The sequence below is a fragment of the Streptopelia decaocto genome, assembly GCF_964273445.1.
Source record: "Streptopelia decaocto genome assembly, chromosome: 7".
NCBI classification, from domain to species: Eukaryota; Metazoa; Chordata; class Aves; order Columbiformes; family Columbidae; genus Streptopelia; species Streptopelia decaocto.
Genome location: NC_138661.1, coordinates 9,838,110 through 9,910,198, shown reverse-complemented (window position 1 = coordinate 9,910,198; position 72,089 = coordinate 9,838,110). Strand labels below are relative to the sequence as shown.

At 42.2% G+C, this 72,089-nt stretch overlaps 2 protein-coding genes across 2 annotated transcripts; one reads left to right on the top strand and one right to left on the bottom strand.

The window, feature by feature from the left end:
* Positions 1-18,841: 18,841 nt before the first annotated feature.
* Positions 18,842-26,979, top strand: LOC309442202 (nutritionally-regulated adipose and cardiac enriched protein homolog). The gene is made up of 4 exons (XM_082057827.1): positions 18,842-19,019; positions 21,532-21,658; positions 23,439-23,465; positions 26,220-26,979. Exons 1-4 carry the CDS (start codon positions 18,966-18,968, stop codon positions 26,420-26,422), a joined length of 411 nt encoding a protein of 136 aa, XP_081913953.1. The 5' UTR covers positions 18,842-18,965; the 3' UTR covers positions 26,423-26,979.
* Positions 26,980-40,520: 13,541 nt separating this feature from the next.
* TMEM179 (transmembrane protein 179) lies at positions 40,521-49,757 on the bottom strand (the record flags this gene model as incomplete). Its single annotated transcript, XM_082058332.1, has 4 exons — positions 40,521-40,700; positions 43,671-43,749; positions 45,197-45,334; positions 49,456-49,757. The coding sequence occupies 4 exons, from the start codon at positions 49,755-49,757 to the stop codon at positions 40,521-40,523; spliced, it is 699 nt and encodes a 232-aa protein (XP_081914458.1).
* Between the last annotated feature and the right edge of the window lie 22,332 nt (positions 49,758-72,089).

Genomic DNA, 72,089 nt, shown 5'->3' with positions numbered 1-72,089 from the left:
CCATCAGTAACTTTAAACATGATGATTAGAAGAAGAGAAAGTCTGGAAAAGGTTTCTGATGGATGCTGAAGGCTGAGAGTTACTACGCTGTTGTGTGTGTGAAAGCTGCTGCATTTAGAAATGAAATTGTATTATGTGATTGCCTGTAACAGGGTACTGGATTTAATGCCTACTGCATCCTTTTGCTTCTCAGTCACCGTTCAGCAGATGTCCAAATTAATTTCTTTGTCATTGATTTTAAGGACTGTGATTTCGAGACAATACAATCTCCATAAGGCTGTCCAGTCAAAAGGTGCCAGCAGAAAAAAATTGCTAAAAAGTTTGAAAACAAGAGCCAAACCAACCTTTTATTTTATTTTCATTTCCCTTGGGCAGACTCCTGCCTTATTGTTGTGGTTGTTGCTATTATAGCTCAGATAAGTCACTTACATAACCATGATACAGTTGATGGATTTAGGGTGAGTGAAGTGTTAATGGAGAGAAGGCTGAGCAAGAACAACATCACTGACAGTGATCCCAGGAGTGAGGGCAGACATATTATAAAAGTAGTTTGGGGTTCAAGGGAGGACTGGATGAAGGAGACAAATCTTGAAGGTGAAGATGACAGATACAGTTACGGTAAGATACTGCTTTCCTGTGCCTTCCATCCCATCGGTTGCTGAATGTATCAGAGAACATCACTTAAAAGATATATTTTAAAACAAAACAAACAAACAAAACCCCACAGGATCACACCCCACAAAACCTCAAGCTATTTGATAACTTTCTTCTTGACTAGCAGCTGGTATGTTTGTATCTCATGCCCATGCTGCACAGAGAAAGGCGCCTTGGCTGGCTGCTCCCGCAGACTGCCATCCTCCCCAGCGGCCATCAGAGGTCAGCTGCTCATATTATTCAAGTCCACATTTTAGCTGTATATTTAAAAGCCCGTTTTCCTCCTTGTCTTGCCAATATTGTATTTATTCCAGTGTGGACTAGAAACAGAAACAATGCATAAGCTACTTTAAGAATAGGTTAATAGTATCCTCTAACAGACAATGCCTTCTTCAATAACAAAGAAGTTCAGTTGTGTGATTATTCCGCTTTATGATAATACTCAAGTTCATGTTTGGACAGGTTGGTCTGAATTAGCACCTTTCATTGCATTTGACAAAGCTAATTCCATTTGTAGCTGAGGTGAGGTGAGGATCTACTGAATTGCTTCTCAGAAGTCCACCTCTTACTTCAAACATATGATCTAAGCTCCATTTTCCTGATAGTTGTTTGTTAGAAAAAAAGCCACCCTATAAACACAGGTCATCATTACAGTGTCTGTGGCACAACAGATGGTATTCTCAAAATTTAGAGGATGATATAAGTACCAAATGCTTAGGACAAGGAACAATAAATTCATGAGAAATGCATACAGTTTAGTTCCAAATTTAGTTGGGAGAAGATTCTGCTACACATCAGGTATAAAAAGAATTGACAAAATAATGAAACAAATTGCATAGCACTGGACTGTTAAATATCATTACCCTACCAGGAGCTCAAAGTAAGTAATATTAAGAGTTGACTGTATGTGGCTTTCTGTAAATAAAAAGCATATGGTTTAAAGGAAACTGTAGTTACTTAAATTTATCAAGTTTATGTAAATAAAGTAAACAGTTACAATAGACTCTTAAGAGCAAGTTTCTCTAAGAATAAACCAGGTCACAAATGGTTCAGTAATTCCCAAGAAGCTGGTTGGAGATGATTGTGCTATTTAAGTGATGTAGCTCATAGGTTACTAATGTGAGCAAAAGTCTGCCTACTACATTTTATATTACCAACCATTGCCAGACCATTGTTTTATGTGATTCCCCCTCTGAATAGATATATTTATTGATAAATAGCTAGCTGTTCAGTGCACCTCCCTCTGCTTTGTAAGACTCATTAAATAGTATATTCCTTCAGTCAACTCACATCAGATATGCCCCATACAAGCTTCTATCAGCTTCATTCAGATGTACAAACAGTGGGTCACTATTGACCTATGAAGCCTGAAAGAGGGTCAAAAATCCGTCACTAAACATTGTACCTGGTAGCCAGACCTGTTAGGAGCAAAAGGGCTACAGGGATATTTGAAGCAGTAGCAGAGATAACTCTCCAGCCTGAGACAGGCTCCTCTCCAGGCTAAGGACTCTCATTAAAAACTGCCCTTGAGGACATGCTTTGTTTGCCATAGGCTAGTGTCACAACGATGGCACCATAGTCACAGAATCACAGAATCACAGAATCACAGAATCGACTGGGTTGGAAAAGACCTCAGAGATCATCGAGTCCAACCCTTGGTCCAACTCTAGTCCGTTTATTAGATCATGGCACTAAGTGCCATGTCCAATCTCAGTTTAAAAACCTCCAGGGACGGCGAGTCCACCACCTCCCTGGGCAGGCCATTCCAATGCCTGACCACTCTCTCCGTAAAGAATTTCTTTCTAATATCCAGCCTAAATTTCCCCTGGCAGAATTTAAGCCCATGTCCCCTTGTCCTATTGCTAACTGCCTGGGAGAAGAGACCAATCCCCACCTGGCTATAACTTCCCTTCAGGTAGCTATAGAGAGTGATGAGGTCACCTCTAAGCCTCCTTTTCTCTAGACTAAACAACCCCAGCTCCCTCAGCCTCTCCCCATAGGTCTTATGCTCAAGTCCCTTCACCAGTCTTGTTGCTCTTCTCTGGACTCGCTCCAGCACTTCAATGTCTTTCCTGAACTGAGGGGCCCAGAACTGAGCACAATACTCCAGGTGTGGCCTCACCAATGCAGAGTACAGGGGAAGGATCACTTCCCTTGTCCTGCTGACCACGCTATTTTTGATACAGGTTCCAAAACTGACTGCATGCAGTAAAATGCTGTTCTCTCAGGTAATTTCCTACACCACAGGTCTCACACACTTCATAAAAAAGGAGACATTCATCAAATGAACACACCCACCAAAGGAACTGATGCACTGCAGAGGTGACCTGGTGGTTCTCCACGAAAGCCACCAGATCTGAGCATATTTAATCCAGCAGCAAGTGACCTGCACAGTGTTAGTCTTGTAGGTAGCAGTGGTGTCAATGAAGCAGAAACATTGTGGTGGGGGATCTGACCACGGCCTCTCTGGCAGTTGCACACCCCCTGATAAGATCCAGAGATTTCAATAGGGCAGCTGATGGCTCTTTAGCACCTTTTGTGCTCCACTGTTCCTGTCCTCACCTATGCACCTAGGCTGATGCCAACATCACATCCCCAAACTCCAGGGCACAGTGACTCCTCATGTTCCCACCCTCCCCCATCCCCCCACCCCCTCCCCCCCCCGCCCCAACTTGGAGGAGCAGAAAAGGTGGGACCCTCAGTCAATAGACAGGGTCCTCAACAAAAGAGATGCTCAGAGTAGCTTCTGGACCATGCTCATAATGACCACAGCCAGATCTGACCAGGCTATAAAATAAGGTCCCTGCCGAAGACCCCCTTAGAATGATCTTCTGGGAGCAGCAAGTCTGTGAACAGAGCCCTTCCCTGAGATTGGGATGTCATCTAAGGAGACTTCCTGGGATTGAGTGCCCTTGCCTTCTCTTTGGCGAGTGATTTTCCTTCTGGATAAATCCTTGAGCAAGCCCTTGCCCCTCTTGGGCAAGAAATTCTTTTCTTCTGGGTACCCTTGAGTGAAAGAGGCCTCTGGTTCTTGTGAGTGAATGCATGCATGCTGTGGATCATCATTATTCTTATGTGGTTGTACAATAATAATATCTTCAACTGGTGTCAGAACCTGTGTTTTACAATGTTGTCATGGTGTTAAATAATTTGGATAAACCCCATTTCTAGTTGGTTTCTTTGCTGAAGAGTTACAGCTAAGAAAAGCCTTTTTGGAGCTTGTTGCCTGCCTAAATTGACTTTTGGGGTGCCTCCGTGACAGCCTCCCCCTGTGCAATGGCAATGAGCACCATGCTGAGCCCATGGACCAGGTGCCTGAGATCAAGAGGCCACCTCTCCATCACATAACTCACCAGACAAGGGGATAAAGGTAGGAAAGAGGATCCATCCCTCTTTTAATAATAAGCATTCTAGTTATTCTGAGGGCTGGAAGGTGATGAATCAATCACAGTAGTGACAGGACGCTGCCAGTTGATGTTTGTGATGCTGTGACATCACATCCAAAACTGAAAACTTCATTGTGAAACAACACCCTCAGCCATGGGATCACACCAGGAGAAAAAGTTCGAATGAAGAACCTCACAACCTCCACTGAAAAAACAGGGATATCACAGAGCTGGTAAGACTAAGGATTAATGCCTTTTTTTTTCCCTTTTTCACTTGTGTCCTGCATTTGAACAAGAGTTCAAGGCTTTTTAAGATGAAGACTTCAGCACACAGTGAATTTCTGAGCAGAGTTATTACCTCTGATGCCTAGAGCAAAAGTGCCCTTTGGGATGTTTGACAGCATATAATGTCTGACTTAATGATGGAAACAAAAGAAGTCCTCTCTATGGCAGATTTAGTCTCTTGAATTTACTGATAATGCACTCTTCTCTAATAAATCAAAATTCCACTTCACCTGCTCAGTTGTCTGTTCTGTACACTGCTGATATATACGGAAATCCAAACCTCCCATAAAAGTAAAAGAAAATGTAAATTATATTCTGATAAACAAATAGACTTCAGAAGCGGGGAAAGAACCTTGGTTTACATTTAAAATGAACTCTCTGAAACACAGTTACAGTGAATGAGAAGGTTGTAAAGAGGTGACAACGCACAGTTGTGCCAGGACTTCGACACTGACTTCGACTCTGGTAATTCCTCTTCATCTTTCCCCTTGCAGCCAAACAAACTCAGAGTAGAGAACTCGCATTCAGTGCAAGGTGACCTTGAAGAGATCTCCCCCTCCCATGCCTCCCAGCAATGCATATTAAAATGGTATTCTGGCCTTCAGGAAAAGCAAATTTCTCTGTTGGATCATAGGGTAGGTGTGATCTAGCAGGCTGGGTGGAGGAACTTGCATCAGAATTAGTCCTTCAAGCTAAGGGGAGAGAAACAGGCACTGACAGGACAGGACTCATCTGCTACTGGTGTAGGCATTTAAATTAGGGCGTATGAATTGTCCTGAAAAGCACATGTTTGTCTCCCTTGACTACAGCGGGAGGCTGGGGTGGGTGTCTGCAGGGCAGTGAACGTCAGAGCAGCTGAATCTCCACTTTGCGGTTAGTGAGAGAAACTCTGCTCTTGGGGGAAAAATCCTGCATAGGCTGAAAGCACTCGTGTTTTTACTCCATCCAGATGAGTGCGGGTTTGTTGCTGACTTCTGCCAGTTGGCTGAAATGAAGAGGGGTTGAAATGAAGCTGGAACTTTTACAGCTTTTCCAGTTCAGGCTGGTGAGCATGAGAAGGAGCAGAAGAGGGAGGGAAGGAAGGGATGCTGCATTTACAGCACGCTAGCCCATACTTGATAAGGATGACAGGGAATAAAACAGAAGTCTTGGTACGTGTCCAGTTCCCTGTGTAGCAGAACAATTGAACCCTGGTAGCCTGTGGTTCCCAAGGCAGCCAGATCCCATGTGCACCCAGCAATGAAACCACAGACACTGGCTCCTTCTGCTAGCTCAGTCTCACTCAGAGGGGAACCCAGTCCATGTGCCCTCCCAGCTACATAAAACTCAGGTATCTGATCTAAGGTAGCCACTGTGGCTCCATGGAGAAAGCCTGTCAGGGGGCTATTAGCTCAACTGGTTTAGAGCTGTTAGGATGGGATAATTGTTATCTGAGACAGTCTACACATCTTCTGGCTGCACATTCACACTATTAACCGAGGATAAATTCCTCTAAATTAAACTCAACAAAATACTGAGAGCAGTTTGAATCCCCCTAACTGTTCAAAGCAGGTTTAGGGCAAATTTAGCCCATCAACGCAAATCATGGCAATCCTTCCTTGGCAGGGAACCTTCTGTTCCTTTCCCTCATCTCAGCCCTTGCAGGGAGCCCAGGAGGTGACAGGGGCTCCCCAGTACTCAGTGAGGGGTTTCTGGAGCTGGAAGCCCAGATAAACAGCACAGATTAAAGGAACCCAGGCTGCGTTAATTTATCCTGGGATCTCAGCTCTCCCTTAATCAGCAGCCTGTACAGTCAGCCACAGACTTCCTGCATGTTCGTATAAATCAAACCCAAATGAAATGTTGACAGAAGAGCCTCGTTTCACGCACTAATTCAAGAAGCAACCTGGCTGAAGGGATGTCAAATTAAAGTGCCTTCTTCCTTCAGCTCCCCATTTCACCCAGCTCCCCTATTCTGGCAGCAAACTGGAGCACAGCCAGCCTCCCATCACACAGAGCAGGGTATGCAGGAGCTGGGGTGGTATGTGGAGTCAGGCTGCCGGCCAGGCACGCACAGACAAAATGCAAAACCCCATCCTCTCCATGTGCTCACTTTGTGTGGGTGAGGAGCTGTTGTGCGTGACAGATGAGAGCCGCAAAGCAGAGAGGTCAGAGCTGTGGTGAGGGTCACTGCTATTTCGGTGGCTAGAAGATGCTCTAATTATAGCGTTGGGAAGGCTGGAAGCTGCGAGATTTGATAAGGGAATAATGTGGCACGGGAGTTGCGGAGTAAAGATACTTGTTTTGTTCTTGGTTGCTTTAACTTAGGAACAAGGCCTTTGAGGAAGGAAAAGCAACGTTAAGGTTATAATTGAGCCCCAGGAATTCTGAACATATATATAATTAGACACAGAAAAAAATCAAGGCATCCTCATTATTTATTTCACTGGCTCTGTCTCCCGTGCTTTTGGCACTGTGGCTTTTCAGCTGAGCTTCAGCTGGTTGACTGGGCTGTTACAAATCCTTCACCAGGATAAACAGCTGAGGAAGCCCTGAGGCTCACTCAAGCACAGTCCGTGCCTTTGGTGGGTGTTGCTCTTCAAGAGGGTCCAGGCAAGTACGTGGCTTTATATATACTACAATATTCCTCTCTGTTTCCTGCTTCATGCTCTGCCTAACTGCAAAACCTTTGCAGAGGTGCTCTTCAGTTTTATAGGATTTATGGCAGCATTTCCCACAGTTTTTATGCTCTGATTATTCTTGGTGTGCTCTCCCTGGATATTTGTGAGCTTCACAGCCTGCAGAAGCCTTTAGTTGAAGCATCTCACAGCAGTCACCCGCCCCTAGTAGTGGGGGATTTTGTAAGAGGTGGGATGAGCAATCAGTTGACCCCAGCACTCAGCTCTGCTACTGGTTTCTGAGTGGCCTTGGGCCACTTTGGAACTTGGTGCCTCAGTTTCCCCTTCTGACAGATGGAAGAGGCAGCACAGAGCCAGTTGGGTGAAATACTCTTGGAGGCTTTGATCAATACAGCAATCAGAAATGGAAAATGAATTCCTTGCTATCACTATTAATCCATTTCCTGTGACTGCTCCCATTCCTCGCCTGCACCAGCTTCCCCCGTGCCTTACTGCTCCAGGGGCTCTCTAACTGCTGTAGAGATTCCCATGCCCCATGACGTGCTTTCACCTCTGCTGTATTTCAGCAATATTTCCTCCAGCTATCTTGGTGGAGCATATTACCTTCATTTTCTTTCTTTTTAACCCCTGGAGATTCCCCCTTTCAATACCAGCTTCATTGTTTTGCTTTGTTTTGTTTTGTTTTGTTTTTGTTTGTTTTCCAATTTGGGCAGCCTGGCTTGCTCTCTCCTGCCCTCACAGGTATCCACCACAGCAGTCAGGGCACTGCCAGCTCCTGCTGCACAGCTCTAAATCCAGCAATACCAAAGTGTTGGTGGGACCAACAGCCCACCAAGCCTCAGTTTAATCAGTGATTTTCCCAGCTGTTCCTGTCTGTAAGAGAAAGTATTTATTCCTCTTTTCTTTTCTGTAGTTATGCAAACATTCACACCAGGCACTGTCATAATTCCTTTTTTTTTAAATCTGAGCTACAGGAAAGAGTTGGGAAAACAGTATCTGAATTAATGCCAGAGCACTGGAGAAGCATGAAGGACACATTTTGATATTTGCTCTAATAATATTCATCAAGTATAGATCAATCACCTAAAATCAGAGACACTGTAAAAAATATACTGTAAATACAGCTCAAAACAAACACACTGATATATTTTAATTTTATCCAAGACTGGGTTTAGTCAAATCCAGGCCAAATGTAGCCCAAATATAACTCCAGTAACAGCTGGAAACATTGCTCCAGAGAAGAACTCAGTCAATTTTCTCTTCCTTACTGACAAAGGATTTATGGAAACTGCAAAACTGCCGATGCAAGCACAAGAGAGGGTGCAAATGTACCGCAATCCCCTCTCAGTGGTCACCATGGCTATTGTGCTTTGTTCCACTCTATTTACAAATTATTAAACATATTGACCACAGCTTCATGTTTTGCAATCAAGAAGACGAAGAATCCATTTTTATTACTTTATTAACCTTTTTTATTTAACCTGGTGATAAAACTACTCAACTGTGTGGTGAAAACTCGATTAAAATTTGCCTTAGCTCCAAGAGCTACACAGGTAAATGCTCCAGTAGTTATCTAAGTTGGTTTCCCAATAAAAGCTTTGCTCTGCTATCAGATTCTGTTAAGCAGTACATAGATCCCTGCTTTACAGCCAGCATCATTTCAGGAGGTAGTTTGAAAGCTTGCAGGCTCTCCCAATGATTGCTTCGCTTTTCTTTCACAGCAATTACAGTCCCTTCATTTAATTTCAGTGGAAACTTTAGTGTTTTAGACCTTGCGCATGTAGCTGAATGCTCATCTCTGGATCTTATTTCCAGTCCTCAGGAGGACTGGTTTTGATGACCTAGTCTGATTACAGCATCTTTGACAGCTTTAAAGGAATTTGCTCGGGGGAAGGAGACAGCTGCTGCTCTGATGAAGGATTTTTCTGAGCAGGCCTCCCAACTAGATATGTCAGTATGAGATGCTGCCCACGTTTTTCATCGTGACCAACAGGTATGTCTAAAAAAGGTTTTGTGTTCTTGCCTGTATAGGCCACTGTGGAGGGAGCCTCTATCATAAAACTGCCTAACCTGCTTCTGTCAAAATGTTGTGGCTTCTTGGCTTCTTTTCCCTTCTGTTGTATATTCAGCCTCTCTGGAAAAAAAATCTTTAGACAAAATCTTTAGACGGATGTTAACTGGCATTGCTCCTTCAGTTTATACACACTTCAGGGCAGGAACGTTCTCTTTACCAGTATCTGTAGCTCTTATACAGCCCTGGCCTTAAACAAGACCTATGAAAAAGAACATATTCTTTATTATCAATAATAACCATTATTAGGAGCTGCAATAGAATCAGTTAGCAGGCTTTTTAGAATTGGATTAATATAAAAGCAAAGTGACTACCTGTTCCTCTAGAGCCTGTTTTGTCACTAATTTTGAAAACAAAGTAGACAACACTTCAGGTTCCAAACAACCCATTTTTCCTCCAGAAAGGAAGTCTGACCTGCTTAAAGCTGTGTGTATCAGGAAAGGTCTATGTTCCCTTCCTAGCGTCCTTGCCAAACCTCCACTTTGTTCATCTGAAGCAGCTGGAGTGAATTGGTCATTGTTCAGAGAGGAATGTTTTGCAATAAAAGGTTTTGACAAGTATCTGAATTTACGAAGTTTTATGTATGCATCCTGGAGCAGCTGCTTTACTTTTGGGGATGAAAATGAAACAAAAATTTCAGATAGGAGGGGTTTGGTTGCACATGCTTATGGCCAAAGCTACTAGTGACTGTTGGGCAGAGCCAAGATTTTGGGGGAAATAAACCCCAAGGCATATGTAGCCTCGGTTTTCTACAAAGATGCTCCTGTGTAAGCAGATGACTTGAAGTGGAGAGATCTGCCAGCTGTTTCCTCTTCTATGCATTGCCCCCAAATCCAACGCTGGACTGACAAGTAAAGGTGACAACCACCTGTGCCATCTGCTCCAAATTCTCCAAATTCCCTTTTCCGCCTCTATTATTTATGTTGCACTTCCCCAGGAAAAAAAAAAAAAAAAAAAAAAAAAAAAAAAAAAAAGTGATGCCACTTGGCTGCCTTGCAAGTGTTTGATTTCTATTTAGTAAATGAAAAGGAGTCGAAGGTGTCCTTTCTGAAATAGCAGTGGGGAGCACAGGATAGAGAGTTTATCGCGGACATGCAAACCCACCGACCTTGATTAGCCTGGCACGCACTTATTCTCCTTCTCCAACACAGATCTGGTTCACACCAGATCCTTCTGAGAGACAAGACAGAGTGGTGGCTCCAGAAGCCACCCTTCTATGCATTAGTTTGAAGAAATCCTCTCCTCTCCTCTTCTAGTCTCAGGTGTGCTTTTTGTAGGTGCTTTAGCTGAGTCAGATGTTGTAGACACAAGGAAAATTTGCAGGCTTCACGTGTCTTTCTTAATACACTTACCTATCTGAAGCAGGAGTGGCACCCAGCACCTGGATCACCCATTACTCTGGTAGTGTGCAGCCAGGTCTGTAGCGTTTGCTGTCACCATGACCAGAACCAGGTAAAGCCACCCAGCACAGCCCAAAGGAACCCAGGTTGAAGGAGCAGGTGAGGAGTCAGCTGGTCACCAGGCTTAGAAATGGGAACCAGGTGTCTGTGCAGTTATAAGGGGATGTGAGGAAAATCCATTTAAAGAGAAAGAAGTGTGAAGCAGACAGATATAATACTTCCTTCACTCATGTACTGCAAGCAGAGTATATTATTCAGAAGATCACACTGTGTGTCAGTGCACTGGGAGTGCCAAAATGCTGAAAATTCACCAGTTGTAATAAGCCAGTGACATTGACAAGGCAGTGGGAATGTGACAGATGAAACTACTTGGCCTTTTCGCAGAGGCCAGTGGACACATAGCTCAAGAGAGCAGAGTGCCAACCTTACAATCAGATTGTGCCCCTCACAGTAAAGCAACTTCAGCCAGAGGAAAATAGAAATTATTGCTGAAATTTTGGGGTCAACAGTACTTTGCCCCTGGCCTTGTATTTCATATTACTTCACTTAACCAAAGAACAAATGCCATTACACATGCATTAAAAAATTTAGATTCACTCCAATATTTTCACAGGAGTGTAAGCAGAAAGGCAGTTTGACCCAAAGTACCCTAGCAGACATAAGTTTTGCTTATTTAATGGAGATCTATCAGTCCAATAAATGTGAGCAGCAGAGGAGAAATCCTACCTGGGCTTCACATGCTGAATTCTTCACCGGAGTCAGAGACATCCCTGATAATGGAGTAAGGAACAACCAGGTGTCCTTTTATTTTCTTTTAGAAATGTTCCACAAAAATGAATTGTACAGAAAATATGTCAGTCAGTCAGACAGAAGGCAACTTTTCTGTAAAGAAGTCTTATAGCATACCTTACTGTTAACTTTTTGATTTGGACTGTCAAATATGTCCATCAAAAAAAGAAGATGACACTATTTCCCAGCTCTGGCACTATCTATGCAGCAAGTGACAAAGCTTGCCAAAATCAGGAGGATCAGGATAAGGTGTTTCAGTTTTACAGCCTCAGAGGAGGCACAGAAGCAGAAGAGGTCTTCTGGGAAGGAAGAATGGGGGCATCACCTTTCCATCATTTTCACTTTGAAGCTGGAAAGAGCCTTTTGGTCCATTGTAGCCCAAAAGGGATCTAATGTTTTGCAGCTCTCCAATACATAGGCAGAAACGCCGACACGAGGTAGAGAGCAAAAGAGTACTCCAGTCTCAATACTTCTCCCAGAAATGTTTGCTAGACCAGGTATAATGCCTGAAAGACAGAATGCAAGACACTGAACCGGCTCTCTGTACCCAGAGGTTTTGCCTCTGTCAGGGAACAGCCACAAAGCCAGAATCGTGTGATAGACCAAGAGCTCAGTTTCAATTCTCCTCCCTTCAGATGCTATTAATTCACCATCTTCATAGCTGTCCTGTGAATCTTATTCCTTGCCTTTGTATTTGTCTAGCTTTAAAAGAAAAGGCAATGTAATTTCCATTGTTTCATTGAGGAGACTGATTGAAAGGCTCATATATTTGAGATGATGAAAAATATGCTGATGAAAACGCTCCACATCAGAAAAAGCACATTTGTTGAAGCAGAGATGATTCTGACCAACATATTAATTTAAGCTGAGAGGTTTCCTGGTCCCAGACCAAATTTATGATAAGAATGAAGGAGAGAGAAGGGGGAGAAAGAGAGGGCTGTAACTGTTACAAGGCAGCTAGAAACAAGCTGCCTCCCAGGGGCATCACATTTTAAGGATCTGATCCAAACTTGTCAGGGATCAGAGCTGGACCCCAGTTCCACACATTCCAGTAAAAGCCCATCCTGCTCTCAGATGCCCCCTTGTAAGGCACAAATCATCTTGGTGCAAGCAGGTCCCTCTGACACTCCTGCAGGCATGCCAAAGGATTCTCTGCTTTGAAACAAAAACACAACTTAAATATTCAGCTTGCCTCTGCAAAATATAACTGGCTTTCAACCTGACTTATCTGTATAACCTGATATCCACTAGCTTTCTTTGATGTGCTGCCTGAATTCTCCCTTGCTTCGTTTCCTTGCCTCAGCTTAAATTGGGATGCAATTGAATATAGACTCCAGAAGCACTTGGGCAGTTTTAGAAATTGTACCGATTACTCTTTGTTAAACCTATTTGTTTTACTCTGAAAACACCAGCCTCCAGGGCCTGGAGAGGTGGACAAGAGAGACTTACATACTAATTAGAAGAAGTTAAATCCAGAACAAATATCGGCGTTAATAGACTTAACATTAATGTAAAGTGTCTGCCAACAACAGCAGGATTTGCTGCTTACTTTTTATACCCTTCATCATCAGTACCACCATCCAAACTCCAGTTCATACACATTTTACTCGCTTGGTTTTTTCTCACACTTCAATCTGCTCCTTTCTCTATTTTTCTATTCTTCTTTCATGTCATTAATCTAACCTAATCCCCTGCCAAGGTGACACTGCAAATGGAGCTCAAGAGCATTTACATCAGTGCTTTCAAATCATCTTATGCAGGGATGTCTGCATCTAGGTACTTTATGATTCCCATGGCTTCTTCCTTTCCCAATGCCATCAGTCCCACTTGCTGCCCTTCTCAGGACCAGTTTGGCATTAACAGCTACCAAGTTTCTAAAATCCATTAAGGACAGACAGTGGCTCACAGAAAATCAACAGGAGGCTTTTGATATCTGGGATTTAGACAAGAGTGCTAATCCTCTTTTTAGGCTGTACCCCATAGTCATCCTAGTCTGAATTCTCCTCAGGCCAAAACTCACCTGGGGAAATGAGGAATCCTTACAGAAAGCCCCAATCAACACAACAGAGAGCACAAAGCGATTACTGCTAAAATGTAATTCATGAAGATAATTCTGTTTTGGCTCTTTCTGACGGTTTTTCTTTTCATGCCTTTTTTTGGCTCCTTTTCTGTTTCATGCCAGCTCAAGTCATCCTCTTGTTGGCAGTGGGTTCATCCTTCTCACTGACCTCATGACTGGTGGCAACCCTGTCACCAACAGCAGCCTGAATGCTTTAAGCAGAGGTTCCAGTTTCACTCCTTTTTGTTTCTAAAATATGATGAGCATGAGATAAAAGCTGACTCAGAATGACCTCACTCACTCCTGCGCTGTCCATCTCCTACACCCCACACCACTAGAGCTGGCTGATGTGTAATCAGTGAGCCAACAGCAGATATTAGCATTTGGTTACTTGGTAACTCTTATTCAATCAATACGTGCTCTACATTTTAGACCCCAGCGGCGGGATGAACAGAACGAATTAGAAAACCTCAGGTGGAATAAACCTAATGGCTTATGGGACATTTCCAAAATAAAAATGCATGTTGAATGCCAAATAATAGCTTGGCTGTAATCTCAGGAGTCTAATTATGAAATGGATGTGGAATCATTCTGTAATTATTTAGAAAGTTCATTTCAGCAGGCCAGAAATCCTCTCTATGTTTACTATATATCATCACAAGTACTCCGTGGTTATTTGTAACGTCTACTCAGAAAGACACAAGAATAAGAGAGGCAATTTTAAGAAATGGAGACAAATCCATGCCTTTTATAAGTCAGTGGCTTCATGCCAGGGATGAATTGAGACCAGGTTCCTCAATGGAGTTAAATCATTTCTAGCCAGTCCCAATAGAGCAGAGGTCACTGTGTCTTGCAGTGGGGATGTTCTCTCCCCAGTGCAAAACCCTGCTACACATTTTGTTCAGTGCTTGTATCTTTGCCTTAGAGAAGAACTCTGTTCAAAACCAGTACAAACCCCTGCAAGCTGTGGATTTGCAACTGGTGCCATGGCTTCAGGAAGGTGATCGCCACTCAGATTGACTAAATAAATCAACAAATAAAGATAAGGCTCAAATCCACCTGGGTACACAAATCTCTGGGTACCACAGGTCTCTGGGCATCACAGGAATTAACGAATATGTGGAAAACTGATTGCTTCCAGCCTAGCTGGCTACACATGCCACATATTATCAGACCACCTGCCTCTTCATTGCTCTGTCTCCACTGCACTTTGTTGTTGATCTTCTTTATTTCCAAGTCCACAAAAAAGACCCATTTTAGAGTGACCATCAGACAAGAGATTAATGGTGACTCCATTAGTCATATGGAAACTCACAATCCAGAGGGCTGATTTTTGTCTTGAGGTTGGGATTTATACAATGCTTTCTTTCCTGGAAGGTCTGAGGAGCACAAGCAGTGCCTCATGGGTGTCCCACAGCTTTCAGCCATAAATCTGTTTCTCCAGAGGCAGAAAAGGAAGAAGGCACACAGCTAATTATACTGTGTGGGGCCATTCACTTTTCTATTTCCTGATGTATTCCCCAGCTGGTGGAAAATCACTCTTGGCAAACACAAAACTTACCTTGCTGCCAAAAGGTACAACTCTAAATTATTAATCAAGAGCACACAGAACCACGAAAGGTGGAATATTGAACAAGGGCTCAATTGACACTTTGGAAGTTGAAGAAGATACGGAAGACACCCTTTTAATTTATTTATTCCTTTTCTGTTCTGTTATCCTGATATGCTGCTTCCAGTTACCACTGCACCCTACACTGTATGGTATTACGTGATTTTGTTTTCAGATTGTTGGAGATAAAGTTACTTCATTATTAATATATATGCACTGTGCATATCCATCAATATTGACTACATACATGTGTGTAAACCTACTGGAAGTGTTAATAGTTAAGATAAACTAAATCCATTATTGCAATGAGTGACTATTTCTATGACCCCATTCGCAATAAAACCAGATTCAATGATATGAGAAAATTGCTAGGTTTGAAAATAATTGAACCAGGCCAGATGAATCCCCACAAAGGCATCATTTACAAAGTACTTTGCTTGTCTAAAATATTTATTCCCGCAGAAGGAAATGGAAAAAGAGTTCATGTGGTTACACAGCTATCCTCTAAGCGTAAAATTGTTTTATCATGTTATGTTTATTTCCTAGACACATTCCACTGGGGTATTTCAGGAAAATACTGGCTGTGCAGTTAGTTCTTTTGTGTGGACTGTTCATATTTATTCACTGGGAAGTCAATCATGTTTTGTTCAGGCTTGTTTTGTTTTTCTGCTGAGCAAACACTTAAGCAAGCCTTTTCTTGTAAAAACTTATTTGCATATACAATGTGAGCCATTCAAAGTCGGTGCTACACAGATAGTTGAGATATCTGCTTTCCTTCCTATGTACCATGGGAAGCAGTGGAGTTCTTCCTGAAAACGCTGGCGTTGCTCATTAAGACTGCAGTATATTGTTCATGCTTAAGGACTCTGTCAGTAGTTACAGATATTTTTAGTTTATCTTGTATTGAAAGCCTGGATAGATTTTTACTATTAAATGTTCACAGCAAAATGCTTCCAAGCAACCTACAGACAAAGAATTACTCCCAGCAATTATCCACTGAATAAATCTGAATAATGAATATGTTCACAGAAGTCACTATCTATTTGTGAACAATTAGCTGAAAGAAATAGAGGTGACACTCATCAGCTAAATAATTCATTTATGATTTCTTCGTCCAGCTTTGCTTCTGACATATGTTGCATGAAAAGAAGCTTAGATGAAAAATTACTTTAAAAAGAAGGGCAATATGAAAGGAAATTCTTACAGCTTCCAAAGCAGAAATTATCCCACTATTGTAACTATTATTTATTACTAGTCATTACAGAGGTTAGTGAAGTTACTTTCCTGGAATCCTTCACTTCATGCATTAAGCTGTGTTTTATTCCTAATGTATATCCAATTTTAGGTTGTTAAACTGCAATCAAAAGTACTTAGTAATAATGGCTCTCTCCCTGTTATGAGATTTGAACTCCTGACATCTTCATCCACTGGAACTTGAGTGCCCAGGTAACTACTAATTATTCAAGCATTTTCAAACATTACTATCAATATAATTAACACATTGTGGAATAGAAGTGAGAATGTCACTATGAAATGATCATTCCTAGCATTTGGATAGCAATTTTTCATAAAAACATTTATAAGCTGCCTAATTATCTTTCAGTGAAATGAACAGAAAAATTGTTTACATTTAAGGGGAATCTAGAAGTGAAAAAAAAAATGGTTTCTGGCATCAAAAATGATAAATGTTGTCTCCATTAGTCCATTTCTTGAAAACAAAAGTTGTGTTTGTTTTTTTTTTTTTCTTCATGGCTTTTAAAGAAAATACAAAAAAGTTTCTGACCAGTTGCTTAGAAAAATGTGAAACCTTTCTCTGAATAAAACCAGATTCAGTGAAATAGAGAGGAACAAGGTTTTTCATTCAGGTCTAAATGCTCATGAGCTCACTGCTGCTCTCTGCAGGAATACAAGGCTGCAAAAGACCTTATGTGCCTTGCTGGATGACACTAGTGAAAATAAAGTATGCAATTCACATAGAGAAAGTGAAAGATAAACAGGAGTTTGACTTCCCGCTTCCTACCTCCACCAGATTTACTGCCCAAAGTAGGCAGTTAAATTCCTTCTTACATTAATTTGTAGCAAGTGAAGATCACAATAAGAGGTAGGAGGAACCAGTGGAGAACAGGGACTGTGGGTTGGAAGGCTTTGCCACCTTTCTGTCTAGGATCTGCTATGAGCAAAGTTATAAAAAAAATGGCTTTTCCCCACCAAGAACTCAGCTTAGCTACCCCAAAATAACCACTGTGAAACACTTGCAGGACACACCAGAGAGATCTGGGGAGCGTTTCACAAGCCCTGCAGCTGTGAGCTGGTTACAGCATGAGGAAAAACCCTACGTCACCCCAATGCACAGGAAAGAGAAGGTAAGGTGACTCTCCCCAGGTGGCTTCTAGATATGGTTCATTCAACACAGAGCCCAGGCCATCAAAATGTGTCACAGAACCGTAGAATCATAGAATAGTTTGGACTGGTAGCGACCTTCAAAGCTCATCCAGTCCAACCCCCTGCCATGAGCAGGGACATCTTCACCCAGATCAGGTTGCTCAGAGCCCTGTTCAGCCTGGTCTTGAGTGTCTCCAGGGATGGGGCATCTAGCACCTCTCTGGGCAAGTTGGGCCAGTGTTTCACCACCCTCATTGTAAAAAATTTCTTCCTCATGTCTAGCCTGAATCTCCCCTCCTTTAGTTTAAAACCATTACCCCTTGTCTTATTGTCTTATCATATGCCTTGCTAAAAAGTCTGTCCCTATCTTTCTTAGAGGCCCCTTTTAAGTACTGAAAGGTTGAAATAAGGTGTCCACAGAGCCTTCTCTTCCCCAGGCTGACACTGTTTTCACCCCTGAAAGGGAAGGAATTGAAGACAGCAGCCCCTGCAAGCACTGCAGAGCTGTGCAGAGGCTGAGACGCAGGAGGACAGCAAGGCTCAAAAGGAATTTCGGGCCCCACACCAGCTGTGGTTGCCTCCCCTGCTGTGCTGGACCAGTTCTCTCTAGGGGAGGATCCCACCCCTTCCCATCTACTCACCCACTTCCCAAATCCTTGAAAGGAAGATTAAAATAGTGAAGCCCACAGAGCTGCTGTGCCCTCGGGTTCCTGGTGCCAGTGTAAGCATCAAGTAACCCTCTCTCCACTGGGTAGGTGCAAAATGAGGGCGAGTTGGAGCATGCCATGGGAGAATCCATCCAGCCACCTGGAAAACAGCATAAAACTGGAGTACTTTAGACGTGTCACAGCAAATGAATAGCTTGAGGAAGAGAACAACAAAAAAAGCTTAAGCTTTTGCTTGTAGAGACAGTAAACTACCATATTTCAGCAGTTATGGCAGGTATTTCTGACTGGAAATTGTATATTTGATGATGACCAGCCTTCAGCATTTGACAAGAGGCTGTTAAAGCCTCTTGAACAGTAAATCATCTCTCTTCCTATCAATAATCTTATTATAATATCTGTAGAAATGTCTAATGTTAAAATCCCACTTTATTACTATAATAATGGATCTAATTTGTAAAACATATAAAGTGAGGCCATAACTGTACTGGAGGGAGATATATGTGATCCCACTACATCTATATCATTTCTCGATGGCTCTACCCACATATTTTGAATAGGAGAAAGATTAAAAGCAATCCTACTTGCAAGATTTGTGAGATGGGAATGGCTTCTAGGAAGGAGATCAACATGATCAGGGAAATGCAACAATCATTATAAAAAGAACAGCCTCAACTTCATGTTTACACATATAAACATGTAGATGTTTGGCTGTGATTTGCTCCATTCAGCCCCTTTCCAGTTGCCAAGAAAGCCCTGCTTTTCAGCCACACAATCACTATTATCACTGTGTGCTATTTTTGTCTACTGAGTACATTTCAAGTAACGTCATCCTTCCCAAGCCAACACTGGTATGAAGGGCGGAAACTCTTCTTTCCACTCCTCTGTCATTTGCTGCAGCTCCCATCTGCTCGAGGGCACAGCCTGCTCAGTCCTCACTGCAGAGGGAACTCCAGACACTTTCCCCTGGTCCTTTCTGTTTTCTTGAGCAAGTGGCTTTCCAAACAAAGTTTCGTGTGGGAGGCTTCATGTTGGCATCCAGAGTACATGTCCCAAATATGTCCAGCCCCACCTTCTGACCCTAGTGCAGAGGAGCTGCCGGTAAGTAATCTCTTAATGGGCGATGGAGTCCTTGTGTCCAGTGCCTGGAGCTTTTCACAAATGGGGTGTTTCTAAGGGTGTATAATTTCCCAACTAACACTTTGGTAGGTTTCCAGCTCTTGTCACAGTATGTTAACGCTGGGTTTCTGTCTGAGAGGAAAATGCATCATTTTTTTCTGACACTGTGTGGCTTAAATTTCCATAAGCTGTTAAAGACTAGTAAATATTGTAAATACTACTTCATTTTTAAGGTCTTTCTTGTCTCAGTTCTACCCAAACAGCTGGTTTTTTAATGTTTTTTCTCTTCTGATGTAACTGTTAGCTGTCTGGAAAAGCTCGTATGGACAAGGGTTGCACTTGGAGTTTTGAATCTTTTCAAATATAAGGTTTAGTTTCCTTGGCTGTGCCTCAGGAGAAGCCCTCCTACCTAAAGTTATAACCACTGCTAGTCTGAGTTTGGTATTTGCTGCTGTGTCTCCCTAAACCTGTTTCGTTTTACACAGAGTAATTAAATATTCATTATGTCACGAAGTGTGTGTGAGAGGTCGCATGGCTATAGCAGAGTGATTGGTACTCACCTGGTAGATGAGAGACCCTGTTCCCTGTGACTGCTCCAATGAATATTTAAGTATTTCATATTAAGTATTCATTGGAGCAAGGATAGGACCAGGCTTCTCCCACCCCAAGGGAGCACCCAAACACCATGCTGTAAAGTCATTCTTTCGTTCTTTCTTTAGCTCAATGAATATTTAATTATTCGAGGCCAAACAAGACAGCTTCAGTGGCAGAGACTGAGATTCCCTGCTCCCACATGTGCAGCAGAGCTCTGATGATGAGGGCATGCATATAAGAAATGTGGGTTCATATTGCTTTGGACTTGGAATGAAATTGAATCCAGGTTTCCCATGCCCTGGATGGGCATTCCAGCTTCTGAGATGCTGAATAAATAACAGATCTCCAACACACACTGTCCCTAGTAATGAGATAGAGGTCGTATGGATGTCTGTATGACTCCAAGCTCAGAGAAAGTATCCTTCACAGTGATAAATTAAACCAAAATCTGGTTTATATATTCCTCAAGAGAAGGTAACAAAGCTGAAGACATTACTCACTCCATAGCAGTGCCTGCTGGCTACAACCTGTGGCTTTCTGAGATTATCCAGAGTAGGATGTGTAGAAAAGCCTATTTATCCTCTGCACTCTGGGGTCTGACATCCCCAGACTGTAGTTAATGGGACTTAATCTGCTTCTGCATCCTAAGGAGAGGGTGAGTGAAATGGTAAGTGTAGGGAAAGCATTCAAAGAGAAAAGGTGAAGAGGGAGGGTATTTGAGTCTATAACTGGGCAAAAGTAGCAGGCATTGAGGAGTAGGAAGATTAAAGCAGGAAGAAAAACATGGAGGAAGGAGCTTGCAATCACTGAGTGGGGAAATGACATGAGGGGAAAAAAGGAGCTGGGACAGTGACCAGAAGGAGCAAACAAACCATTTAAGAAATAAAAGACCTTTGCCTAGCAGAGGAATGGAAGGAAGGGGGAGAAAGGGATAGAGAAGATTACTTTAATCTTAAAGTAAAAATAAAAATGTGGATAATTTCTGCTACCCACTCAGGTCTTTGAAAAGTGGAAAAATTGCCACTTGCTCTCCACTTCCATAGGACAGTGCATGTCTCTGAACTGAGGTGCTTTGGGTTCACTTTGCGGAGTTGACTGTGGGAGCATTCTTCAACAGAAGAGGGACTGATTACAGTTATTGAAGTTCTGTTTCTTGTCATTTGGCAGAATCCACAGCAATCTGATTCCATTATCAGAGACTGAGTGTGGCTTCCAAGAAAAAACAACAACAACAACAACAATAAAACAAAACAAAAAACCAAAACCCATAACAACAACAACAAACAAAAACACAACAAAAAACACACACAAAACCCCAAACAAACAAACAAACAAACAAAACCAGAACAACAACATAATTGTGATATCAAAGTGTAAACAAACCACCTTCTCGTACCCATCAGGATAGCATCCAAATCCAAGACTGCTGCATAGTCTCAGTTGTTGAAATGGCGATACTGCATCCAAAGTGGAGCTGCTTAGCTCAGAAGAATATTTCAAAGGTGCTCCCAGTAATATGGTTCATATATTTCCTATCACGTTTATGTTCATCTACCCCAGGGCATTCTGTGATTCTGTGGCTGTCGAGCAGCCAACTTCAGTAACTGTTCACTCCAAATTAGAGAATTTTTTCCTGAACACTTTGCTGTCCATTACTTTAACTAATCTCTTTCCTGAGAAAACAGCTTTAGAGTACTGAAGATCTATGACAATGGAGGAATATCCATATTGTCTTGCTATAAATATTACAGTGATCTGACTATAAATGTCAAAACAGATGTGTTTCATATCATGTCCCTCAAGGGACATGGTAACATGGCCACAAAAGCTCAAAGCTTCACCCAGATGCATTATTCTAGATTGAACAGACATATGTTTTGTGTTTTGATCAACTCTTTAGACAGATGACAGTAGCTATCCTCCTTCAATACTGAGGAAAAGGCCACCTGTGGACCAAGCTGTGGGAGAAAAGCGGAAAGCAGAGAGAAGGGTTCGATTTCGTGAGCCAGAAGTCGTCATTGAATATGGTATGCTCAAGCTATTAAGCCTGTTGGTATGACCTTTCTAGCTTTTTAACATTCACCCTGTCTGTCCAAATGAGCTACCCCCTCTGATGTTATTTGTGATTGTGAGCTCAGCACTCCTGCACCACATTGGAGCAGCATCAGGGCTGTTCTCGTGGTGAACTCCTGAGTCAGTCCCCACAGGGGTCATTGTAGACCATGGGTTTGGCTGAGCCCCAGGTCTACCCCAGAACAATGCTTCCACTCATAGAAAACGATCTCAGACAGACCAAATTTAAACACACTTGAGTCATTCTGGGTAACAAGGATGCAATGGCAGGGAGGGAGCCAGCCCTTCCATGTTTCTGAGCAGCATTTACAACAGTAAAGGTCTGAGCCTAGCTGGCTCACAGGGATTAAAAGCAGCCAGGATGTAACCATTTCTGCCAACAAGGGCATCTGAGGAATGATGCAGCTAACATAACCTCTGGTCTTTCATTCATGAACCAAAATAACAGTTTGCAGGTTGGCCAACTAGGAGTGACCTTAAGCAGAGGTCTAGCAGAAAGATCCAGTTTACATTTCTGCATGTGTTATATTCAATTCACAACCAAATAAGAACTGCTGTTTTGTTCTGACTTTCACAAAATTACCCAACTAAGAAAAAACATATTTATTGACAGGGAATTAAAATTGTATGGTTTTGATATATCGGTCAGTGAAAACGCAGATGACAGAATGGTAAAATTTCTGTCAGCCACCTGTTTGGACTGCTACTCAGCTTCGGTAAACAAGGCTTGGCGTCTGCTGATGTGTCTGTAAACAGACCACAGATCAGTTTTGTAATATGTTGTTTCTGGTGTCTCCTAATGCAGGAGTGAAAAGCTGTTTCTTGATAAGCTTGTTGACAGGTCCTGGGCTTCCCCATCAAAACTGAACTGTTGGAAAGACTCAGGGAGTCAGCCCTAAATTCTTCAAAGCTCATCTGACTGCTCAAGAGCAGGTTTTTGATGAGATGTCACACATCCTTCCTCTCCCTGCCAGACTCTGTGCCCCTAGATCAGTGCCGATTATCCTGCAGTCTGTCCAGTCTGGGGGAACCAGGTTCACCTCCCATTGGCTCTGAATTCAGCCCAGCCCCAGGCAGCTACAAGGGTGGAGAAGACCCTGACTCTTTTCCGTGAAGACATGAGAAATGTCCCAACCCATAATTAAAATTCTGTGTTGCAGACAGGCTGTAATTCAGATTATTTGGGTTTTGCCCGCACAATGTTATTAACATAGAGACCAGTAGGATGAAGGCTGCTGGCATCACTGAAATTTTTCCATTTTCTGGACTTTTTATCCTGGATTGCGTCTGGGCCACGGCTGCTAAGCAGAGGCAGTTCCAGCATATTGTTGGATGAAAGTTGCGTCCAACAGAGGGCTTTGTTTTTGTAACTAACTTCCATTCTTCTCTCAGCCTTCTAATCTGTCTAATTTCCCATCTAGAAATGATGCAGAATAGGGAGGTCTTTTTGCAAGACCTGATTCCTGACCTCTCTGCAACAGCAGCAATCTCTGTCTCTGAACACTCCCATAAAATATTTTTTCTCACTTTCCTGTAGTGCACCTATAGCTGCATGTTTGCATGGAATAGGTAGATCCTCATTTGGCATAAATCTGTACAGTCAGAAGTGGTATAAGAGGTGGCCTGGCATCTATAAGGCAACAGGCACTTTCAGAGACGCTGCTTGCTTTCTTATTCATCTGCTGCAAAGAGGCCTTTCCAGGCATGTAAGAACATTTTCATTCTGTTTTCTAGCCATTTCCTGCTGTGACTACGTAGTGGGTAAGTCAAAATTTCACATTGTAACTATGAGCCATCCACAGCACTAACCTGCATTTGTTTTGCGGCTGCTGAGATGCACTGTGCAAATATATTCTTTGTATACAAAGCACTTTGTAATGTCAGTGGCTGTTGCTTTTTCTTCTCAGCATATGAAGCACAAGGTGTTGATGAGGTCTGGTACGGTATTTTAAACAAGACATCTAGTAAGATAAATGGTGGAAACAAAAATGAAATCCCTGAAGCTATTTTTAATTTAAATATAATTAATAGATTTTATGGCAATAGAATAGGTACAGGCTTTTCACTAAGATATACAGGGAAAGCACCCCAAGCAAAACAGTAGGTCTCCCTGCTGACTTTCATATGTGGGGAGGAGACAATTCATTTATATGCTAGTAGCAGGGTAGAAATAATAAAAATAATCTGTTTTTTCTTTTTTGTTGGCAAGGATGTTCAAGGCAAATGTGTGTATCTGGATGTTGTTATGATGGTGATCATTCCCAGAGGCCCCAGCCAACATCCAGCCCCTGCTGTGTGCAATGTAGTGAGGGGAGAAGGGTACACATATATGTATACACACAAGCACAGAGCCATAGTGTTGGGATGCCAAAATGAAGCGTATGTCCCCACACCCCCTAGCTGTTGCTGCTGCCCAGGAAAGGCAGTTGTATGCTCATGTCATTGGCAGCATCCACCAAGGCAGTTTTCAGGTTAGGAACAAGGTTCTATGGGCAGGAAAGATACATGTGGAAAAAGAAAGACTAAATATCCCTCAGATAACAGCAGAAATGCGTGTCCAAGGCAGGAACTAAACCAAAATCTACTATATCCTGGTCCAGTGCTTTTCCCAGATTAGCTGTCTTTTTCTTTAGACTTGGCACATGGCTAGGGCTGACTGTGCTGTTCCAAAAAAACAATTTAACTAACAAATTTAAGCATTAATTTTCTATTTGTAATCTAGAAAAGCATAAACCTACATTTAGGCACATACTTGTAGTGATGTGCTGAAGCTGTTGTGAGCATATCTCACTTCTATTTTGTGGATGGCATTATTCTTCCACATTGTTTTTTTTTTTTCTGTTACTGTACTGAACATACTCCTGTACTGAATGGATATAAGGAAAATCCAAGTTTGCATTTGAGATCTCCCAGAAATTTCTCATGGAAAGTAGCTTTCACGAGACTGAAAATGCTCATAAGCACTTCATAGAAAAGGGCAGATGTGAAAAGCTGCTTAGCTTTCACAGAAAAGTTTCACTGATAGTAGGCATGCTCATCAGCCAGGGCCCATGCTTTGAAAGGCAGGTGGTCACCCAGGCAAGTGCTGTATCTTGTGGTGTGGGAGATCACACAAGGGAAATACCAACTTCCAAATCACCAATTTCTGCAAAAACAGAAAGTGGTGTGTAATTCCCTGGCTAAACACCTTCATATAAACTTTTCATAGAACAATGCAAAATAAACACATTTATAAAAATTGAGGTCTGCTCGTGGATAATTTGCAAACAGAAGAAGGGCTACATTCAAATGAGTATATTATTTGCTGCAAATAATCTACTTGGATCTATTATGGGACATTGATTTGGTTTCTGGTTAGCTATAAAGTAACTGCCTATTAATGTTTTGCCTTTTCCCCATACACTTTTTGATACATTATTATGTGTTTCTTGCTTGGTTTTATGACTTTTACCTTCCTCTCTGTACATCTATATGACAGTTTAATTGACTGCTGTGTATTCCAGGGCGCCTAGTAGAAGCTAATTTAAATATGTTATAGTTGATATTGGCCCTTTACCCATAATAACACACATCACATTTTTATTTCGTTATTGATTATGTGCATATGGCAGAAAAATAGCTGCACACTGCGGGTTTTTATTCAGGCATGAATTTGGATTTATATTGCATGTTTAATACTCAAAGTACTTTTTAAAATAATACCAATTGTGCAATGGCCAGGCAGACAAACAGAGCAGCCAGATCTAAATCAAACTGAATGCCTGAGGTCCATGGATGGATACACATGTGCAAGGTCTGGGCCACAGATGTCGACAAGCTAAAGGTAGCTCACTGATTTCCACACGGGTACTGTGCCTGACCTATGGCACTTTAAAAGTACTTGAACTATATTTTAAAGGCAGAAAAAGTGTTTACAGTGTCCTGCTGCTTAAGAGCAAGCATAGAGGATAGCCCAATATAATTAGCACATCTAGCACTTACAGAGAAATAAAACTTGCCATAGCTGTCTAAATATGCCTCTTGGTTAGTGGAGCCACATTTTGATTCTTACAGTAACTAGGAGGAGGCCCAAACAAGCTGAGTTACCAGGGAAAAGGACAGAAATCTAGATCTTCTTTCTTTTATAGAACATTTGTGAGCATTTAATAATTAGATGAGGTAACTTAATATTCTCCTAATATTTAGCTTAACAACTGGCATAAAGGTATAAAAAATAATTGCTGGAGAAAAAGTTGAGATCATGCATTAGCTATGGTAATCCTGTTCTTATTGTGTATAATTAAACTCTTTAAATGCTCCATTAGATGAGACTTTTGTATTCACCACTCTCCGTCAGGAGGTGTGACTTTCCATCACTTAACTGATGCCTACAGAAGTACTCACAACCAGAGCCCTGTGTATCCTGCTGTTCCCAGAGAAGTGGGACAAAGGCATCAGCAGGGGGTCAAATTTGGGAAGTGTTTAAGATGACACTAAAATAATGCTGCTTTCTTTTTTCTCCTCATCACTGTTCAGTAGATGACAGGTCATCATCTGGCTTGCCTGTGTTCCTGTGGCTCTCATTTTCTGCAGTGCTGATCCTTGCTGTGAGTCTCTACTACACCAGCATGAAGCAAGATGTCAAAGTCCTGGAGGAATTTCAATCCCGACTTGTTATCTTCTTTATTCAGATAAGACACATCGCTCAGAAATGCTGGACTTGGTTTACGAGGCAGTAGCAATGTCCTCCAGCCTGACAGACATCTCAGAGCACTGCTAACAAGCACACAGCAGCTCCCCATCTACTCCAGCCACATGCAGGGAACACATGAGCATCCACAGAGCAAGAAAACCACCCCTGTTGTGCACTGCCCAGCAGCCACTTGTTCTCCTTTCTTTTTTCTTTTTCTTTTTTTTTATTTCACATTACTCAGCAGTCATAGTAACACTTAAAGGTCCCACCAAACTCATGCTCCATCGTCCTGAACTGCAAACAAGTATCTGAATTTTGCCCCCCCAAGAGCTTACAAACTGCTGATATGAGGAACAGAAATGGAGAGAGAAATAATACGTTGATCTGTGTAGGCAGCAGCAAGCTCTGAATAAAAGTCTCCTGAGTCTCCGATCAAGGCTTTAAATACCAAACCATCTTTCTCCTCAAGTCTCCTAAGAGCTATTCTGCAAAAGTTGAAATAAAGCTGAGCTATTGCACATATACTGCTTCGTGGCCAAAGGCTTTGCAATCTGCTATATTTATGTACCTGAAATGACTATTAGTAAAATCCTGGCAAGTGGTTTTCTTGTTTGCCTTTATGAATTTTTTTTCTCTGTGGTCAAAAGCTGTTTCTTAATGTTTCACTTGACTCCCAGGTGTGAAAAAGAACATGAAAGCTCATTTAAACAGTAAATAGTTTATTTGCCTAACATAACAAATAACATCATTGAATCCCAGGTTAATTATCAAATCAGTAGTTTAATCCTCTGGGTTTGATTCCGTCCATGAACCTCATAAGCTGATCTTAAATGATTTATGCTAGTGCTTGTATTCAGTCGGAGCTTATGCATTTATGCCTGGGTGTTCAAGGCCTTACGTAATGGTTATATTGACTGTTTATGAAGATGTGGGAGGCAAAGCCCCTCTGTCCCTCCATTGTCCCACCACAGTATGCATGTCTCTGAAGAGAATCCTTTTAATGGTGATCATATAATAAATGTGGAATAGTGCTTTGCGTATCTGAGAGGAGAACGAGTGCAAGCTTATGAGCTTCAGCTATGTTTTATTCCTAGACAAAACAAGCACAATCAGCTTTTTAGGCCTTAGATTCTTGTCATGTAGCACCTGATGTATGCTTGGGTTTATTTGGTGTGATAAGATTGGCATCAGAACCTGTAAGAGCTGAAGGAAAAAAAAAGAAAAAATGGCAGAGAAGGCAGAAGACATGTCTGCAAGACCTTGGCTTGAATTCCCCTGCCACTGCAACTCATCAAAAAGAAAAAATGGTGCTTGATTTTTGGTTGTTTTGCTGTTTTTTTTAAAGAGTGCTGTATCTCCCTGCCTGAACAATCTTCTTCCAAGCAGCCCAAGAACTGTAACCAGGCAGAGGATAAACAGAAACACTTTATGTAGCCTTCTATCAAAAGCAGCAGCAGTGTGACTGAGAACGAGTCAAAAAGATTGCAAAGACAGAAAGAAGTGACTTCTGTGGCCATTCTCATGCTCCTCCTAACATCTCGAAGGCCACAGCAATTGCATTCGGTTCACTGCCAGTCTGAGAAGCAGCTGCAGGAGGAGCATTTAGCTCAGTGGGTGTTTGTGCAAATCGCTCAGGTACCCCAGCTCAGGGGGTAAGTTTCACCACTGCTTCCCTTCCCTCACCCCTGTCTCAGCCCTGCTGTTTAGGTGGTAAAGAGGAAAGCTTTTAAACTTGTGTGCTGGTGAATCTCTGATGAAAATGTTTGGATTGGTGCATGCATGGAACAAAGAGGTCATCACAACTTCCGTTTTCAATGTTTAATGTTTATGACCTTTTTAATGTTCATTTTGAAAGCCTTTGGCAAATTGGTGGTGTTCCTTTTTTTTGGCTCTGGACTGACATGTCCTCCCGGCATGTAGCAACTAGACCTTTCAAAACAGGAGCCTTTTTTGAAGGGACGGTTCCTTCACTGCAAGTCATGGCATATTGCAACAGGAAAGCAAAGCCTGAGCTGACAAGAACTGAGCAATCTCAAGAGGAAGAATAGTAGAGTGAACCCTTCTAGTGTGTTAGCAACCTAGTTTTGGTAACTTTAAAACATGCCAGAGGGTTAAGGTAAAACAGGAACTCATCTCATGATTGTGAGGAGAGATGCTGAGGCAGTGTGAAGTCCATATGCATGGTCACCTCCCTGCATGTGTCCCCAGAAGACAGGCATGGGACCACCTTTCCCTGGGTCTGCTTTAAATGAAAAATGGCAACATTCTCCTTGCTGGGGCCCAACTTTATCAGTGCAAGTGAGAATGTCTATCACATCTGGGCTGTCAGGGAAATTAAGCAGAGGAACAGCTATTCTTGGCTTCTGCCTAGGTTCTGGTTGGGACAGCCTTGGACATGGGCAAAAGCAACACTTGATTTATCAATTGAGGACTTGCCATAGCCCTGTGAGGCCTCCCAGGTCATGATTGTTTACTGCAGGTCAGTCAGACATGTAGCAGGCTACAGAAAGCCAAAACAAGTCCACTACAAAGCCAGAATGTTTGGAATAAATAAAAGCTAAAGCCTATCCTTGGGAGAGTGGTGGCATTCTGCAGGTGAATAAACTGAAGCTGAGAAAGCCAGTGCATCTGTGCAAGGGAATAAAGCAGGTCAAAAATAAGGCTGGGAATATGAGAAAAAATCCCAGCTCCTGGGCTTGAATTTAATTACTTCTGCACAGCTTCACTGTGGACTTACCTGTTTTACTTCCTTCTCAAGCTTTTTTCCCATTCATCCATCCTGCTTACACACATACACACACCCATAAACACATACATCCTTTTCCCACTCGTCTCCTTCTTTCTGTTCATTATCCATCACAGATCTATTCTCACTACTGTGAGATGGATGAGATTTCTCTTTATTCTTGTTCAGTGTTGTTTTCTAGGTGTGGCATCTTTATGAATCCATGAGTTTGAAATAGTCGATAAGAACTATAAAAGTACCCAAAATCAGACATCTTGGGTAACATTTCTCTTTAGTGAAACTCCAGAGGATTGCCCACAAAAAGGTAAAAAAGGAAAAAGACTACAGAATTTATTACAATCAATCAAGATGCTCACCTGAATTCAGGCTGGTGCCAGTGTGGTGAATTGCGTTAGAAGTCAAGAGTCCTGAAGCCACCAGCTGGGAGCAATTATTTAATCCAGCTTAGAAATGGATTGCTTTAAAAGGCTGAAGGAGGAGTGATAAAGGACAGCAATTTTTGAAGCAGATAGTGAGTAGATTACCATGAGCCGTGTCTGGGGTGCTCAAAGAGAAAAGTACAAGGAGGTGTGTGCATGAAAACAGGCTAGAGACAGGGCCTAAAGGTATAAGTGCTGCCTAATATCACTTATGCAATGAGTGTGAAACTAAAGCACAACAGAAATCAGCAGACCACAACAGTATGGGATAAGCAGTTTGACAGTGCTCAGTGCATTCCTGCAGCAGGAGCAGAAGGCAGCTGCTAACACCCTCTTCACAGACTCACCACATCAACAGCACCTGATTGCTCTAGCAGGTGTATCTGTACCCGTACAGAGGAGATAGAAAAGGACACGGTGACATGACACTAGTTTTTTTTTTTTTTTGCATTAACCTTTTAATGCACTCAGCCTCAGTGCAGCTAAAAGGCAGCTCCAAAGACTCCTTCTAATCCCAGTCCCTCCTTTCATCTTCCTAACCCTGCTAGTCTGGAAACAAGTTAATGGAGCAGGAGAAACCCATAGCATCAATTTTAATTGCAATTTCTGTCTTTTGCCACTTTGAAGCAAGAAGAAGGGCTGAAAGCATGTGACTAGAAAAAGGATATTACCAGCTGCCCTCAAGGAATAATTCAGGAACCTCTAAGATAATGGGGTGGACTTGTTTCTTACTAATTCCTCACTCCAGGATTGCTGTTGGGAACCTTTAGGCCCGCCCTGGAAGAGAAAGGTTGATGTTACAAAAAGAAAATTAACCTGTTGGCATTTAGAAAATGAATCTGCCCGTGCTGCCTGTGGTGCCCCTTAACATTTGGTAACAAGCTGCCTTTCTGCTGCATGCTGACATGGGAGCATCTTCTCCTTGTCTGCCATGGCATCAGCATTCACTGCTGGAAGATGGTACCAAAAGAGCTCAGGCAGCTTAAGATGGTTGGCCATATTCTTGACCGTACAAGCTGCAACATGGAGATGCTGAGGAATGAATATGTGAACTAGGATGCTAACAGACTTTGTGAACTATTTTAAAATTTAAACTTAAATTCACTTTCAAAAAACAGGCACAGAAATATGGACTTTTCAAATAATTTATTTGTATATATCACCAAATCATAAAAAGCCAATGCACTGTCCAGCAAAAAGCATCAATATATAAAACACGTTAACTCATTATCAGTAACACTAGAATGTATCACTTATACTGAACCCAGTCCAGCTCCTACTTAAGCCAAAGGAAACTTTGTCAGTGACTCCATTAGCAGAAGGACTGGACTCAGAAGTTTTATTTGCTAGATGTTTACAAAGGGCTATATTAAAATGCTAGTAAAAAGCTTCCCTTTTGAGACTGTATCAAAACAATAATAAACCTCACTCCAATTCTGTTTCTGTCAAATTCATGCAACTAAAGCTCCAAATCAGCAGTCATTACACTGCAGAAGAGCATACAAATCAAGAGAGATAATATTCAAAACAGACCAGGCTCTGCCCTCAGCTTGTGTGGACTGGCATGGCTCCAGAGTGGCTCACAAAGCTTAAGCTATATACACCAGCAAAGGATCTGTCCCTCTACTGCTTTTAACAGTTAGACAAGTTATGAAAAAGTGTTCAGTTTTGTCCCCTAATACCCATAATGCAGGGACCTCTTTAGCAGCATAACACAATGGTTAGTCTAGATTCATATAAAGCTTTTCCCACATGGCTGTAAGAAGAAACAGTATCTCACAAATGCATAAGTCACAGGACATATGTTTCAGAGAGGCTTAAATGCTTTCAGGCATTTATAAGCAAGAAAGATCAGTTTCAGATCTTTGCAGGTTGTACCACACACACACAAAAATGAAACCTTCTAAAATTATCGGTGTTAATGAGCTCTTTCCATAAAGTGGCAAGTTCACAGAGATTTGGGAATGGTCTTTCCTTCCCCACACGAGCCACGAGCTGCACAGGGCAAAGGGCCAGCTGTAGAGTATCTGGATCTGCCAAGGTGGAAGGAAGAGGTTTCCAAAGCAGCCCCTCCAAATCCACTGGCAATGCCAGCACCTTTACGCCAGATATCTGCACAGCTGACACAGGTTGCTCTCTCCAGAAGCTGAATTTAGGCAAACACATACTTCAGGGTGATGCTCTGCAGTTCGTGAAGCCACCTGAGCAGGCTGGGGCTAAGCATGCCAAGCAAAGGCTGAAATTGGTGTCAGCGATGCTGCTGCAGACAGTGCCATGCTGGATCCCTCCCATCGCAGCCTGGAAGCCGAAATCCCTCATAGGAAATGCAATAACACTTCTCCTCACTACCTATTCCTGTTCTGATTTGTGGAACTCTCCTGTCCCCCTCAGCAGTCCCTGTGCCCCACAGGAAGAGATGTGACAAGTAACACCTGATCAGCCTGATGGAGATTAAACCATCTGTGAAATTTGCAGGAATGTTTTTGGAGATGAATGTATCCAGGGGATGGAGATTTCAGTGAAGCATTTGGGTTTTGTTGCTTTGGTTTGGGTTTTTTTGTTTATAAACCTTCCCAAACCTCCTAGCAGTTTACACAATATATTTATTTATCACTTGTGCAGCTTGGGCTGAAAAATATCAATAGTTTTATTGAGAGAGTATTTGACCAGATTTACTCTGATGCCACCAGTCTGCACTGGCTGTGGACCACAACACAGTGGTCCACCCCCTGGAAGGATGCTCTTCAGTACAGAACTTCTTGGCATCATTTAGCAAAAGGACTACTTGCAACTCTGGAAGACTGTGCTTTGATAAGGAGACTGTTAGCGCCTTTTGAAGTCAAATGTTGAACCCTGTTTTGACAATGCTGGTTAGAACTATTGCAGCAGCCTAGAAAGTGGAAAGGGTGAACTGATGAAATCAAGATCCAGTGTGTAGCAGGAAGATGTGCTATATTTCAGACACAAAATATTAGACTTTGCAGTGTTAACAGGGAAAATTAATTTCATCTGCAGCAGGAGTGAGAGTCAAGAGCTCTGGACTGTGTTGTGTAGGTTACCATGACAGACGATTTTCAAACATTCCCCTACCTTAAAATCTCTGGTTTAACATAGCACTCATCTAACTCCACCAGGTTCCTCAGTGGGTTGCTGGCACCAGTCTTGAGAACCTCCTAGAGCAACATGTCACCTGAATCAGGCCTGGCTTATGTAAAGGGAAGGGTTTGACGTCATACCCCACAGAGCCCCAAGTGAGAATAGGGAAAATCACCAACACTAACACTTGTACTTATTTTTTGACAAAAAGTAAAGTTTGCCATAGGAGCTGCAACTTTTCTCACATTCATAAATACTCTTCAGAACCTGCATACAACCAGGAGTTAAACTTGCCAAAATCTTGGGGAGAGATGAGGGGGAAGTAAGGAGCAGATAATGAGTAGTTTTGTCACAGGACTGTTTACTCACTTGTGTGAGAAATCACCCAAGACATCAACAGTAATAATGAATCTTTATTCCCACCCCCTGACAGGTTGTCTCAACCCTCTCTTTACAACATAATCAAGAGGAAAGGGGGAACAAAAACTCCTCAAATTTGGTTTCCACCAGATACAAATAATTCAAGTTATTTCAGTGAGCAGCTCTTGCTGCCAAGTACTTGATCTCCTTGATAAACACCAGAACCACCAGGCCAAAAGTTGTTATCTAGGAATTTCAAGCCAAGTAGCAGAGCTCCAATAGGAGTATTTGAGTGTGATCCAAGATAACACCATGGTGGAAGCATTTGCTCTGGAGATGGAGGCTTGTGTCTCCCAAGAAAAAGGGGGAGATGAAACCTATGCCTCACAGTTACCTGCCAATGGGGAGGACTGGGGAAGGATCATAACAGGCATTTTGACAAGTAGCTCATTTCTTTCTCCCACACCTGTGAAATGTAAATTTTCAGGTAACATATAACTTTCCACATCTAAGAAATCATAGCTACAGGCTTTTTGTTTTGGTGAGGAAAAAAAAAAATGAAACAAAACAAAACAAAATAAAATCATTATTCACCAATCAAAAGGACTATTCACACAGCCTTTCTTGGGTGCCTATGCCCATTTTTTTAGGAATAAGGATCTGACAGGAAGCTAATAAGCCTTAAATCCTTAATCCTTTGGCCATCTATGACAATAGGATTTAGAGTCTCACATGGATTCAGTTCTTTTGACTGTTGTGTGCAATAACAGTTCAAGCAGTTACAGCAGCTATAAGAGGTAGAAAAGTCTAAGCACTAAGGTGAATACATTCATGTTAAACTGTGTTTGCAATATCAGTTCAACTACACTCTTTGGCATTAACAAAAGAAACTAAAGAGAAAGCATTGCTATGTAAATACTCTTCCAAACAGAATGGAAAGATACTATCAATTACATGCCTTCACTAAAATAAGCAGTACTTGCTATATTTTCATTAAATTGCTGTCTAACATCTCAGAAACAAATGTTTTCTGAAAGAGTGCAGTTTTGTTTTTCCCTTCTATGTCAGGAGTACGTCAAAGTGCTGTCTTCTATGCAGTTGTTAGATTCATAAATTATGAAGCGGAATTTTGTCACTTCAAAAAAAATTTAAAATATCTTATGTGTGTATTTGTGCATATTAAAATACAGCTCAGGTTAAGTTTCCTCTTTCTTATGGAGGACAAAAATAGAAACATGCACTTCAAGACATTAAGACCATGAACAGAAATAATTCTAAAACAATTTCAGTGCTCATGAGCCTATCTGAGCATTTTCTCACTGCATGCTGGTGTGGAAACTAGGTGGGCAAAACCTGTCTCTCTTCCCAGGCCACCTAAGCATAAGGAAAGGATGTTTGTAGACTCCAAAGCCTGCATACTAGTGAGCTAAAAATGCCTGTTTCCAACAGCAAAGGAAATGGTTTGAGACACAAATTTAGGATCTGGATAAGGACAGGTTTCCCATTAGCTCAAGGATGTTCACACCCAGGCCTCTGACTTAGAAGACAAGACAAAAGTTTTGTCAAAAGCCAGATTGGTTTGTCACAAAGTACTGTAAGTCTTGTCAGTACGAATGCCTGGGTTTTTCTCAAATTTATCATTTGAATAGTAAAAGTGATTTTAAATGCAATAGGTTTGAGGTGTTGGGCTTCGGAGAAGAGAGACAATAAAAGCCACATTCACCCAAACACCATGTTTGTATGTAGTTTCTTGCACTGAACACTGTGCAGCTGGCACCATTCTGAATTTGCACATTCGATATTGCATTTTCTGAGACCCATCACCCAGATCACTGTGTGATTTGAGGTTGTGTAGAAACCCTGTTTCCACATAAAGCCAATACCATGGCCTGTGGCACACATTTCCCTAGCAAGGGGACCCTACGTTCTGCGCCCAGATCACTCTGAAGAGACTCCTATGCACATCCCCCATTTCTCAGGAGATGGTCTCCAACCATCAACCTAAGGGCTAAGCTGCATGAGATGCAAACAACTGAGCTTAGACCAATATGCAACAAAAACTAAAAGATTCTGGAGGACAAATGAAGGTGAAGCATCGCTTCATATCTCACTGATGAGAGCCTTCAGGTGTCCAGGAGAATCGTGAGTGTCATCTCTCAACCAGTCTTGTATTTCACATGCAACAACCATCGCACCAAGAAATCCCAAAGCCCTCAAACCAGAAATCAGTTCGTCCAGTCTAGCCCTCCATTTCAGAAAATAACACAACCTAGGGCATTCTAATCTCCTATTTACAGTGGGGATTTAGAAGAAACTGGGCAAGTGCACGTGTTTTCTTAAGGTGAGTTTTCAGGTTACTTTAAATACAGAGGGTTAGATTGTTTGGATACTCAGGCACTATGAATCAGCTTAGCCCTTTTGTCCCTTAAGAACTGCACACTAACTTGCCACACTAAAGATCTACCTGAGTTTCTTCAACCATTAAGACCAATAAGTTTTCAAATTAATTCTCCCATCTAAACTCCCGCTACTAAATAACTGTGTTATAAATACATGGGTTTTTTCCCCTTTGACACCTTATCTTTTCTAACAGCAAAAAAAATTACTATTTACAAAAAGACATGCTGGCTGTTTTGAGTCAGAATATTTTGCTGTGTTGCAGAAGAGTACGGTTTGGCAAACAAAGGACTGACAGTCCTATCAAAACATGTTCTGTTTGTCACCTGCAAGTCTGTATTTTAAATGAATTAGTAACAGCACCATGGTCACTGATCATTTAGGAGTCCATGATGCAGAATTCCTCCATCAGGGGAAAAGTACCTCTTGCTCATGCAATATAACTGTAAGGTACGCGCTTCTGTTCCTCACAGCTCTGTTTACATCCTGAGTAATACATAGGTTAAATTGACAGTGCTTTGAGGTGGCCAGGGAACACCTTGAAGGGAAATGTGACTCCCTGTTCCTAACAGAATTAAAGGAAGCTAACATCAGGACAGGATAGGGGAGAGGTTAAAACATCTGCAAAGCCCCATTAGAAACTCATCTCAGCCCTTCAGAAGTCGTGCACTGGCCAGTGCTTTCCTACTCCACTCACACCACATCCACATCCACATCCACATCCACCTCTGAGAAACATACATAACCTATGTATCATTGCACAGATCCCACTACTAAGTAAGAAAAAGGCAGTGTAGAAACCTAAGGCAACCTAACAACTTCTTCGACCTAAGCTGCCTGTTAAGAGAAGAGCTGATATCCGTATCACAAAAGAGCAGTGGAATTATTTCTGGCATGTATCTGTGTAAATTGTATATACACACATATACCACCTCCCTGACACTGAATGCTTTCATGACAAGGTCTGTATACCCAAGCATTCATCAAGGGTTATTATAAAAAGCAGTTTTCTAAGAGACCGTAAAAATATTGCAATAGCACACATCCATCTTTCAGTTTTTAAAGTAAATCATCATGCTCTTTTTTTTGCGATTCCTACTGAAAGACCACAGCTGAAAGATGCCTCATGAATTAGTGGGATAAGACGTTATGGGCATTTGTGCCCCCATGAGGAAGTTCTATTCAAGAAAATGGCTTCAATTGTTTCCCTGTTATAAAAATAATAACAAACAGCATTGATCTAAAAGCTCAAAGAACGCTTGTTAGCTCAGATTTTTCTAATCCTCTGTAGACTGCTGGCAGGGAATTGGCAGGGAAATTAACCACAGATGGTAGCCAGGACACGAGGAATATATTCAATAAAACAAAATAATTGTATGGCAACACCCTGGTGCCTCAGAAAGCAAGATCCAGTTGCATTCAACCAAGTAAGGCTCTCCTTGTGTTACTAGCAACTTTCACAAGCCAAAACAAGGACCTTTTGACAGTGGTTTTAGTATCACAGGGAACATGGTGACTAAACAACCGCATCCCACTTTTTCCACCAGAATGGCTCACAGCTTTGCAATGGGCAGCAGCAAAAGGGGCTGCATGGGCAAAGGCCAAAGAGCTTTTTCCCTTTCCAGAATGTGACAATAAATAAATACAAGTATAAATACCACACAGGGTTCCAGCTCCTTGAATATACCTCTTCCTAGAGTGTTTCCAGAGGCCTGCTTTTGAAGATGGCAAATGAAAAAGGCATTGAAATACCACAGGAATGCAATATTTGACTCAGAGCAACTGCAACTTTTACTGAATCCACACTCTGCACTGGTTGGCAATGGATGACTAAAAGCAGTGGTCATAAATGTGCAAAAGACACACGTGTGAGAGTATAGATATGTAGGTATGTATGTGTGTATAAATAATACTGCTATTCTAACACATTTTCACCCTAGCATCACCAGGTTGTCCTGAGTGTCCAAGCCTTAGAAGAAGCGGTTGCAGAAGCTAAATGTAAACAAAAAAAAAAAGCCTAAGCACGTCCAATAACTGGACATTGCATTATACCCTTTCCACCTTTGAGTCAACTGGAGAGCTTGTCACTAAATGCTCTGCCTTCTCACCTGCCCAGGGGCTTCCTTCAAAATCAGCTTTGCTTTTAAGCATCGTTAACGCTTGTAAGCTGTGTACCAGCCTCATACCACCTGGACAAGTGAGGGGAGCTGGGGAAAAGAGACTGTGATGCATGTAGAACTGAGAGAAGACCCTCAGTCTCTTTTCAGTTTACATGTCAACTCCAACAGCCAAGATGCTTCCAACTCATGGGCACTGAAATGCAGCTGTGGTTGGAAGGATTCACCCAGGTAAAGGAATTGGAGAGGCTAAGCTTTGAGACCAAAATTAATAGGTGAGGCTGTACATGTATTTGGGTTGGGCTGGACTTTCCAAAGGCTGAAGTGAGGTATTTCACTTCTATTGACTTTTACTTGGAGGTGGGATCCCAGCTGCCACAGGTGCTTTAAAGATCTCACTTTTTGTCTACTGAGTTGCAGAACAATGAAGATAGTGTCAGGGTGACAAATGCTACTGAAAATGCTAACCACAAAAGTCAGTAAGAGTAAAAACCCCAAGACCAGTCTTTGTTGCTTCTTATGGAAGTGGAAAGGAGAAAAAGACCCCGAGATAGAAGAAAAGAGAGGGAGAAGAGAGCATCAGCTCTCGACAAACTCACCAATGAGCAGCATCTTCTTCCTCCTCACAACGAGAAACAAGGCTTGAACCCTGGTATCTCAGAGCAAGGATGAGGAGGAGACACATGCCATCTTCTGCTTCCTGTTTCATCAAAATCCCAGGCAAGACTAGGATCGGTGGTCCCAACCCACATATTACTTCAGCCTAAGCCTGATTTGGCACATACATAAAATGTATTATAGAACACAGCAGCGTAGTTCCATGTGAGGAGTAAGGCATGCACTGAATTTGTGGGAAGAGACATTACTGCTAAATCCTAAATTCAAAATGAGACTGGAAGGAGAAATGGTTTATTTTACAGTTGGAGAAACAACTGGGGAAACATAGGAAGCAGACCAACTCTCAGGATCCAAGTCCTTCTTCAAGGTATGAAGGGTAAGGTCATGCCCTGGCAAAGGAAGGTCTTAGGTACCTGCGAGAGTGTATCTCTTCTTAGACCAAACGAACAAGAAAATGACATTCTAACAGTCCTGAACTCTGAATTTTAAATAGGTATTAACTTGATCTCTGATTGCCTATTCAGGAACTCCTCCTCTGATGCCAATTCACAAAAAAGCTACCGCTTTCAAAGGGATTGCATTCTCTTGTGGGCAGAAATCATGCTGAAAAAAACAATATCTCTTTACAGACAGCTGTGGCCAGCTGGGGCTATAAGCGATGTTCACAGAACCGGCTCACTGCTAACAGTCCATGGAGGGTTTTTTCCCTAAACCTATGAGAGCAATTTGGCTGTTAATTGTAGTGTTAGGTTTTATTCCCTAAATGCTTACAAACTCAGGGATTTGTTGTGACTTCAAATTCCATTTCAAGGAAGCGTTTAAGCAGGTATTTAACTTCAAGTACCAGATAGTCCCCACAAGACAACAATAACACTACATGGTTGTGCTCGCCCCAGGCTTGAGCTCTGACGGGGCAGAAGCCTGCTGTCTTCTCTCCCCAACCTCCTTATTTACCAGGCAATACAGATACGCATGGTTTGCACTCGTGTTGCAATAATTTGAGTCTCAACTCAAAAACAGCTGCCACTGGAAGTGTCTATGTGCTCACAAACATTCTTCTTCACCCTAACCTTAACTGCTTGCTTAAGTTTTCTGCTGAATTGAGGTCTGTTGTGCAGTTTGTGCCCAGGGACAGCTGCCTAATTGTGGTACAACTTTACTTCTCTGCCTTCAAATATAACACTCATCAGAGTGACTCTCACCAATTATCAAATCTACTTCTCTCAACCATCCACCTTATTTGTTGAAACACTGGTCAAGCAAAACCAAACACAACAAAGTCACTAGTGAGCTTTGTGAAAATAACAGTTCTTCCTTTTCACAGCAAAATTCATCAGCCCTGGAACTCCTGCCCGTGAGTGGGGACAAAGGACCCATTCAACACTGAACTACCTATAAAATACCTCAGTTGTCTGAGCCCCTTGCTGTGTTTATAGATATATAGAGATATCTAAAATGCAAATGTTTACAGTAATTTTGCATACCCTACATGAAATAAATATCACAAGTAAATTCTAATACTCAAAACTGAATAATATACAATGTTAGGGACCAAGTTACATTTATAAATGCACAAACATTAATACTATCTATTCAGCCTAATTTCTCAGTGTGCAAGCTTCAGCAATTGCTAGATACACTACACTTCAAGATTAATAATAAATGTTGGTCATGCCAAAATCTAAGGAGAAACATAACAACAAAAATTCTCCACCATCCTTCTAAATGATACACAGTTTTTGACATATACCATAATAATATAGTGGTTTCATGAAATTCATTAACACCGTCCAATATCAAATATCAAGTTTGGAACACAGGTCTCTATGTTCTAAATGAACCCAAAATCAGGTCAGGAGCAACAGGTTTGTCAACATTGCGTCCACACATTGCAAAAGCAGAGACAGCAAGAGCCTGTACCTGGACCAGAGCTGCGATTACCCAGAATAAAGCGAGAACAGGGGCAGCTTAATGGGCAGAATGGAGGAGAGGGAGAAAAGAAGAACTGGACACAGCTCCAGTTACAGCTGTGGTTGTAGAATAGTTTGAAGAAAGAGCCTAGACTCTGTAGCCTAGTCTTGCCAGCATGGTCCTCAAGATTGGTCCCTGCCCCAAAAGTCAGTGACAGCATGTAGGAGTTCTGCGAGCAAGAGCAGGTTACAGGTTGTGCCTGCACAAGACAGAAAGTTTGTTGTTCACTTGGGGCCATTCACTCTCTATATCCTAATATAAGTATTTCTGCCAACAATTTCTCATGGAGGAAGTGGGTGATTCGCAAGTACATCTCTTTTCAGGAAATAAATATCTCACACACTCAATACCCTGACTCAACTTCAGCTCACACTATGGAATAATAAAATCTACATCCTGCCCTGGCATGTTGCTTACATTTTAGATCATGCCACTTTTTTCATCTTGCAAAGAGGTTCGTGAAGAGGATCTTCCTAGCAACAGCTCCTTCTCATGGATCAGGCTATCTAGCAGGTCCTCCTGTCTGTAGTTGTGATAAACCTTCAGGAAAGCCAGAATGGTAATTCCCAGCCAAGTCAGCCAGGCAGCCCAGAGACCAAACTAGAGAAGAAAAGAAATTACAAAGAAGTCAGCACTGTGTTGTAAAAACAAAGTCAACTGTCCAAGTGAATATTCAAATCTCAGCTTGACCAAAACTCCCAGAGTCATGGCAAATTACACCCAATGAGGTCCTGGCCCCACTGCTCCTTAACTCTGTCAAGTTATTCTTATCTTAAAATTAAAAAAAAAATCTCTTTATGTACTAGAAAAACTGAAGCAAAAATATACTAAGTACAATAATGAAAACAAAAAAAATCTGTATAATGCAGGTGCATCCATTGAACCTCCCATATCTGACATTCTGGCTGGCCAAAAATTCTTAGGATTATTCCACTTTTGTTACTTTAGAACTGCAATATGTTTTAAGACATTTTCCCAAACTTTCTTCCCAAGTTTTTTGGGCCTACCACTACCCCTGGAGAAGTATACATTTTAAGGTATTTCTATTCAAAATATTGTTGAGGAAATGTTCCAAACCAAACTGTTACACTCTGAGGTAACTGGTTGACATTAGCATGAACTTGGACAGAAAGAGAAACTCACTTCAATCCACCCACGTTCCTAGTAGCTCATTTATATCTGGCAGGAGGTACTTGGGCTTAAAAGCCTCAGATCTGCAATAGGTTCCATGACTAACATGTCTGTCTCTCTTGCTTAACTTCATAGAAATAATTACATTTTCATTGGTACAGGTACATGAATGGTGGCTTTCCTGCCTCAGAGGAGGCTCATTTGTAGTAAGACTTTATGGCAGAAATTCCAGTTTAATTCTATGATGCCTGTAGCAAAGAAACATTAATTTAATCCCCGTATTTCAGTTTTGACATACCGCATTTTTAATTAGAAAAATACAACAGTTTAAACACTTCCGGACAGTAATACAGCTGGTTACTCTAATAGCCAATTTAGATAAGCAAGGGCCAGCGTTTTTTAAAGGGAGTTTATCTTCCTGTATATCTTCCGTACCTGGAAATTCTGTTTAGTGTTTTTCTGCATACTACAATTACCTCAGTTCACCAGTAAAGAATATTTTTGCATTATTCTACAAACCTTGGAAATAAGAGAGATTAATTTGGCTTTATATGACCATATCTAAAGAATTGGAAGTTTTGCATTTATTTCTTAAACACCACTCCATTAATTAAATATTATAGCAAAGACACTCAGATATCTGCTACTGCTGTGGTCCTCTCAGTATATTTGATATGAAAGAATCTACATGGATTTAGCCAATTTCAGTGAAGCTTCCAAAGCTATTCTGATGTATTGGAAGCATCTGAATGGAAGAAAGGTGAGAGAGACTGTGCGTGTGTGTGTTTCTGTGTGTTTGTACACGCACATACACATGTGCCAAATATCCAAAGCTGTTATTAAGCTGCATGTTCTTCCCTTCCAGATTTTATATGAAGCCCATATTTGTAATTCTGATATTGTCGGCAATCTTGCTATCTCCATTCAGACCACTGTTTCTCAGTGCAGTCTACTGTAGGAAATTATTGCACTCACAAGGAAATGTTTGCTTTAGCTGTTAAGTCGTCTGTCCTTGAATTTTTCTTCCTATTCTTTCAAAGAAATTTATTTGCCCTCCATAGATAGAGCCATTCTCATGCCTTCATCCAACTCTGTTGACCATACCCTGGATATCAGAAAACAATGCTGCAGGACTTTGTTCCATGCTTGGCACTTTCTTCAAACAGTCATAATCAGGATTCACTTTGACACCACTGGGCTCAGCTTTTGAAGCCAGACTGTTTTCCTGGAGCTGTTTTGCTCCCAGGATCCTTGTGCTTAGCTGTTTGCAGAGCTTGGAGGCTGCACCTTGCAGGTTAGTTCTACCCAGAAACACCTCGAGGGATGTGGATCCGTGTGGGGAGCTGCATCCAACAGCTTGGACTGGTCCTTCTACACTGTGATACGTTAACTCTCCTCCAACTGAAGTTCTATGTGCATGGACCTGGACTTTTTAGGCATGGCTCCCTGTTAGAGAAATATGTTCTCTTGCACATATGTTACAAATTGCCCATAACAAGGTGGACACAGACATTTAGTTCCCATGAACCCAAAGCTATAGACTGGTAACTGGTTTACTTCTGCTACTCTCCCAATAGCTGGCAGATTAGGAGCCAATGGTAAAAGCCACTGCAAAATGCAGCCTGGCCTTGGGCTAGTGTCATATGAAGGGGTCACTTTTATGGCATATTTCTGTCCTACATGCAGATATATCCGAGCTCAGTGTTTAGGTGTCAGTGTTGGCAATGAAGACACGTCCAAGAGACACGGTTACCTTCAAGGACGGCCCCAGGCAAACAAAAGCCTCTTCCCATGTGGGACAACATCAGAAGCATGTGTATGGGTACATCCTTGCATGGATGGGGTCATTCTCCTTGAAGAACTAGTAGTATGTGCCCACATGCACAAGTGCTCAAGTCCCAGTGTTCACAGACTTTAGTTGTTGACTTAGAGCTAGCATATTCAATACAAAGTTCTGACAGCCTCAGAGGTCTAATTCTCAAAGATTCATCAGAAAATAGCTCTATCTAAGTAACAGTAACCTCTGATAATTTTCAGTGGTCTGATATTTACATGGGTTCAGGTAATCTCAGACAAACTAACGTAAGGCAAAGCTAATAGCTCCATGATCAAACATTATTCCCAACAACAGTGAAGAGCTCCAGGACATCAGAATGTTGCAACCTTTACAGATCATATTCTTTGGAAAAACAAAAAATTTTCCATCATGAGTAACAACATCAGTAGTGAAGTCAGGTTTTGACATGTTCACATTCAAAACTATGTTTTGAATTTGAAATGCAAATGTGCCCATTACTATCATCCTGATTCAGTACTTGCTGAAGTCAGTGGAAACATTCCCATTGATTTTAGAGGAATGGTAGTTCAGCTCCAACAATCCCAGATCAGTGCGCAAATGATAAAAGAACTGGAATAGAATCATGACCTGGTCTGACCTACCTGTGCAATAGCAAACTGGTCATAGAAAGCAGAGTTTTCTAAGTTCAGTTCAAGATCTATATCCTGTAATTCTTCACAGCTATCCAAAGAAGGCATTTGGAGAGGAGAAAAGAAAATTATTTCAGAGATTCTGAACAGGCAAACTAAACATAAAATGAAGCAGCATCTTACATATGTTTCAAAGAGTCACAACAGCAAGTTCTATTAAAAGATACTTAAGTTATTGAAGTAACCAGGTTGCTTATCAATATTCTCTAAAACTAGACTAAAAGAGGCATGTAATTACTTTCTTTAAAAAACTGTATAATTATGTAAGTGATAACACTAGTCTTCTGTAAGTGGAACTGTAATAGTTATTATGAAAACAATATACTTAAAGCCCTCTTCTCCCGCTACCCCCAAGCCTCCCACATACACCTATCTGGCATCACCCCAGCTTGCTGCCCTGAGTGAAAAAAAATGTATGAGCCTCTGTTACCTTTTGACTTCATCAGGAAAAGCCTCAGAAGAAGGGATTGTGTGGGTGTTTTTGTTTTGGATGCTCCAGCAAGGAGACGATACTCTGATGGTAAGATAGAGGCTGCCTACAGATTTTACAAATAACTTGGACTTTTACTGGTGTGAAAAAAATCCCAGGATTTTGAGGTTGTCATTTCTATCTCTTGGTTGATTTCTGCAGCCTCTTCTCTCTCCTTTTCAGTGCTGTCAGTCATCTTGGGTTCTTATCCAAATATTCAATTAGACATTTTTTGTAATAGAATTTTTAACCAAATATTCAAATAATTCGATTAACCATTTCAGGCCTAAACAGAACATTTACTATGGCATTTTACAACATATGACAATGTGCAACATAAATGTATGCTTTAAGTAGTACATTTATTCAATATCATATGACATAAAATGTCAACTTTTTCTCTCTCTTCATTTTTATTAGTTTGATAGGAAAAATCTACCTAAACTGACCATCTTTCTCCTAAGGAGCATAAGCATCATGGGATACAGCAGTCCGTTTTAAGAAGTTCTACATTCTGTGCACTGTAAGAAAATGCCAACCATCTGTACTTTCCACTTACAAAGTACCTTCCATTCTTCAGCTCCAGGACATCCACAGCACCACTATGAGGGCAGCACCTTTATACCAGTTTTTGGATGGTGGGTTGATAACAGAGCCAGGCAGCAAGCCAGGAGCCCTGAGTCCCAGTTCCCTGCCCTACTCACAAGACTGCCCTCCCTCATTCTGACAGCATTTCCAAGTCTAGCTCCTCTTTTGCTTATGATTATGACTCTTAAAGAGACCATGAAATGCTGTGGAAACTGTACTTTTTTTGTGGGAAACTAAATGCATAAAAAGTTTGATTTGTTGTTTTTATTGCAGATTAAAAAAATCTGGATTTCCACATAACAAATGCCTTCTTCCCATTGCTCACCTTACATGTAATAACTACAGTTTGTAACACTACTGTTCATGTGTGCATACATGAGAAATAAAAAAAAAGGAAGAAAATGTATTCTTCAATACTAACCTATTTGGCATGCTTCCTTTTTCAGTAATTGCATCACACCACATGTTAAATCCTACACTCACTATAGTGCTAGCAATAAATGTGATAAACACCACAAAGGCGCTGATCAGCAGATTCAGGAAGGCATAAAAGAAAGAGCTGCAATAAAAGGAAGAAAAATGTAACTCATAAACAGCTGAAACACAACATCAGCAGTCTCTCTAAGCAGCATACACTGGGCACAAAGATAACACTTTCCATTTGAAACACATCTGCTTTAATTAAGAACACCTAATACATTGAAAAACTATGGATTATGATTTTGAGTCACATTATCTTCATTTGTAGAGTGCCTTTGATTTTGATTTTTTTTTCCCCATAAGAGGATGGGTCTTAAATCATAAATACCAAGTGGCGATTGTTCATATACAGCATGGCTTTCATTAGCTGTAATGATGAAAATTACCATTGTTAAAATAAATGTCATTAGCTCAAATTATGTAGTAACTGGAGCTAAAATTATTTCATGACTAAAGTGATAATTGGGACAAAAATTGCCTAGGAGAGGGAAACTAAAAATAAAACAACACAGTACTGATAGCTATAATCATTTTAAGCAATATAACACAAGGTACTGCCATCATAGGACACGAATTTCAGTTTTATGAGCAATTTGCAGAGCAGACCAGCTTCTCCAGCGTCTTCTCTGGATTTCTTGTCATTATGTTATTTCTGCAGTTGAATGTCATTTACCTCAGCTCCATTAAGTCTGTGCAACCAGGGTCAGCCCCAGGCACCTGCTATGTTTGGAATGGTATGGAGTGGGATACTTATAGTGGTCCCATAAGGCCAAGGAATTGTCCACTCATTTTCCAGCCTTGCGGCTTAACTTCCCCCCTTAATTCTAGCTAGTAAACACTTTTTAATTTTTGTCTCATTCATCTGACCAAGCCCTTCTCTGCTTGCAATGGCTATTGGTGGCACTTGGAAAGCGTTACTATCTAAAACCTCAATCTCTGCTCTAGTTTGAAGAAACGTTGTCAACCCCAGGAGGCAGATCATCTAATTCAGGTTAGATGGCAAGGATGAATATGATGAATTTCCCGTCAGTACAACTTTCATTATGCCCATGATGGAAGGAGTCTACTCACCACAAAGAACAAAAAAACAGTAATTTCTTTTCACTGGTGGCTTATTAAATGAAAAGCTGAGAGGCTTTTTGAGTCAGTGTTTGAATCCTGGGAAGGTTCTGTGCTGGTCACTCCTAATTTGTTCAGATTATGCATGCAGACACATACGTAACCTCAGAAGGACTTCTTTAAAATGAGATGAGGAAACAATTGCCAATGGGGCTAGAATGTTTGTTCCTGGATTGATGTGGTTTTAGAGAGATTATCTAGGTTCTCTCCAAAGTGACAGTCATCCCGCCCCAACACTGGCAGAAAAATGAAATAAACCACCTTCCAAAAGTGCCTTTACTGTAGTAGGAGCTGGATGCTCGGACACCTGACTTCTACGTGATCATTGAGATGAATCCTACTCTTGTCCTTTGGTTTCACTGGACTTGGCAGACCAGATCAGCTCCTCTCTGGTGAGTGCTGGGGTCACCCATATAGCAGAGGGAGCCAGTATGAACACACTGTGGCTTTGCATGGCCACTGGCCCTGCCCCAATTTCACACACCTTGCCTGGATTTCATCCCAGGTGTCACTAAAGCCATATCTACTCTGTGCACCTCAGCAGGGTATGCTGGCCTCAGAGGCAGAAATGACTTGAGCTGTCCACTGAATAAAAACAGAGCTGACACTAGAATTAGTTAACAGCTCTAGAAAAGGAACAGTTTGCAGGAGTATTCAGTGGGTCATTAACAGCCCGGGACCTTGAGTCCTCTCTCTGCTTCCTACCCTGCAGCACAATTGGGGCCAACATCCAGAAATGGACTTTGCACCAGAAGGGCAGAGCTCAGAATTGCACTTGATTTGCACCAGGCAGTCAGTAACCATCACTGTGTGCTGATGGTTCCTCAGACCAGGGCATCCTGCTAGAGAACTGTGCTGATCTGTCTCTCTACCTCACCTATTTTTCTCCTTAGTCTACACAATCCAGATAGAGTGAATGCCTTGTAACTGTAAATGCTTACACTTGGAAGTAATTTTGCAATCCTATTAGTGAAGTATCTGAGTTGTACCTCAACCTTTCAGCTGAGTTGACTAGTCCTAGGCCCAGAGTGTGGCTGGCAGCCAGCACTTGCTTTTCCTACTCCTGCGGTAACTCAAGCTCTGTCTGTCCCTGAGGCAAGGGGTGCTGAGACCCTGTTGAGAAGGACTTTTAGCAGTCCTGATTATCTGACAGCAATCATTCAAAGCCATTGCACATGAAGACTGGCCATCTTCCTAGGATGCACAGGCTGCTAATCCTGACCGCCTCAGGTCAACTTATTCTAGAACTGGCCCAGCAGCAATGATCACGTTCAAAAGGATCAGCAGTGATGTTGTTCTGGTCCTTCCTCAATTATCTCTAACCAGAAATCGCAATTATCTTTTATGGTGAGGAGCTCACACTCATCTCTCCATCCAAACGGGCCTGTTTTCACGCCTATTTGAAGCATTAACAAATGACTGTCTAAAATCAGAACAGAATGTGTCCTGACTGCTTTTCAGACAGACAGTGGCAGATCTGGCACAGGACAGACCTTCCTTCTTATTACAAAACTGCTGGTTTCAAGCATCTTCACTCTCATCCTGTTTAAACCCTCTGTGATTCTCAATGGCTACTCCATCATACCACTTTGCTCCATCTTTGCTCCGCATCACCCCACAGCCTTGTGCCTCCTTTCTTGCATGGAACAATTGTGATCAACAATTGCGATCAACTGTTAATGCTCAGCCCAAAGGAGCCTAAAAGAAACTTCTAAAGGGACCATTTTCAGGTGCCTGCCCAACAGTTTCGAACTAAATAGCCACATTTGGGAACAGGCCAAATATCTGATTCAAATTTTACTATTACAAGGTTTTTTCTAATGGTTTCTTCCAAAAGTTAACTAGTTCTGAACTGCAAAACTGAAAAAAAGCATCTGGATTCAACTAACCCTCTATAGGTTTCTGATCACCCAAGGAAGATGAATTCAAATGTATTAAGAAGTCCATGACTATACTTAAATATTGTAAGGTACATTTTAATATGGAAATAAGTTTCTGGTCTATACTTACTATAGCATGCTGCAGTATTAGGCAGCCTGAGAGTGCTTGAAAGGTGTCAGAGAGACAACACTGCTAACTGGTCCCCAATATTACCAACATCAGTCTGTCTAAAAGCCCAGATGGGCATAACAGCCACTGACCCAAGAAACCTCCAATCCAAATAGACCTGGACACCAGTGATTTATCCTTGGCATGGTCCCTAAACCATGGGAAAATGGCTTTCCTAGTCTAGACAGCCACCAGTGTGTGTTCCTGCACTCCCACCTCTGTGCAGATGGATGCTTGGAGGACTCTGGTCCCGTAGCACCCACAGGCTGGGTTACCTGTGCCAGGTGCTCTAACCAGAGTGGCAGAACAAGACCCAAGAGAGACAAGCACAAAGCACCGTTCTTCAGAGCTGCTGCCTGGACCACCAAGCCTCTCATTATACCTGCTGTGGTCTGATGGCCCTTGGTTTGTCTGAGCACAGTAACCAGCTGCCAGTGCAACCCTGCGGCTGCTGCAGGGAGCACTCAGCATTGCTCTCATGTCGTAACCAAGCAATAGTTGTTCTCTGCAATAGTTGCCATGTCCACCACAAAAGCAAGATAAAAATAGAGGGGGACCACCAACTGCTCCCTTCTGCCCCTGCCATGCATAAACACGTTGTTTCAAGATTTTTCATGCACTTGGTGTACATATGGGGAAGGCCTGCCTTTGCAGGGACATGTAGTGGAACGATGGTCAGGAGGCACCTGTGAGCCCCAGCCTCAAGCATCATCCCACAGCTCCCAGCACCCTCCATGCCCACCACACCTGAGCTGGCCAGATGCTGCTCCCAGACAGGCAAAGGGCAGCAGGCACATAGCAGTGCATCTGGCCCCCCCCACCTCAAACCCCTGCAGAGGGGTATGAACTGGAGAGGGCCCTGGACACAGGTGTACGTGGTGTGTGTGCATACAGACACAGGAAATACACAGATTCACACCAAACCCCTCTAGGGAGCAGGATGGTCTGGATTGTGGAAAGCCCGGCTGCTCCCACTTGCCCCAGACTGCAGGAGGGGTGGGCACCGCCTGACTTCCCCGGGGGGGTACTTACTCCTCGTGCCCTTTGCAGAGGAAGAAGAGGGTCCTCCAGGCCTGCACTGTGGCCAGCAGCAGGGAGAGGAGCCCGGTGAAGATGCTGAAGCGGCAGGCGGCCTCAGGCCCCCACTCCTGCACGGTGAAGCGCTGCCTCTCCACCGTCAGGTTGGCGTTGAGCCACATGCCCTCGGTGAAGAGCAGGCACCGGCCGTGGAAGTCGTTGCCATTCTCAGAGAGAGGTACCACCACGATGAAGCTGAAGAGGAAGGCCAGGAAGTAGCAGATGCACTGAGCGAAGAGGAAATTGCTGAGCGCCATGTCCGCGGCTCTGCGCAGGCAGAGGGAGGGATGGAGGGAGGGATGGAGAAGGGAGGGATGCGGGAGGGAGGGATGCGGGGCGGGAGGAGGGGGAGGATGGGGGGATGAAGGGAGGAAGCCCGCAGCAGCAGGGGGTGGGGAGGGAGGATGCGCAGTGCAATGCAGTGCAATGCAATGCAATGCCTCCTCCGGGTACCGCTGCTGCCTCTCCCGCGGCCGGACCTGCCCCACTGATGGCTTCAGGGCTTGCGGGGGAGGAGGGTGGGGAGTGAAGAGAAAGAGCTGTCACAAGGGATCCTTCTTCTTCGGGGAAAACTGGCCACTGATGCACCCTGGTGCCCAAGGGGTTAAATCAAACTTTGCCTGCCCAGCAGAGCTGGGTACCACCCTCAGGCGGGTAACCCTCCTAATGACCTAGGTCACTGATGTCACCCATGTTGGTGGTTGTGACATGCCCCTCGCCCTCCACCCCCCCCCCCCCGAAAAAAAAACACCCAATCTCATCCTGACTGCTGGATTCCACGAAGTTTTGGCCTCCGTTTCTAAAAATCTGGCCACCAACTTCAGATGGTGGCAATAAGGGGACATGGTACAAAGCCACTCCAGGATGTACAGACTGAGTGGTTTTGTTCCTAGTCCAGCTGGTCATGCCCCACAAGATGCTGCAAGTAGTATCAAGGGCTCACCAGAAGTGGAATAGGATTTTTTGAGCCTTGGTGTCAGCTGCCCAGTCCTTGGCTGGCAGATGGAGTAGTGAAAGAAAACAGCCCTGACCTCAGTCTGGACATTGACCCAAAAACAGCCCAGCCCTAGCTCTGGGTAGGGCAATGGTACATGAATCACAGGGATAGTCACAACTCACTCAGTTCCCAGAGGTGGGCATCCACCCTGCTCTGCACTGCCAGGGACCAGTCCTCTGCCCTTCACCACTCCTGGAAAAACATCACAGCATGCCCTCAGCTGTGGGGCCCAAAATTGCATAGCCAGGATGCAAGAAAGCAAAAGACACCACAGAGAGTGACTTGTGCTCAGTTCCCCCTCTGGCATAAAAATACAAATTAAACTGACCCCAAATTAGAGTTTCCCCTCAATCCCAATTTCATTTTTCCATGTAAACATGAATCTTCTTTCCAGCACAAGACACCACAATTCATCTCCAGTTCCAGGTAATTTCCTAATCCAATTACCTAGTCTCCCAGTCTGAGACAAATTGTGTGTCTCGGATCACTTCTTAATCCTGGGGTTGTTTCCACTCATTTTAAGTACCGTGCCACTTCCCAGGTAGTGTTTAGAGGATCAGTTGGTGGTCTTGGACCCCAAATATTCTGCACATGGGATTTCAGGTTTGTGTTTCCATTAAGCAGCAAAACAACTATTTTTGTATGCTGTGAAGAGGTTACAGATACAGTCCTGAGGCAGGTGCTGGTGGGGGTTTCTCAGAGAAGACATTAATTCAGCTTCACTGTAAATCATTTCCAATGCATATTATCTTAAAATCCTCCTCTACGCATACAGCGAAAATATATTTTTGTGTAGATCGTGCTTCTTGAATAAAAACTTTTTGTCAGTGTATATGAAATATGTCAAGCCATTTTTCTGATCCTCACCCAACTCTGGTCATCAAAAATTGCATTTCAGTTTTGCAAGATGAATTATAGAGCACTGACCTGACCTTGTGGGGATAGACCTCCACTCCTAACAAAAAAGATTTCACTGATATTTCAGTCTGGTAGGAGGGAGGAAAGTTTATTGCTCTTAACCTTGCTTCCAAGAAGTGTTGTGTTCCCAAAGGATTTTATCTTTTATCTGGAAGGAAATCAGACCTGGACTGAGCTGGAAAACTCTTTTCTTTGAAACCAGACACATCAGATTTGCCAGATAATGTTTTCTGAAGTTAACTTGGAAGGTCAACATCAACGTAAAAGCTCAGTTATTGCTTACACTGGAGCCCACAGAAGGGCCAGCAGATACCAAGGGTGCTTTGCCTGGGGCAAGCCCAATGCTCAGATCTTACCACCAGCAACCACAGGGCTCTGTTGCAGGAGGGTTATTGCAGAGGTGAAATGTGAGGGTCACGTGTAGAACATGTAAAATTGTCTTTGCTGATGTGCTCAAGTGAGCATTTATCAGTGAGTTTCAGAAAACACAGTTAGGCATTCGCAAATGTTAAGAGACATGTAAAACACAGCTGCACTTGGGAGGCTGAAAGATACTGAAGTGCAGTACTTAGTCAGATGGGGCGACCACACACTGGAGTGAGCAAAGAGGTAGAAATCAAACCTGTCACCTGTCACTCATTTGGCAACTGTCTGGATTTCTCATACTCTTCTTTCATGTAAATCCTAAAAAAAAAATGGCACTAGGCAGGAACTTGGTGTCTGACATATACAGCTGTTTTAGTGGAGTAAATTTGATAGTGTTTTACAAAGAAGACTTAAATAGGCTTAGTTTCCTTAAAATGGTGCAACTGGGGGAGAAAGGTACAAGGCAAGGTAAATGACTGTTCACTCTCATATCATAAGGAATAGAGGACATCAAATATACAAGTCAGGCAGAAATTTTAAAACAGACACAGCACACAATTAATCTGTGTCACTCATCACAGGAAACTGCAGAGGCCAAAAATAAATACCAGTTCAAAAAAAGTTTAGAGGAACTAATGGGAAAAGAGCCCATCCAGGGCTGCTAAACACAGAGCTGGGCAAGTAACCTTCAGCTCAGGAATTCCCTGATCAGGTTACTGGATAGAGCCACAAAATGATCACTTTCCGTTTGTCAGAATCCTCTATTCTTCCCTAAACCAAGCATCTGCTACTGGCTGTCATTGGAGACATGATCCCAGGGGAGATGGTTCTTTGGTCTGACACATCATGGCCATTTCAGGTTCCCATTGCAATAGCTGACGTTACAAGTTTGCTGTCTCAGCTTTGTCACCCCAGTAGGGACAGCTGTTTCTGCAGAGTATCCCCCTATGCCTTGGCTCCTGTTAATGTCTTTAGAGTGGGTTACCGCTGGAGCAGACGTGGTCTACACGTTCCCCCAGCTCTGGCGGTGCCAACACAGGAGTACAGTAGAGATACCTTCCTACTGCAGCCCTAGCATGACCAACGGCCTCTTGAACACAACATCCCAGACCTCCTGCCTGCAGCTCAGAGGGGGTTTGCCTGTTCCAGGGCACCCTCCCAGGTGTTGTGCACAGGAATGGAACTCCCATCTCCTGCAAGGAAGAACCCCAAGGGGATCATGTTCTGCCAAGGGACTGAAGATGACTTACTCAGCATCAGCGTGGGTGAGTAAAGTTTGTAAATTCTATTTGTTAAAAAAGAAAAAAAGTTACAAAAGCCTAAAACAGGCTGCAGGATCAACCGCCATTGCCACCTCAGTGAAAAGCAGAAAACCAACCTGGATAAATCAAGATAAAATGTACCATATTTGCCTGTATTCCCTTCAGCCCCATATCTCCTTCTAGTTGCCTGGCTAATTCTCCATAGATCAAGTAATACTGTACGAGCTGAACTGATGCGGAATGACTGATGGGAAGCGTGGTTTTGACTGTGCTGCTCCATGCTCCCTTTCAAGTCATTAATTATGCCATCCGACATGAGCAGTGCTCTCAAGTTGATATTTGTGAAGTAAGTGAAGAATTTCCTCTCCTCCTGATAGCTCATTAGAACATGTTTTATTATGGCAAAAATTGCTGAGGAAATAATTATTCAGACAAAACCATTTTTGTGAGCAACTTTATTTATTTATGTATTTATTTTACCTTACATGTATTATTTCTGTGGTCCAAGAAAAATAGTGGCCTCATGTCTAGAAGGTGGCTACCATCTCGATACCAGTACTGTGCTGTTTATCTCTGGAGAGGAGGCACAATGATATCTCTGCAGAAGGATGCCCAGGGAGCAATATGTCTGCATTCCAGCAGAGAAAGCCAATCCAAATGGCTGGTTTTGAGCCAGCCTTTCAGTCACCCAAAGGCAACTTCTCCCTGATTTACTTGAGCTCAAACAGCTGCCTCAGCCCATTTTACCAAATGGTTTAGCAAATGCAGTTTGCACATTTAATGTTGTGAGCCAGCTACATGATCTGGAGTCTTATTGAAACTCCATTATTGTCCATTATTATTATACCCCTCAAGTCTTGACCTATAGTATTTGTTCTCTGAAACTAATAGAAAGGTTCCATACCAGCTTATGGTAGCACTGCAAGTACCACTTCTTGGGAGGGGCTTCTTGTGGTAATCACCATCTTTAAGAAGGTGTCTGCCACTAGTTCAGAGGGATCATAGACAAAGTACCCAGCTGTCAGCCACCTGTCACATCTGCTTGATAAAACCGCTATCCTGCGCCTCTTTCTAATGCCCCTGCCTGCTCTGCAGCCTGAGGGGCACTGAGCAGAACCTGCAGGCAAGGTCGTAGCCTCACCAGCCACACAGCAGCAAAGTCCCTCGTGTTGTAAACATCCCCTTCTACCTCTTGCAGGAAGATGTGTTAAACAGGGCTAATTCTTACAACATGCAGAAATCTAGCAGAAATTTGGGGAAGACCTCTGATCTGTTTTATCCTCAGGCCTTTAATGGTGATTGACACTCTGCAGAAGTGAGCCTGGTGCAGGGAGTGCCTCACACTCACAATGCTGCCGCTCTGACTCTGAGCCTTCTGAAAATGACACAAAGCTGGGGTTTTTTTGGTTGTTTGTTTGTTTTTGAGTTTTTTGGTTTGTTGGTTTTGTTTGATTTTGTCTTTGTTTGTTTTTTCCTGACGATCACCCAAACATTTCCTAGCCTTAATATGGGTTTGAAAAAAAGAACTTCAGCCTTTCCTGGTTTGGTTTTCTTTGAAAAACCATTTTTGTGTGCAGTAGTTAACTACTTTGCATCTTTAGATGAAGTAATCTCTCTGGGAAATTCTCAAAGGGAAATTCTCAAGGTCAGTAATCAAAGATCTACCACAAAGACCGCTGAAAAGCAGAGAAAAAAATCCATCTGTAAGCCACATAATGTTTTTAAATGAGTTATCATTCTGATTTAAAGGTTTTAAGTTGCAGGGGGAGACTTATCACAAAGTATCTGCTTTTATTCTAATTAAATGCATGTTGAATCACATTTTACAGAAAAAAAAAAGCATCTCAAACCCTTGTTCAAGTAACTGGATTCTACAAATCAGCATATCTCAATTGATTTCAATGCTGCTGTACTATTTGATACCAAAGGAGGTTCTGACCCACCTGTCTTCACCAGTTTCTGCTCCGCTCACATGGACATGTACTAAGAGCAGCTAATGGGTAGCATGCCAATTAATGGCATGTATTTGCTTTATGTGTGACATACTGTACCACGCATTGATTTTTAATCTGCTCAAACTAGTATTTGTCATGCAGGGTGAAAGTCTGATGTGAGAAATAGCCTCTTCATTTTCCCTGACAACTATTAACACCGAGCTAGTCTTCAGTGCTCGTGCCGCAGGCAACGGCTCCTGCCAAAAATAAATGCAAAGACTGAGGAGAGAGACAGCTTGCAATATTAAACTCTGTCTCAAAAGAAAATAAATGAGGACAGAGAAGCACATTCTTAATTCTGGGAGGCAAGAGGAACTTCACAGTGACTGTTTACTTCTGGTGAAGCAGTGAGTAAAAAAGAACTCAAAACATTAAGATGGGGCTTTGCTGCTGCCTGTGGGTGGGACAATGCAGCTGTAATGGGGGAAAGGGAAAGTGAACTTAAACTGATTCTGGAATCACAGACTAAGGGTAAAGTACAAGGGGCTTGTGGCTTCTACACCACACAATCATGTCAGCCCTCATTCAGCATCCTAAAGACATGCTCTGTCAACCTGAGTAAAGTCCCACCACCAAAATACACATGGGAAAGGTAGCCGTGAAAGCTCAGAACCAGTCCCAATAAAACACACGTGGCAGGATGCAAACCCCCTTCTCTCCCCCTCCCTCCTTCGATATAGAAGGAGTAGACACATCTCCCTCTCTTTCTCTGTTATGTTTGAGGCTAACAGCTTCTTCTGTTTGGCCCCAGAGCACCCTGGCCAGGGCCGTTAGGAGAAGGGAGTGCCGAGGCGCCAGGGAGCCGCTGGGCGCCCGCGGCTAGTGTGGGGGATGTTTGGAAGCTTCAGGGGCACCCCACAGCCAGTGTGGGGGTGCAGAGAAGCTTCTAGAATGCCCACAGTCAGATCTGATCAGCCAGTAAAAAAACAGAACTCTCGTCGAGACTCAGCCCATTGTCGTGAGTCTCTCAGAGCACAAGCAAGATGCTGCTGCCGAGAGCCCCCCTCCCTGGGATGGAGACTCCGCTTGCCTTGCCGCCACAGGTGTGAGTAAAACTTCTCCTCACAGGATTGTGAGGGTATTTATACTTTCTGTGCACATATGCACGTGTAACTTTCCGTGCTCAATATGAGCACGTGTAAAATTAATCCTCGCCTAATCGCGGGTGTATTTTCCTCCCGTGCTTCCACATAAGCACGTGTAACTTTCCATGCACATTTGCACGTGTATTAGCCCTCACAGGATTGTGAGTGTATTATAAATTTACCCTCGCAGAATCACGAGTGTACACTTTCCGTACTTACTATGAGTACGTGTATCTCTTTAAAATAATCCTGCACCGTGTTTAGGCATGTGCGTACTCTTCCCGGACTCAGGGGTGGCTCCGGTATTGTTTTGGGTGAAGCCATGTGCATGCACTCTGTGGATCACCTGTTGTATTAGTTGCTGCCCCTTAATAATTTTCCTCAACTAATATCCGAACCTGTATTTAAGTCACTTTTGGAGTGCTAAAACCCTGTTTCTCACTGGTTTAATAAAAGTTGTTTTGGACTCTGTTGTCCCTTAAACTAAGCTCGGGGTGCCTCCGTGACAACATAAGACACAAAGACTTAGAGGGAAGAGGGAAATGGGGTGACTATGGCTATCAAGAGCTCTGGAGTGTATTGCAGCCTCATTAGTCACATTGCTCATATGCAAGATAGAGACAAATGTTCCTCAGCTCAATTCCTCAGCTGAAGGCACTGGTACGAACCTAATTACAGCCAGCAGGAGGTCTGGCCTGGTACATCATCTCCTGAGGCTACTGAGAAAGAAGTGGAAATAAATAAAAAAGAAAAGAGCCCCAGACCATCACGTTCCTGGCTTGGTGCAGTTTTCAACTCAGCAGGTGCAACTGCACAAACCAGGTGGTTTTGCAGAGCTCCATTTCCGTATTTCAGTCCAAGTCAAAGGTACTTGTCAGCTAGCACACACTGGCTGGCCTTGGCTTATCCTGTGCATGGATGTCGGGTATGCATCAGTTGCTGTCATTGGATTTAATCATTGGTATTCAACAGAAAACTGAACAGATCTATTTGGTTTTGAAAACAATAAACCCATGAGCTTTCTGAAGGTCAAAGGATTCCTAAATGTTTAATGCTATTATTGCTCTTTTATCATTCGCCTCTCCTGTAATATTAAGAGGTGTTTGCAAAAGGTAGTCTGATGCTTTAGAAACATTAAAGGTTCAACTATTAATTCTCCTTCTCATTAGGGTCTTATTTGTTTGTGACATACAGGGATCAGTTATAAAATTATGTAGTGGACTTAGTATTTAAAGGTCTGTACAGAGAGGATAACACCCACTGCTTGGGCAAATCCTGATGTCCTCAGAAGTTACTGCGTAGCTGAGGACCAGCTGTATTATGCAGAATTATTGCCAAGGGCCTCAAAGGTTCTGTAGGATGCCATCAAAAAAAGAAAAAAGGGTAAATAAAAACAGAATGAAACAATTATTAGCTAATCAGAGATTCACATGTGAGCTCAAAATTAACTACTTTGTAGGTTCAAACAGACTTCCCACCTTGTGTCAGGGACACACGCATTTTACATTGATCAAAGCAGAGCTTTGAATATATGACATAAGAGATGAAATATAGATCTGTGATTTGCAAAATAAAAAGAGAACAACAGCAATAATGAGACATCAAAATAGATCTGAATGTCACACTCCTGGGTGCATCCATAGTGATACCTTATATTGTGGCAGAGATGAAAAGACAGGGAATACGAGCTCATTATTGTAACAATTACTTTAATAAGCATGTATAAAGGGGATTTGGAGGGGGTTTTGCTGTTTCTTGTCATATTTGTTATTCATTTTCCCTGTGATTGATCAACATTTGACAAATACTGCCTTTTGCTAAAATGCAAAGTATGAGCAAGATTTTCAGAGGTTCCTTGTGATGTCTGAACATCCCACTAGCACTGTCTCCACACAGACAGCAACAGGCATTCAACTGTCTGTACTCTGTACTCAGACTCTGTACTCTGAGCTTGCCATAACTAGGGCAAAATTAGCTAATATGTTCATTTGAGAGCCTCCCACTAAGAGATGCAGGACCTGCTAGCTAGGACACGTTGTTACATGGCTTCCAGAGCCATGGAGGATGGTGTCTACCCTGCTTGGCAGGGGAGTTCATGTCTGCTCGCATCTTCCTCTGATGCTATATGCTAATGCTTCCCCCCCTTCAGAATAGGAAATTTAACAACCTCCAAAAACAACGCCTTCTAGGAAACTCAGATTCATAATGGAAAAATGCGACACTCCAAAAAATCAATAGTCTTTCCCAAAAGATTTCTCTTGACTCCTTCAATCACTACCAAGCACACTGCAACCCAACTTCTGTGGGAACTCCGATCCTTACTCCTCCCCAAATGCATGTGTCATGGTAAAAATGACAAAATATTGAAGGAAACACAACAAACAAAACAACCATTACTGACTGTGCGTGGGAGGACTGAAAAATTCACTTAACATCAATTTCTGCTGCTGCAAAGGCCAGAAATGTCCATTGATAATAGCAGGTTGACACAGGGCTATTTTTTTCCTGACCAGCTCCCATATAAATTCATGTTGTTTAAGAAAGTGCTCTGTACCCCCAATAAGTATAAAATTTGTCTCTTAATTAGGAAGTTTCTGCATTCTGAAAAAAAGGCTATATAAATGTGAAATTTTTTTATTAACATTTAATGGAGAATTGAGTGCAATATTGACACTAGAAAATGAACTGTATTATTTTTATACTGCGATATGCAAATATACTCATTGTTATTGCAGATTAGGAGACTGAATTTGCTAATGTTTTTAATAATGTTTATTATATTTCTCTGACAAAAATACTCATTAAAATACCACTTAAAGAGCATGAAGACTGCAGACATCTGAAATTAATTCTGATATTTTTTAAAAAGCAAGTTTTAAAAATTCAAATCTGCATTTTTCTGGTTTTACAAATAGCCCACTGAATCAATATTTCAGTAGAGTGAATCAATATTTCAGTACACTGTGATATAAAGTAAAAAAAAATTGGTCTATTAACATCTTTTTATTAGCGTGTCAATTGCAGTGCACAAAATTTGCACATATGGGTAAAGAAATTGTTTCCTGAAAATGTGCAAATTGCTACTTCACTGAATGTAAATGAAGTGCTAATTGCTCTTTGCAAACAATATTTATGCAAATTATGCCCTACTATTACATAGCAGTGTAGAGTTTACATTTACATTTGTCGCATTTTTTTCTCCATCAATTCGACAGTGCCTGGACATCAGGACTTGGGCTATTACTCACTTTCTTTTCAAGACATTTTATGGAGATGTGAACGGGTGAAGAATGGAAAAGGAGCTGCAGACAGTAATATATTATGACCTAGGGGGGCAGAAGATCTAAATCTGTTCTGTTATTCTGGTTCATCATTCACTAAGCAAAGTGTTTGCAATAAATGATTTATATCAAATTTCCTTTTATTTTGTTTGCCTTTTGACCTATGATATGTTGGGAAATTCTCTAGAAAAAAAAAAAACACTTTAAACACCCTTCTGCTCTCCTAAATATACAGAAAATAGCTAGCAGACACCATCAGAGCAAACACTGACTTCAGATGAATGTTTGGACTTTAGTGTTTTTTTACTGATCTTAACCTAGCTTTAAGAGTTTGTTCCTTCTCTTTTTTCTTTTTTTTTTTTTTTGTTTTTTTTCCTTGTTAAAGTATCATTAGTTCAGAGAAGTCAACACACCTTGTCTAGAACTTCCAAATCATAAGCAAGAAGAGCCTTTAGTCGCTTAATATCTGTTTGGTAATATCCATAGAATCATACAATCTATTTGGTTGGAAAAGACCCTCAAGACCATAGAGTCCAAACATAAGCTAACTCTAGCACTAAACCATGTTCCTAAGAGCCTCATCTCTACATCTTTTAAACCCCTCCAGGGATGGCGACTCCACCACTTCCCTGGGCAGCCTGTTCCAGTGCTTCACAACCCTTTCGGTTAAGAGATTTTTCCTAATATCCAATCTGAACCTCACCTGGCACAACTTGAGGCCATTTCCTCTCATCCTGTCACTTGCTACTCAGGAGAAGAGACCAACACCCACCATGCTACAACCTCCTTTCAGGTAGTTGTAGAAAGCGATATTATCTTTTACTATATTGCTGGTAGAGGGAGGCCATGAAATATAACTCTTCTAAGGGAAGCATAAAACCTCTTCTACCAGCCGCAGGGATTGCTTCTCTATCTTCAGGGATAGCCAGTCCTCAGGTACTTCCTGGGGAATTTCTCAAACATGCCTCAAATTCAGGTCTATCTCATCACTTGGAATTTCTTAGGACTCAGCTACATAACTGAGTTCCTCTGGCTCAGTGAGTTACCTCACCTGAGATGAGCTGCAGCAGCCACTTCTATCCACACCACAGTGTGTCTTAATTCAAATACCTTAAAACGGTTTTACTCAAACTTCCTTGAGAGAGCTTTAAGCTAATGCGGTTTATGCAAAGCAAGACTTTCTTCTTCCTGGTGCCCTCCTTTCCAGTGCTGAAGGCAAACTGCTGCCTTTTTATCTGCATTTGGGACCACAGATAGGTGCTTGTCCCTTTAGCACTGGCTTGACTTCAATCTTCAGTAGCTGTCTCCAGCAAAACCAATCTACACAGGTCCTTTGTAGTGACAAAGTGTAAACAGGCTTCCCTGTATCTCATTGAACTTTTTTTGCATGAATATGGAAAAGAGTTAAAATGCTGCAGTACAACTCATATTGGAATGGGCTTGGCAACCCCCGAAGAGTTATCCAATTCCTGTTTCCTTAATTTTCTCCAAAGATCCTGCCCCGCTGCTGGAGGCAGGTCCCTTGGTAACACATTCTACCTTCAGTGCATCAGACTATGTTTATGATCACATTTTTAATTACTCCAGAGAACATATGTTGATGCTCATTCATCTTCAGATCGAGGAACATTGTGAGAGTCAGGAGCCATATGGCTTCCATCTACAGAGAGAGAAGAGGTGTGTTGAATTCCTCACTCCGTTAGCTCCCAACAAGATTAAATTTACACCCACGGCTGGGCACGGCTTTGGTGCCAGCAAGATGAGGGCTGGGACCTGCAGCCAGCACAGCGTGTGCATCCCTTGGGATGCACGACTCTCCAGGAGTGGACCAGGCCTGCAGGGCATCATGAGCCCCACCTGCAACCCCTGGAGCAGTAAGCACAGCCCTGTCTGCCTGTAGGACGTTTCCATAAATACTAAAATTTGAGCATGTTTTTTTCAAATGCTCGTCAACTGCTTAAGCACTCTGTGTAATCAGGGTCAGCAATAGCTTATTTTCAGCATAGGTATGTCTTTTTTGCACCAAGAAAGCAGGGTGAAAAACAGAGAATGGGTTACAACTCAAGGGAGAATCAACAGGGTTTAAAGTCATTGGGTTTAAAGTCATGGCTTCGAGGCTTCAGAGTTAGCTTCCTCTACTCCCCACACATCAAAGAGACTTGTCAGGGACAGTGACAGCAACATCAGACTTTGACATTTGTGAGTCTGAGTGCATTGACGTGCACATCTTGTCCACAATGGCAAAATCAGCACCAGCAACAGATGAATAACATTGATGCAATATTACATCTAGTAACAGTGAGTTAATACTACATATTATCACATCCCCCCCCTTCCATTTTAAAAGTAATTGTTTTAATCTTGTTTTTCTTTTGTTGTCAAGGAAGACACAATTCAAAGAGCAATCTGGGCTTTCTTGGGCACCCAGGACATGAGTGCTGGCAGGATTCTTACCGAGAGCTGATCGCTTGCAGATAAAGTGGTTGTAGAGGTGTCACCAAGGGCACACTTTGATCTTCAGGTTTTTATTACTGGTGATGAGATGTGAGAAGACAAGGATGTTGTTTGGTCTCAGATCTGAGATTGAATTTCTAGTGCTGGCAGTTAGGGAGGAAAAAAACACAAGCACATGCTTGGGAACACATGGCATCTCATATGGCAATCAGGGGAATATAAAGGCATATTGCTATTTTTAAAGTGGATTTTCTGAGTACAACTGCAGTTTAAAATATGTGTATAAATAGTAATCCCTAGAGCCTACTAATGCCAGCCTCCTCCTAAACCAACAACTTCCAAATAGTTTTGTTAGAAGGCATCAGATTTCCTAATACCTCTCACACTGGTATAAAACCAAAATCTCACACACAGGGACACAGACATGCACCCCAATACCAAAGGAGCTACTTGGGATTTGCACTGCAGTCACTGAGAACAGTGCCCAACTGTGAGGGAAATATACATCTCCCAAACACATGAGCATTTTATTATCCCATGACAAAACCTCTGCTCTCATCATCCAGAGCTGGGTGGATTCTGCCAGCTCCACTCGCAAACCTGGCTGTCATTGTGTCAGCATGTGTCAACTCTCAGCATCATCCCTACTGCTGCAAGCCTCCAGCGTGGAGACAGGAAAGGTCTTAGAGATGGGGAAGCATAAAACGTGTCTACCTCAGAGAATATATGATGGTGCTTCACAATTAGGATTCTCTAATTCACTATGGGCTACCTGGGCAGGGCTGCTCTCCCTGACAGAAATTGCCAGCTGCTCCCTCCAGTGCATCAGAAGACCAGCTTCAAACCAAAGCTGCTTCACATGCTTTCTTGTTTTGTTAAAGGCTTTCAGGTTATCAGTACTTTTTAAAAAGGAAATCAAGAGAAGGAATTAGTTATAAAGAAGCAGTCCCCCCGTGACTCAGGCATTGCAAGAGAGATGTTAGATGCCCAGACAGCGGTGGGATTACCTACTCTGCAGAGGAGACAGTTCTCAGTGCCACGGGATAATTAAGCAGGGAGGAATGGGATTCCTGAAAGCTGAGAGTGATGAGTGAGAAGCTGTCTGAATGAATGAAAACACCCTGCATTTCATTGCTGTTGCACTAATTCCTGACCACTGGGAGAAGAATTATCTGGTGTGGTAAAAACCTCCTGTCTCTCTGATTGTGTTAGTGTTTAATGGATAGCATGAGTACTGCAGAGGCTGTTCGCATTGCCCTTCTTTCCCCTCTCAGACTGCAATTGTATTGCTTTGCAACAGAAGTTATTAGCAAAAATATGTTGCAGATAGTGCTGCTTTTCTGATGTGACTCAGAATCTTCAATCTAATGATAACTTCTCCAGTGTAGGGTATAACTTGGAGGCCAACCCTGTCAAAACCCAGCATGCAAAATTCCAAGACATTGTGTAATTAATATAATTTATTCAAATGACAAATCAGACCACAGGGTTTTATTTATTACAGTAAAGTCTGCCTCTTTTCTCCATTTCCATTTCTAAGCTGTAATCCTGAAGATGTTTTAATACTAATACGTAAACTATTCATCACTGTTCACAAAAAGTCCACCAAAAGCCAAAGTTAGCCTCAGTTCTAGTCCTGGAGGAAACATACAAATGAGCAAAGGAAGGTGAACCTTTAATTAGCCTCAACTTCTAGCATTTTACAGGACATCCTCTTCCAAAAGACACTGCCTCTCTTGTAACCTTTTAAATTTATTTTCCAGCCAATGATCATAGGCTAAATAGTTTGCCTGAACTCATAAACTTTGTCTTATCTCCAGTGTATTTAGTGAACCTTGGGCAGGGTCCCATATTGTTCCTTTAGAGAGGAGTTTGTACTCTTCCAAGCACTGCCAGGAGAGGTTTGCTATGACTGGCAAGGGCCAGAAACCTCAGCAGAGCATCTCTTCCCAAAGTGCACCCTTGGCCATCAAATCAACTCCACCACACGACAGTCTTTCAGCATCCCGGCTGCTGTCTCCTTAAACCAAACTTTTCAGAGGTCACTTTTTCTCTTCCTTAAAGGAAAGTGGAAGGCAAGTGGCAAGTGGAAGGAGGGAAAAATACATAAGCTAAAAGGACTGTCAATGGCTGAGGGCCACCTCGTAGAAATGTGTAATAGATAATTTGCCTCACAAAATCATGTTTGTCATAGGCGGAAACTTTGAAAACTTAGTGGACTTCTCTTTCTCTTGGCATCCTGCCTGACTCTGTTTTTATTTTCCCCGTAACACTACATAGCTGTGCTTCACCCCACATATGGAACTTGTAAAACAATTTCAGCAATGACTTCTGTTGGCTGAGCTTTATATGGAATAAATTTTTTAATCTCCATAGTCAAGTGATTGTGGAAGAGACCACATTACTCGAACCACAATGATATATTCAATTAAAAATATGTCACAATTAACAATTAATTGTTCTTCGTTTGCTTTATATAGGCAATCCAGGTAGGTAGATGTCAATCAGTCAGCTGTTTTCCATGCTAAAGAGTTCCAGTCTATTTAATTGCTACTCTATTCAAACTTTTTTTTTTTTTTAAATCTATCTTGCTTGCTCCAAATATAAATATAAAATATAAAAAGCTTTAATGCAAAGTAAGACAGCCTCAAAGCCTATTTCCACCTCAGGTTCTCTAGAGGTATGGCAGTAAAAAAACACAGCCAGGAGACAGAGGAAGGGAAGAGGTATGAACAAGAGTGTCTCATTTCCAGAAACTCACCTTCCCCATTTCCAATAAAAACTTCAGAGACTTTGGCTACACACTGTTTCAGAATACAAATGCTGTGAATGAGAGCTTGTACACTTTCCTAACCTGTTCCTAGTCTGCTGTGAGATAACTACCTTTGCTAGTGGAGGACTGACTTCCTACAGTCCCTTCTCCTACTCCTGGAAAAGCAGCAGTTTTTCTCTCATGGTTCCTGTCGCAGAGTTCATGTACAAAATGCTCAGCAAGCTGGGTTTGATTTTGTACATTTTATGGCACTGCATGTCTTTGTTTCAAATAAAAAACATTTTACCTGAAAACATGTAACTGTTCATTATGTCTAGAAAACGTAATGCTACAGTGCAAACTTTGGCTTTAAATGTGCACCTATAAATGTATTCACCAGGCACTCAGCAACGCGCTATTGTTCCTTCCGCAGCAACAGAAGCTGCCTTGAATTTGAACCTTGGAAACAAGGGAAATGTGAAGTGGATACAGAGAGGGAATATATTCCTCTCCAGCTGACAACTCAAGGTTACTTCTGAAGTAAATAAAGTGTCGCCAAAGAGATTTCTCTCTCTTTTCTGATAATGAAGTTGCTATGTGCTGAATTTGACTGCTTTTCATTACAGAAGAGTTGAACAGGTCAGAGGGTGGGCAGGTTCAATTTGTTGTTTCGGTGTATGAGTGCCAAGCAGCTTTTTGTAATGCTGAGGAACTTAAACTAACCTTCAGCCTCCCCTAAGCACAGACCACACAGACAAGATTTAGCAGAAGATTCTCTAGGCTTCCCTTTCTGCAAAATATCTCCCTATTTTCATGGGTTATAGAAGCTGGAGAAGGGACTGAACACCAATATTTCAAAACACTCAGAGTGTTAGCATCTTTATGGGATGAAGAAAAACACTCGGTGATAAAGTTAGCTCTGCTACAACAGGACAGCTTCAACAGACCGCTCAAGCATAGCTGAGAGCAGCTGAAGACCCCAGCTCCTTTTTGAGCAGTTGGGCAGCATCTAACTGACCAACACATGTCATTTACAGATGTCCAGATCTTCAGAACAATTTTTTCTTTTGCATCCTACAGTCTTTTCCTGTAAAGGAAGAAGTATATAACCCTTCAGGTTGTGGTGTCATATAATCCAAAACAAAGAGTGCCAGAAGGAACTAAAGGTGAATATTTATCATTCGGTAGCTGCACAGAGTGACAGAGAGCATCACACATGCATAAAGACCTCCCATGAAGGAGTTTAAACTACATCTATGTATTGGTAGGGAACAAATACAAGTAGCTTTCCCTCATAGCTTTAACATTCAACAGGTGCCCCTCCCTGACACTTTTCTCCTCTCCAGCAGAATTTGTAGCTACTAAACAATATATGTGTATATATATAAGGAAAAGAGGTCCATAAGGACCTAAGCCACTGGCTATAAATAGTTTCCCTCTCTTGTGAGGCAGCTGCCTTCTCCACCGCAGGCCTTCAACCATGACACACCAACAGCCTGGTCCTGCCACGTGGCTCACTCAGCAAAGCCTGGTGCCAAACAGAGCCTGGGAGCTGGAGACCTGAATTGGGATAATTACACTCAATTTCCACACAAAGAAAAAGGCAGAATTGCCCTCTTCTGGGAGGGCAATGAGATTTGCTGTGTAATGCAGGGGTGATGTCTCATCTTGGAATCATCATCTGGGAGTCATCATCTGGGAAAAGAGGGACGGAGAAGGGTGTAACCATGAGGTCACCACATCCCCACATTGCGGATGCTGCTACAGCCCTGGCAATGCCAGAGTCACCAAGACAGACTCTGTCCTCTGGGCTTCCTTCCATGCAAGCCCAGTCCTCAGCTTCAGCACTGAAGGGGGTGAAGGACTTCGCCATCACTGAAAGGTCAAACCAGGAATGACTATTAAATTTACAGATACGAATGAAATGGGGAAAGGCAGCATCGCTGGAGGTCAAATATGTGGAATGAGCAATTCCTTACTGTTTTTTTTTAGAGCATTCCGAGGTTGCATGGGAAAAAAACAATTAAGTGGTATACTTGCAGTACCTAATATTTTAAGTTTGCTTTAATAGTCCTTTACATCATTATGATCAGTGCTGTGAATGCATAAATATCTCCATCTCTTCAACATTTTCTTCTTGACAGGTTAGTTTTCTACCCACAGAGATATTGATGAGACACTTTTGTGCTCCAGATATGTGCATTTTTCTGCATTTTCAAATAGGAACCACCATTATCTTTTTGCAAGCTGAATATTTTTTATACATCATTTACTAGTGACTAATGTGTGCTTCAGCCATGAGCTCCAAGGACTGCCATTTATCTTCCATAATGACCACAAGTTCTTAAACAACCAGCAACATACAGGCTGCAAAAGATGATCACAGACTCTTAGTTACAGTGAACAGAAACAGAGCAAAACGTATATTGATATATTTCACTTTGGAAACAAAAAAATGAAAAGCCTTCTTTCTCTTGTGTGAAATACAATACAAAGTAAAAGAAGGTTTTTAATAATGTAAAAATACACAGTTTTATTTTTGTTTCTGAAGTCGGTCCGTCATCTGAAAAAAGACTGTATCTTCAGCGAAAATCAATAAAAGCATATAACAATACACTTTCTGGTGTGCTGGCTGCCTGTGATTTCTTACTGCCACTGAGTATTTTCTATATAAAGATCATAAGCAACAATATTTCCACATACATTTAGGACAATGTCACTCTGGCCACAGGACACAAAATATTAATGATAAGCTAATGCTTCCATATGAAAGCAAATTGGATGCAGTTTTCCACAGGAAAATATGTATCCTTTTAAGAAGTCAGATTAGCCATACAGCCTTTGAATCACTGCATTGCAGAACTGACCAAGTTTGTGCCAGAGTATGAAACCACATCTGTTGGGTTGAAGTTAACAAGCAATGAAATTTCCCCTTGGGTTCAACATGAGCAAGAGCACTGGTATTACAGACAGGCCACCCTTCAGGCCACACAAGCTGAGTTTCGGGAACTCTGCCCAAGCTATGCCGGTCAGTATGCTCGAGAAATAAATTCTGAGCAGTTCCGAGTGGTAGGAAGCTATTGAGTCCTTACAGACACGTTGTATTTCCAGCCGTTGTCTGAGTCATTCCCAGTGACACTATGGGCTCATTTTTCATGTATTCCTAATGATTTCAAGTGCTCTATTTGACCTTGATTTTCATGGGAAGGAAGCTCAGTGCTTGTTTGGATGCCTTCTTATAAGTATTTCCTCTTCTACAGTTTTACTGGCAGCTCAAAAAATAGTTTCCCTAGTGCCAAATAAGTTCCAGCTATGGAACCATTTTTCCACATGCTTTCAGATGCTATAAAACAGCTTTATCTCCATTCTGTGTCTTGGGGTTGAGTTATTTTTTAGTGTCTTTTCTCCTATTAATAAAGAGCAATGGAGTGATAAATGTGTATTTTACGCAATACCCATCACTATATATGTATATTGCTGCTTCCAGCGACGCAGCCAACTCCTGCTGTATGCAGGGTCTCTACAGCCTCCTCCTGCAAACAGGCAAACCTACAGAAAGCACAAGCCCGGGGTGTCTTTCATCAGCACCATCAGCCAGGGGATGGCACAGGCTGTCTGCAGGGAGAGAGCAAAGCCAAATATAAACAGAAATTTCTTTACCTTCTTTGGAGACATTATCCTTTACTAATGTTCACAGAAGTGCAGTATGTATTTCCCAGTCAGGCGTGCCTATAATCAATAGTATTATTATTGACATCAGCTGATTACATTAATGGTAACACTTTACAAGCATAAACTTGGCCAGTGTGTAATTTCTGGTTTCAAGTACCTCACAGTTTACTATTTTGCCAGTTTCTAGCTTATTTCTGATGTCACTAAATGCTTGCCCTATCTACCTTTTCATACCTGTCTGCACAAGCCTGTCCATAACAGGGAGGCCTGTCTGATAAAGACTCTGGGTTTTCCTACATACACAGGCAACTTTTATTGCTTTTGAGTGCAGAGTTCCACGGCAGTAGATTAAGATGAATATGTTCTACACTGATTATTAATTTCAAATGATTCATTTATGGGTTATATACCCACAGCATCTTGATCAAAGAGATCCTGTTTTCAGAGACTGAGAATTTGGAAACTGAAGACTGCAGAAATTTAAAGTCCATGAAATAAACCTTTCCTACCTTTAAAATTACTACTTGAAAAATATAACTGCAATGAAACATGTTTTCATATTACAGCTTGTGAGTGTGTTTGCACAGGTATACTTCCTTTGCTCCTCTAAAGTACAGTCACTGGTAAAGATGGATGGGTTTTGACAAGGAACATCAGTCATTTTCAGATATCTGATGAGGCGACTGTCTGCTCAAATGGTTTTGCATGAGCCCAACAAACACTGAGCTTGGAGAAGAATATCCTTGTCTGCGTGTGTGTTTTGTAGCATCAGTAATATGTACCTTGGGAGCATTTAATCTATAGTATCAACACTATTTATAGTGTCTGGAGTTTTACATGGCTAAAGTAATTACTGTGATAAATGCCAGCAATATTTTAAAATTAACATTGAAGCTTCCTTCGATTTAGAAGCAGAAGACACTTAATTGGCAAAGATGGGATTGCAGTAAATTCCTTTGCTATTTAGGGTCTGATTCTGCATCACTGATGCACAGAAGGGTCTCCATTTTCATCCTGAAGTCAGTTGCTGGTGTGGCCACAAGACAAGGTCTGGTGATTGTTTTTCCTATTCACCTCCTCAATGATTTCAGCTTCATCTTTTCCTCCTGGTGTAAGAGTCAACAAGTCTTCTCAGCCTCAGAGCATTACTTACAGCATAGCTGCTAGATCATAGAACAGCATCATGGAATCATATAATTGTTTAGGTTGGAAAAGACCTTTAAGATCATTGAGTGCAGCCATTAACCTAGGACTGTCAAGTCCACCACTAAACCATGTCCTTAAGCACCACGCCTACACACCTTTTAAACACCTCCAGGGCTAGTGATACCACCACTGCCCTGAGTGGTCTGTTAAAATGCCTGACAACTCTTTCCATGAAGAAATGTTTCCTTCCCTGGTGCAATCTGAGGCCATTTCCTCTCGTCCCATCACTTGCTATTTGGGAGAAGAGACCAACACCCTCCATGCTACAACCTCCTTTCAGGTAGTTGTAGAGAGGGATAAGGTCTCTTCTCAGCCTCCTCCAGGCTAAACAACCCCAGTTCCCTCAGCTGCTCCTCATAAGACTTGTGCTCCAGAACCTTCACCAGCTTCATTGCCCTTCTCCTAACTTTCTCCCGCACCTCAATGTCTTTCTTGTAGTGAGAGGCACAAAACTGAACACAGGATTCGAGGTGTGGCCTCACCAGTACTGACTACAGAGGGATGATCACTTCCCTAATCCTGCTTGGCACACTAGGTCTGACACAAGCCAGGATGTTGTTGGCCTTCTTGGCCACAATGCTGGCTTATATTCAGCTAGCTGTCAACCAAGATGGACAGAGAAGTACAACTCCATCTGTTCCTCCTCCACTATGGTAACATCACACAATGAATATCAGCAGAGAAGCCCAAGAAGGGTGCCCAGCTTCCTTCAAACCACTTCCAAAGCACATGAATGTAGACCTAACTCTTGTCAAAAAAAGACTCTTACCACCTGGAGGTCACTAAAGGACTGGGACAAGTCATGGGCAGCTTTGAAACTGTCACCACCATCAGTAAAAGAGTAAACTGAGCTATGGTCTCCAAAGAAGCAGGTTCAGCCTCTGCCATGGACTGACTGCTCTGCTGTTGAAGCGTCTCCTTTGCAGACCTGGGGAGTTTTGTCTGAGGAAGGATTACAGTATGACAGTCTAACTTTCATGTAGCACCCCAACAGATTAAAACATTAGCCAAGATGAGAACACCCTCTCTGAACTAGTAAACGACCATCCCAACTGTTGCTATCAGGTTGTTATTGAGAAGTGAAACAATCTCCAAGACCTTTGGCTTATATAGTTGAGGCAGTCTAATGGTCACTGCTGGTGAGAGAGGGCAGTCCTTTTCTCTCCAGCCTCCCTCCTTTCTTTTTGTCCTACTCCCAGCTGTGTGCTTCTGCTTCTATCTTTGTGACTGGGGTGGATTTCCTGGTCCTCGCTGACTTGATTTAAGTTGTAACCTGGCAGAAAACTAACCCAGAAAAAAAGCCAAGTCAACTCATGCAAAGTTCATGATAGGGCTGCTGCTGGAGAGCAGGTGAGGGTGGGGAGGATAGGAAAAGAGAGGAAGAAGGGAGAATTCTTAACTTTTGGCACTGCTCAGTTTTAGTAGTTATCTCTGCAGAAGATACAGATACCCATGCTGGAAAGGCAGGAGAGGGATCTCTCAGCTGTTCTGAGTTCCTCTCTTTCCACACAGTTGTTTAAGCTCAGCTTAAAAAAAAAAAAAGTTTCTTTCTTTTGCCAAACACCCATTCCTGCCTCATCCTGCAGGATCACAGCCTGCAAGCACCAACTATTCCCTGCATTCTGTGGAGTATTACTAACATATAAACTGCATTATAAAGTGAATACTAAATGATATACAGGGAGAATTTTCCATTGTATGCCACCAGTAAGTAAAAGGAGCCCATCTTTCATAGGCATGTCAAAGAGATATAATTCATGCCCAAAAGAAAATTATAGGACAGTTTTTTACAGTAATTCAAGCAAGGGATCCCCACTATGCAAATAAAATACAGCATGTTGATACAACACTTCATGATAACCTCACTCAGGATTTCATCGTGAGGATGGGTGGTGGGTGGCTGTGGGGAATCCTTCAGCTCCTGCAGGTCTCCTGTGTCCTCCTACACGGGTTTCTTCAGCTCATGGTAGAAGGTAGTCTGCCAACAGCAGTAGAAGGAGATGACACCTGTCATGTCCATTGCCTGACATGTTCACTGCCTCTTTCTATGGTACAATGCTTGAGCTCAACCATGGTTTTTAGACATCAAGTTATTTAGGTTATGGACTGTGCTTTCTGTGTAAAGTGCTCTGCTTCTGAGACCCACTCTCAGCCCCTGATACTGTTAATAAAAAACTCTCCATGCTGTTTCAAAATGAATAAAACTTTCATGGATTAAACAGAGTCAGGGGAAACCTGATATAATCACATATTCGGCTACAAGGTCTTCATTTAACCTGAACACAAACTTCAAGGCCTTTCTCTTTTTTTCCTTAGGAATTACTCCTGTTTTGCATTCCAGGGCACTTGTCAGCCTGGTGAATATTAATTAAAAGTTGTAATTAATTAAAATGTCAATTAATTCCTTTATTTTATTCTTCAGGGTAATCTTGTATTCTATGCAAGAGAGAGCAGCAAGTGAGCTTACCAGAACAAAATAAAATAAATCTCAGTGTTAAGTACTGCACTGTGAGTCCTGAAAGAAGTGTTTATCTGACCAGCATTTGGTCAAGAGACAGAGAGGGTTAGGGAGCGCATCCATGGAGACAGACAGACCAACACA

Excerpts from the sequence above, each read along its gene's own strand:
- LOC309442202 (XM_082057827.1), top strand. The coding sequence starts at position 18,966 with ATGTCCCAAATATGTCCAGCCCCACCTTCTGACCCTAGTGCAGAGGAG. Across the intron at positions 21,659-23,438 it reads AGAAGTCGTCATTGAATATG|CCATTTCCTGCTGTGACTAC; the intron begins GTATGCTCAAGC and ends TCTGTTTTCTAG. Across the intron at positions 23,466-26,219 it reads CTGCTGTGACTACGTAGTGG|TAGATGACAGGTCATCATCT; the intron begins GTAAGTCAAAAT and ends ATCACTGTTCAG.